Source organism: Chenopodium quinoa, unplaced genomic scaffold, assembly GCF_001683475.1.
Source record: "Chenopodium quinoa cultivar QQ74 unplaced genomic scaffold, ASM168347v1, whole genome shotgun sequence".
NCBI lineage: Eukaryota > Viridiplantae > Streptophyta > Magnoliopsida > Caryophyllales > Amaranthaceae > Chenopodium > Chenopodium quinoa.
The window spans coordinates 180,063-235,383 of record NW_018742890.1 but is presented as its reverse complement, the minus strand read 5'-3'; the positions used below and the strand labels follow the sequence as shown (position 1 = coordinate 235,383).

At 39.1% G+C, this 55,321-nt stretch overlaps 1 protein-coding gene across 1 annotated transcript; it reads left to right on the top strand.

The window, feature by feature from the left end:
- The first annotated feature begins 22,798 nt into the window (after positions 1 to 22,798).
- LOC110726892 (uncharacterized protein slr1919-like) lies at positions 22,799 to 45,407 on the top strand. Its single transcript, XM_021906412.1, has 14 exons — positions 22,799 to 23,129; positions 23,648 to 23,762; positions 24,882 to 25,128; positions 26,149 to 26,190; positions 29,111 to 29,182; positions 29,275 to 29,410; positions 29,577 to 29,734; positions 32,250 to 32,334; positions 35,518 to 35,723; positions 37,832 to 37,993; positions 40,036 to 40,185; positions 41,521 to 41,781; positions 43,408 to 43,680; positions 44,991 to 45,407. The coding sequence occupies exons 1-14, from the start codon at positions 23,072 to 23,074 to the stop codon at positions 45,237 to 45,239; spliced, it is 2,214 nt and encodes a 737-aa protein (XP_021762104.1). The 5' UTR covers positions 22,799 to 23,071; the 3' UTR covers positions 45,240 to 45,407.
- The last annotated feature ends 9,914 nt before the right edge of the window (positions 45,408 to 55,321 follow it).

The window sequence follows — 55,321 nt, the reverse complement described above, 5'->3', positions numbered from 1 at the left end:
TGGTGCTCTGCAATACCTCACTTTCACTCGACCTGAGATTTCATATGCGGTTCAAAAAGTGTGCTTATTTAATTCTCCCAGAGTTGCTCATATATATGGATGCTCTGAAACGCATTCTGCGTTATATTCAAGGTACGACTGATTTTGGTTTGCGCTTGTGTAAATCATCTATCACCTCTATCTTGTCTTACACGGATTCTGACTGGGCCGGCTGCCCTAACACTCGTCGTTCCACATCCGGTTACTGTATTTTTCTTGGTGATAATTTGATCTCTTGGTCCTCAAAACGTCAACCTACTTTGTCGAAGTCTAGTGCAGAAGCAGAATACAGAGGGGTTGCTAATGTTGTTTCTGAGTCCTGTTGGATTCGGAATTTATTACTAGAGCTACATTGTCTGGTCTCTAAAGCTACATTAGTTTATTGTGACAATATCAGTGCTATCTATCTCTCGGGCAATCCTGTTCAACATCAGCGCACAAAGCACATTGAACTGGATATTCACTTTGTTCGTGAGAAGGTACATCGCAGTGAGGTCCGTGTATGTCCCGTCTCAGTATCAGATTGCGAACATTTTCACTAAAGGTCTGCTGAAAATTTTATTAATGATTTCAGCGACAGTCTCAACTTTCGCAATCCTCCCGTTTTCGACTGGGGGGTGTGTTAGATTATGTAAATAATCTTGTGTAATTTAGTTTGTAAATTACTGATGTATCCTTAGTCATTAGCCCTACAATACGCTTGTATATATATTGATGATTAATTAATGAGAAAGGGACGGCAAATATTCTCATATTCTCTTAGATTCCATAGGTATGGGGTGGAGTTAGAATCCTTTGGGTGTAAGATTCCGTTACTAAAAGACTCAATCAAACAAAAAAAATAAATGGAATGGATTCTAACTCTATTCCAACCATTCCAAATGATCCAACCAAACGACCCCTTAATACTACTTCTTGGATCTTGAAAACGAAGATGAATTTCATATTAGGTTAGTTTAGAATAATAGTAAAATAAACCAGTAATGAAAAAAAATCCTCCAAAAACTATTAAGTCTTTTCAACATGTAGGTTCACATTGAACTATATTCGTAAAAATATTAAACACCGCAAACGAAGTCCCAAATCAGATTTTTTTTGTAAGAAAATTTGAAAGCAAAAGCTCCATAAAACAACAAAAAATCCTACAATATAACTTTCAAATATGTGGTTTTTGAAAGCACTTGGTACAACCAACAATATTGTAGTAATTATTGAAAAGGCTATAATCATAAATAATGGGGGAGAGGTTTGTTCACAAAATTAGATGCTAAAGCTTTGTTAGCAAATTCTGGAATCAACAGAACTTGTGCAAGTAAAAATAATAGGAAAAATTCACATAATTAATCTCAACTATTGATAGTCTTTCCAAATTAATCCCAACTATGGGTTATTAATTTATAGGAAATTCTATATGATGGCCTCATGGTTTTTGAGTTTTCTACGTGGAAGACAAGTTTTTTTCAACTCTCTTTAGTGGCACCAAGGTTTAGAAAAATTGACCATAGTGACCTTTTTTAGGTTTATGGCTAACCTTTTTTGTTAAAATGGTTAACCTTTGATTTTTTTTATTAAAAAATTATTTAAATTATATTTTAAAATAATAAAAAATTTTAAAAAATATAATTATAAAAAAACACAAAAAAATTAGAAATCCAAGCCCCACCCTTCTTCCCTTCCCTTGCCTGACCACCCCATCCCCACCGCCCACCGACCAACCCACACTGCACCTCCCCTTTCCGTCACTCCAGCAACCCCGCTCACCCACCGTCAAATCCCCTAACTCCCGAAAACCTCCCTACCTAAAACCTAGCCCATAAAACCTCCCCGACCTGCCTGTAACAAAGCCCGAAACAACCGCACGCACAACCGACAACACCAAACAACCACCATCACAACCAGCCTAATCATCAATTCGCCTAATCTCCGCACCAATCTCCGCCTAATCATCAATTCGCCACCACAATCACCAAACAACCACCATCACCACCAACCTAAACTTCGAATTATGCTTCAATTTGAATACAGGGATGGTGAGTTCACGAGGGTGTTGGTTCAAGGGGGAAGGGGAAGGGCCGGTCAAGGGGTGCGACCGACCAATTTTCATCGAATTTAGGGTTTCGCGGTGGAGTGGCGGTGGTTCGTTGGACTTCGTAGTTGTTTTGGGGATCGGGGTGGCGGTTTTGGGGTCGGGGCTAGGTCAGGTGGGGTTGTGGGAAGGCCGGCCGACCAGTTTTGGTGGTTTCAGTGGTCGGGGGTTGGGCTAGAAGGTGGTTTCGGTGGTCGAGAGTGGCCGAATTCCGGCAAGGTTAGGGTTTGTGGGGTGGCTGGGAATGTTTGGGATTTTTTTTGTTTTTTTTTAAGTTTAATTATTTTAAAATATAATTTAAATAATTTTTTAATAAAAAATCAAAAGTTAACCATTTTAACTAAAAAATTAGTCATAAACCTAAAAAAGATCACTATGGTCAATTTTTCTAAACCTTGGTGCTACTGAAGAGAGTTAGAAAAAAGTTTGTCTTCCACGTAGAAAAGTTAAATTCATGAGGCTACCATGTAGAATTTCCCTTAATTTATTATGGAATAATCCCAACTATGAAAGGTGTCTTCCAAAAATGATCCGGTATGACTTGTAATCGGTTAAGCAGGTAAAGTTTTATTTTAAACATCACTCTCTCTCCTCCCCTTGCCCTGCTCCATAACTACGATCCACCACTCCTAGTCTACTCCCCTCCACCACTCAGCCACCTACGTACGTGCACCATTCTTTTGCTTGCCCTCAATCTCTCCTTCGCTGCCTCTCTCCTCCTCAATGCCATTGTTGACCACTGTCGACCTCGGTGTATTACTACTCCTTTCACTCAACACTGATCAAGTTCAGCTCTTCCCTCATATCTCCATTGCAATCTCACTCCCTGCTTCATCTTGCCCCTGATTTCTCCTCTTCATTCAAAACTAATGATTGTTGTTTTTTCATTTAAAATCAATGAACAAACTACAATAATTTATATAATGAACAATCATAAACGACATTCATAGTATAAGTAGTATAGATATATTATTGCAAATTTGTTAAAAATAAAAAAGTATAAGCCAATCACAATATGCCACCTCATCCAAATAACCAGTTAAAACAGGTCATAAATCATCAATTTTAGAAGACACCCTCAATAATTTGGATTATTTTAGAATAATTCATAGTTGGGATTAATATGAGAAGACATCCAATAGTTGAGATTAATGTTATGAATTTTTTCAAAATAATAATCCAAAAAACACGAACGAAAAGAAAAACCTTTTGAAATTCGTACTACCATCAATTAATTTAACAACATTGTTTTCATTTTTGAAAAATTATAGCCAAAACACACATCTTAAACGGCATTTAGGGGCGGATCCAAGGTCAAACTTATGGGGTCAATTGACCCCACTTAATTTCTTTTAAATATCTAAAAGATGATTGATTTAATATGTGAAAGATAATATAAAAATTATGAGTTATCTAATATCTACTCTGTATCAATACACTTCATTATTATATATATATAGTTTCATATAATTTTTTAATTATTGAATAATTTCTATATAATTTATTTATATTATTTAAACCCATTTATAAAAAATGTTAGATTTGTCATTGACGATTTAGGTAAGATCTATGGTCGAAAATATCGCGATGAATGCAATGACCAGACTACAACGGACTAATACAACTCTTGCCTTCCAACTATTATTAGTATTTGAAGCATTTTTTATTTTCTCACTTAAATTTGAGTAATTGAAAAGCTGAAAATAACGAGAACAAGGATTTTTAGAGATAGTATGCTAAGAAAAATAGAGGGATATGAATATATGTTGAAGCACGTAGAAAGTGAGACAGAAATATAATGTTGATATATATATGAAATTTTTCTGTGGAGTATTTTTTAAATTTTTTTTTTGAAACAAACGAAACGGGATTAGATTAAACGAGGTCAAGTTCCGTCAAAGTTAGTAGTCTTTGAGGGAACGGACCTAAACAAACGTACTCATTACTGTTTCGGGGTTTTTTATGTGTCCTGCGGGAGAGTTACAATTCCGAGACTGGCTTGCTGACCGGCTGTGTACCTGCAAAACAACGAAACTCCGGTTGGGTGGAGCTCCGCCTCCGACGATCAAGTTAGGATTCGTACGAAGTGAAATAGTGCGGAAATAAATGGTTTTCTCTCTGATTCAGAGAGAATAAATGCTAGTTGGTGTTTGTGTTTTGTGTTTGGGAATTTGTGAATACCCAATAAATGAGGTATTTTCCTCTATTTATAGGGTTGGGGAACTGTATTCCCTCAAATAAGGACGTGCCACGTGTCAGCTTGGGATTGGCTCCCACTTGCCCTTTCTGGAGCTGACACGTGGCGCCTTCTGATTGGGCCACGTGGCTAGGGTATTTTTACCCTAATCATTTTCCCCTCACAGATGACACGTGGCGTGCCACGTGGCATCTGTGACATGGCCTGCCATGCAATGAGGGAAGGGGACGGTTGGTCTCCTTCCCGCCATTTTTTTTTTTTTTTTTTTTTGAAAGGGGGGTGACGGTTCGTCATCCTCCCAGTTTTTGAATTTTGAATCAGAGAGTTGGCGATTCGTCTTCCATGACCCCTATATAAGGAACCCCTCCTCAATCATTTGCAACATTTGCAAACTTCCAAAAAATCAAGAGAGCTCTGGTACCGGCTGAGAGAAGTCAACAAGCGTTTCTTGCTTTTTTCACATCCGGCTTTGCGTCAATTCCTGAATCAGAGCACCCGCACTCTTCCGGCTGAGGTAAATTTCAATTTCCTTTTGCATACTCAACCGGGGAGGGTTAGCTTGCCATAGAGTAGGATAGCAACTGGTTTTATGGGTTTCTACACAACCGGCAATCCTTGGGAAATTTCACATCCGCTCAACAGACCCTCATCCGGTATAATCCGCCTGGGGTGCTGTTGAGAGATGCATGGGTTGCTTCTTCAAAGCTACCAAAGGGCCCCCATCCGGTTATGACCGGCTGAGGGATCTTTGAATGACCGTATTTTTTCCAAGACTCCCCAATGTACCCCCAACCGGTTTTAACCGTCTGAGGACATTTGGGGGGATTCTGAATTTTTTCAAAGAGCATTCGATAGACCCCCATCCGGTTTTAACCGTCTGGGGTGCTTTTGAGCCATTGCAATTTTTGCTTGAAAGCTTTCAATACACCCCATCCGGCTTTAAGCCGTCTGGGGTGCTTTTGAGTTTGTAATTTTTCTCAAAAGCATTCAATAGACCCCCATTCCGATTTTAACCGTCTGGGGGGCTTTTGAGTCATTGTAATTTTTCTCAAAAGCATTCAATAGACCCCTATCCGGCTTTAAGCCGTCTGGGGTGCTTTTGAGTCATTGTAATTTTTCTCAAAAGCATTCAATAGACCCCTATCCGGCTTTAAGCCGTCTGGGGTGCTTTTGAGTTTGTAGTTTTTCTCAAAAGCATTCAATAGACCCCCATCCGGCTTTAAGCCGTCTGGGGTGCTTTTGACTTTGTAGTTTTTCTCAAAAGCATTCAATAGACCCCCATCCGGTTTTAACCGTCTGGTGGGCTTTTGAGTTGTAATTTTTCTCAAAAGCATTCAATAGACCCTCATCCGGCTTTAAGCCGTCTGGGGTGCTTTTGAGTTTGTAGTTTTTCTCAAAAGCATTCAATAGACCCCCATCCGGTTTTAACCGTCTGGGGGGCTTTTGATTCTTGTAATTTTTTCTCAAAAGCATTCAATAGACCCCCATCCGGCTTTAAGCCGTCTGGGGTGCTTTTGAGTTTGTAGTTTTTCTCAAAAGCATTCAATAGACCCCCATCCGGTTTTAACCGTCTGGGGGGCTTTTGAGTCTTGTAATTTTTCTCAAAAGCATTCAATAGACCCCCATCCGGCTTTAAGCCGTTTGGGGGGCTTTTGAGTAAGTTTGACCAAAAACGTTGACCAAACCGGATGGGGGGTTTTTGGGTAAGTTTGACCAAAAACGTTGACCAAACCGGATGGGGTGTTTTTGGGTAAGTTTGACCAAAAAGGTTGACCAAACCGGATGCGGTGTTTTTGGGTGAGTTTGACCAAAAACGTTGACCAAACCGGATGGGGTGTTTTTTGGGTGAGTTTGACCAAAAACGTTGACCAAACCGGATGGGGTGTTTTTGGGTGAGCTTCTAAATTTTGATCACTTGGATCTTTTTTGCAGGTATCTGAAACCGTCTGCTGTGCTTCCAATCAACCTTCAATCTTTCAAATTACATCAGTATCAAGGTACCGCCTGTAACCCTTTCACTCTCTTTGTCAATTTTCCGGCTGACTAGGTAGTTAAATGGACTCACCCAACACACACTTGGCCCAACCTTGAACTGATGGCAACCGGTCACCAAGTACGGCTGAGTCTAGGACTGGGGATGCCGCCTGGAGGTGTTTGGTCCATTCTTGTGATAGAAATCCGACCATCTCTGCTCATGTGCAGGACAGAATGGCCAGAACAAGATGGACGGCGGTAGATCCGGATTACCAGTCTGAGGATTCAGCCGGACCTCCGGTTGAAGACGTTCCTTATGACCAACCGGGTGCACCCAGTACCTCAAGTGATAGAATATTGGAAATGTCTGGGTCTGGTGAGGAGGATACTGCTCAAAGATCCGCCTCTTCCTCTTCTGCCACAACATCCGGGGAGCCGGATGTACAAGAAGTTGACAAGGAGGCCTTCAAATGGACTTCTATAAATAAATCCCTATGAAGCGTCAATGAGCGCCAGGGACATCGTCACATTAACCGCCACCCTGCCGGCTTTCATGGCAAAGAAACCAATAGGACCCGGCTGGGATCTTGTTGTGCCGCCGGCTGAGGCAACGGTTGTCTGGGATGACAACCGGGACCATGCAGACAACTATTTCGGCTGCTATGAGGCGGCCTTCAAAGCCGGTCTCCGGTTCCCCCTGCATCGAGCAATTAGAGCCATACTGAGGGGGTATGACTTGGGTGTCTGGAAACTCACCCCCAACTCATGGGTAAACATATTAGGATATATTGCCGCCTGCGAGATGCAGGATGTAACGCCTAGCTGATAGGCGTTTGCACATATGCACTATATGAGTCGTGCCCCAGGCGGCTGGAATGCGTTGTATACCCTGACCACGCACCCGGAATACATGATGATCCTGGACAAGCCGTCCAAGTGGTCGAGCTGGAAAAGCAAATTCTATCTGGTGTCATCACCGTCTCTTCAGCAGAACCGGAGGCTGCGCACATATAACAAGCAGCCGACACTTCTTGGAAGGAAGTGCGCCCTCCCCAAGATACCGGGAGAGGCATGGATCAGATCATGGGGCCGGGGCTCTTCAAAAAGACAACCATGCCTTTGGATGACGGGACACATATCATAGTGCCCAAGTTTTGGGTCCCTCATCCGGACTGGTTTGGAGACGAGGCGTTTCTCTCCGCCTGCGGTCTGAGTACGATGTTTACCAAACGTACGTCATAGACAACCGGCCCTTTAGTCCGTCTGCATTATCTTTTGGTTTCTAACCCTTTTCTTTTGTTTTGCAGAACAAGGTAGAGAGATGGTTTTCTCCGGATATGACACCGGCTAAATCAGCGGCTGAGCTCCGCAAAGAAAAGCTCGACAAGAAAAGGGCTCAGGTTGCAGCCCGGAACGAAGGGGTAAGTACCGGATGCTTTTATTATTTTTACCGGTTTCATGAGTTGAAGCTCATGCCTTTTACTCCGGATGCATATTAACTTGCTAATATTTGTATCTTTTCCTTCGCAGTCTGGGAGCAGGGGGGTTCCCAGGTCCCTCCGGAAGATGACCAAGAGGCCCGGCGGGGATCTCCCTCAGCCGGCCTCTTCCCGCCAAAGAACCAACCCCATTCCTCCTCCTACCCCTGGGGCCAGACCGCCTGCTCAACAGCAGCGATCTACTTCCGGAGGAAAAAGCCTTCGTGGCCTAACTCCTGGCTCCCAGGCGGGAGATAATGAAACTGAGGAGCCGGAGGCTCTCTCTGGCCGGGTGCTTGCTATAGCATCCGGCTCAAATGCGGCTGGGGGTGCTTCAACCCCTCAGCAACAATCTCAAGGTATGGTCTCGCACTTTGAACACCCCTGGCCGCTTGGACCTGTCAGAGTCAAGTCCCAGGCTACCCAGTTAGGCGATTCTGCAGCCAGCCGACAAAACATAGGCGGTGCTTATGCCCGTTACTTAACCGGTCGATTTGTTAATGCAGAGACTTCTCGTTGACCTGACTTGCAAAATTACGCCAAGAGAATGGTCCGGACCCTCACCCGGTCTGAGAGGGAGGCAATCCCGAGTGTAGGGCAGGTCAACATTGACCAACTGCAATCTCTTGCGGCTGAGGTAAGTGCCGGCTGAGTTACTTTCATACAAGCTTTCATTTTGCCGGATGCTAACTTGTCTTTTGCCGGCTGTTTTGCAGTTGATGCTCCGGATAGATGGGCTCCGGGGCCCTCTCCGCCGCAAGCAAGAGGAGGTAAGGGATGCCCAACGAAGGGCAGCCGACTTAATAGACGTCCATCAGTATAATTCTATTATGTATGAAGTTGAATCTAAAGCCTGGGAGATGAAACAGGAGGAGCTTCTCCAAAATGTTACGGCTGCTGCTGAGGCTGCTAATAAGAAAGCAGCCGAGTTCGAGCAAAAGGCATCTGATGCCGAGCTGAAAATCAAGTCCCTTGAGGCAGACGTCCAGAAGTTGACGGATGCCCAAAAGGGCTATGATGAGCTGAAGGAAGAGGCGGCCAAGGCCAAGAAAGAGCTTGCTGAAGCTCAGGAGGTCTTCAAAAGCAAGCTGGAGGCTGAGCAGACCCGCCTGATCGACGAAAATGAGCGGGACTGTGAGGCCCGGATGAAGATGGCATGGGGAATGCTCTACCCGGGGACGGATTACGCGTGCTTCGACTTGCGTTATAGATACGTAAGTGAAGTATACGACGCCCAAGTTCTCGGGTTAGACCAGCCGGCACCTTTTGACGACTGGGTGCAGGCGGAGCTGGAGGAGGAGGAAGAAGAAGAAGTGCTGGATGAGGGTGCTGAAACCCAAGGCCAGGCCATTGAAGCTCCCCCAGCCGGCGATAGCCAGCCGTCTGTTGACCAGCCTGAGCAACCTCAACCTTCTCAGCAGCAGCAATAGTTTTTCTTTTCATCTTTTGTTGTTTCATCTCCGGCTTGTATGCCATGTACTGATTCAACATTTATTAATATATATTTAACCGGTACAATCGGTTTTTCTCAAGTTATCTTTGCTTTCAATTCTTTCAATTTTTGCAAAAATTTTACAACTGTTGGGTACGTTTGCCCCTGGACGGGTGCATGCTTCAAGTCTTTCTAACTTGAAGGAGGCAGCCGTCCACAATGCTAACCGGCTGTATAAAAGCATCTGCCGGGTGCATAGAATTTTATATTGGTTGAGTATAAATCCGCCTGCAGGGTCCTCAGATGAAGACCGGCTGCAGGGGCATTTGGCCAAAACACCGCCTGTAGGGTCTTCAAATGAAAACCGGCTACAGGGGCTATTTGTAAGTTACCGCATGTAGGGTCTTTGAGCAAAGACCGGCTGCAGGGGCCTTTTGGAAAATTACCGCCTGTAGGGTCTTTTCGTAAAGACCGGCTACAGGGCTTTTGGTAAAATGTCGCCTGTAGGGTCTTTGAGTAAAGACCGGCTACAGGGCCTTTTGGCAAATTACCGCCTGTAGTGTCTTTTAGTAAAGACCGGCTGCAGGGCCTTTGGTAAATTGCCGCCTGTAGGGTCTTTGAGTAAAGACCGGCTACAGGGCCTTTTGGCAAATTACCGATTGTAGGGTCTTTTAGTAAAGACCGGCTGCAGGGCCTTTGGTAAATTGCCGCCTGTTGGGTCTTTGAGTAAAGACCGGCTACAGGGCCTTTTGGCAAATTACCGCCTGTAGGGTCTTTTAGTAAAGACCGGCTACAGGGCTTTTGGGCATTCATTGGTGCATAGAGTTACGGCTTCTTTGGAAGCCGGCTGTCTGCCTCTTTTGGACAGTGAGGTAGGTTGTAATTATTGCGCTGTTGTTCGCGTGCCCCTGTAGGGCTTCAAGATTTTAGGCGCCGCCTGTATCACCTTTGGGTAATAGGCGCATGTATCTTGAATTCGAAGGATCATTCAACTGGCGTTGAGTTATGATCTTAGAACAATGTACCACCCGGATGGGAGATGTTCTCTTCGACGTTTGAAGCCAAATTCAGAACGCCGGATGCCTGTCTTTTTGGACAGGCGGTTTAAAATTTTAAAGGCATTTTATGCGCATGCCCCTGTAGGACTTTCTTTGAAAGCCGACTACGTTGGGGGCTCCAAGATTTAAAGCGCCGTCTGTATTACCTTTGGGTAATAGACGGCTGCATCTTGGATTTGGGGAATCATTCAACTGAGTGTTGAGTTATGATCCTAGAACAATGTACCACCCGGATGGGAGATGTTCTCTTCGACGACTGAAGCCAAATTCAGATCGCCGGATGTCTGCCTTTTTGGACAGACGGTTTAATTTCATAAGTGCCCGGTTGCGTATTACGCATGGGTCTTTGAAGGATCCGGATGAGTATCCGGTTGTTCTTTGCACAATTACAAACAAAGATATACACAAGTATTTTGACCAATAAATGCCGGCTGCACATTGCACAGCTGCGGCATGATACAAATTGAGAATAAAGCTTTTATTAATACTCTATTACAATTTATCAAAAGTAGTACTTTTTTAAGTTATCTACATTCCAAGTTCTGGGTAGCTGTCTACCGTCTGGAGTTTCCAGGCGGTAGGTACCACCTCTGACTTCTTCAGTGATCCGGTAGGGCCCTTCCCAATTTGGGGTTAGTTTTCCTTGCTTGTTTGCCCTACCGGTTGCCTCCATTTTTCTCAAAACGAAGTCACCCACTTTAAAGGCCGCTTGTGCACCCGTTTGTTGTGGGCTCTCGTCATTCTCAGACGGTATATCTCATGACGCAAGGCAGAGTTGCCCCTGCGCTCCGAGAGAGAATCCAATGCTAGCCGCATGGCCTCCCAATTAGCCTCTTCGTCATAGAGCATGACTCGAAGTGTTGGCTCATATAATTCAATTGGCAGGACGACTTCAGTGCCGTATGTCATGAGGAATGGGGTTTCACCGGTTGCCCCTTTCTCAGTTGTTCTGATGGCCCATAGAACATGTGGAAATTCGTCTGCCCATAGACCACCAGCCTTTTCTATCTTCTTTTTTATGCCGTCTGAGATGAGTTTGTTAAAGGCCTCAACCTGACCGTTTGCTTGAGGACGGCCTACGGATGCAAAGCAGTGGGCGATTCCTTGATCCCCTAGCCAATTCTTGAGTATAGAAGTTTCGAACTGAGGACCATTGTCAAAGACCATGGACATAGGCACCCCAAACCGGGTGATAATGTTTCTCCATATGAAGGAGATAACGTCCTTTGTTTTTATGCCCTTGACCGCCTCTGCTTCCACCCATTTGGTGAAGTAGTCTACAACCACTAAGATGTACCTACGCCCGCCTGGGGCTGGCGTGTATGGTCCCAAGATATCCATGCCCCACTTTGCAAATGGAACCGTGCTGTAGATAGCCGTCAGGTCTGTTGCCGGACGGTGAATGAGTCGGCCAAATTTCTGGCACTTGTCACACCTCTTCACCAAATTCATGGCATCTGATTCAAGAGTAGGCCAAAAGTATCCCTGCCGCCTGGCTTTCTTGGCTAGGGACCTGCCGCCTATGTGCGATGCACAAAAGTCTGAGTGCAGATCTTCCAAGACCTCTTTTCCCTTTTCAGGGGTTACGCATTTTAGGAGCGGCTGGAGATATCCTTTCCTGAAGAGTTCTCCTTGGAACATTTCAAAATTGGCTGCTCGTTTTTTCAACGAGGCCGCCTCAGTAGGAGCATCCGGCAGGATGCCGTGTGCTAGAAAATTCCGGATGGGGTCCATCCAGGTAGAGCTTCGGTCCAGAACTCCAATGGGATCATGTTCAATACTTCTTTTTTCCATGACTTCCCAGAAGACTGACCTAGGCGTATCAGATGTGGCGGATGAAGCCAGTTTGGATAATGCATCCGCCTGATTGTTTTCTGACCGGGGCACCTGACTTAGTTTGAATTCGTCAAGGGTCCCGGCTTCTTCCCTGACCACCTGCAAATATTTGATCATTTCCGGATGGGTGGCTTCGAAGTCACCATTGAATTGGCTAACAAACAATTGAGAATCTGAGCAGGCGTCAATCTTTCTTGCCTCTGCTGCCTTACACATGCGGATACCGGCTAGCAGGGCTTCGTATTCTGCCTCGTTATTCGAGGCTTGAAATTTGAACCGTAGTGCATATTCATAAGTATCCCCTTCCGGAGATTTGAAAATTACGCCTGCACCACAGCCGTTCATTGTAGAGCTCCCGTCTACATACACCTTCCAGACCTGATCTGTGTTATTCGGCTGGGGTGGCCTTGTCATTTCCACAATAAAATCGGCAAACGCCTGACCCTTCACTGCCTTTCTAGGCTCGAAGGTGATTTCTAGGCTTTGAATGGCGATTGCCCATTTCAGGAGCCTACCGGATGAGTCCAGAGTTGTCATTGGCCGCTTGAGGGTTTGGTCGGTATAAACCACCACCGGATGTGCCAAGAAGTATGGTTTTAACTTCTTGACAGCCATAAATAGAGCGAGGCCAAACTTTTCAACCGTGGGATACCGGAGCTCTGCATTCCGGAGGACATAACTTATGAAATAGACCGGTAGCTGCGTGCCGTCTCGCTCAGCTAGGAGAACGGCACTGAGGGCATGGTCCGAGGCGGCTAGGTACATGTACAACACTTCAACGGTTAAGGGGCTAACCAGCCGGGGTAACGAGTGAAGGTGTTCTTTTAGTTTCTGAAATGCCGCCTCGGCATTCTCCCCCCATTCAAATCTAGTCTTCTTCTTGATTGCTTGAAAGAAGTAGAGGCATTTGTCACCTGACCGGCTCAGGAATCTTCCCAAGGCGGCCAAGCAACCGGTAAGCTTCTAGACTTCTTTGACGGTACGGGGTGATTTCATGTCAATCACCGCCTGTACCTTGTCCGGGTTTGCCTCTATTCCTCTTTGATCAATCAAGAATCCGTGGAACTTTCCAGAATCAACACCAAAGACGCATTTCTTGGGATTTAACATCACTTTATGCCGTCTGAGTGTTGAGAAAGTCTCCCGGAGGTTAGCGAGGTGATCCGCCTGCTGCTTGGATTTGACTATCATGTCATCAATGTACGCCTCCACATTCCTTCCAATTTGATTAATGAAGATCGTATTAATCATCCGTTGGAAGGTGGCAGGCGCATTCTTCAACCCAAACGGCATCACCGTATAACAGAACAACCCTTGATCAGTGACGAAAGCCGTCTTCTCTTGATCTTTTTTCCACAAGGGTATCTAATGGAAGCCGGAGTAGGCATCCATGAAGCTCATCAAGGCATGACCGGCTGTTGAGTCTACCAGACTATCAATCTTAGGAAGCGGATAGCTATCCTTTGGACATGCCTTGTTCAGATCTGTGTAGTCTACACACATTCGCCAGGTACCATTCGGCTTTTTGACAAGAACAACGTTCGCTACCCAATCCGGGTAGTAGCATTGCCGAATGAACCGGGCATCAAGGAGCTTCCTGACCTCGGCGGCTGCCGCTTGAGATCTTTCCTCGCCATGGTTCCTCTTCTTTTGCCTAACCGGCTTTTTTCTTTGGATCCACAGCGAGCTTGTGAACTGCAAGATCCGGATGTATACCCGGCATCTCGTCCACTTCAAAGGCGAAAATGTCTTTGAATTCTTTGAGAAGTTGGTGCAATTCTTCACCCAACTCCCCTAAGGCAAACGTCCCCACCTTGACGGTTCTCTCTGGACGGCTGTCATCCAGGATGAGGTCAGTGTTTTCACCAGCCGGTTGGGGACGGAACTCATCTGATCGCTCCCCAATCAGTGATTGCTATTCTTTGCCTTTCTTGGCGGCCAAGGGATGGTCCGCCTTTCTTTTTTGGCCGGCTGCTAAGGGAGCAGGCCCGGCTTCCATGCTTTCTCCCAAGGGGGAGGGTTCCCTATTGATGCCGGTTGTGTGCACAGTCGGCTTGACGGCTGTAAGGTAGCATTCCCTTGCCGTCTTTTGGTCTCCACTCATGGAACCCACCGTCCCATCATCCCTCTCAAATTTGATCAACATGAGAGAGGGGATGATGACTGCCTTGGACTCGTTGAGGGTTGGACGACCCAAGATTATGTTGTAGGCGGTCAGTTCTTCAACCACGAGGAACTTAACCACCATATGACGTCCTTCCCCCTTCTCGCCCATCCGGATGGGTAGGTCAATCCTTCCCACCGGATGCACTACTCCTCCCCCAAAGCCAACTAGGGGGTGAGGAGCCGGCTGCATGCTACCAGGCTTGTATTTCAGCTTCGCAAGGCACTGGTAGCTGATAAGATCAGACGAGCTCCCGGTATCAATAAGGATCCGGCCTACTCGCTGATTGGCGACCTTGCACTCTACGACCAGAGGGTCGTCATGAGGCCGCCTGACCTTACCCCGATCCCTCTCAGAAACGAGGACTTCGGGGAAGGTATCCGGCGACGCCTGGCCCTCATCTACTGAGTTGACCAAACGCCGGATGTTATCTTTGGCCCCCCGGATGGTAGGACCCCCTCCGGCAAAGCCGCCTGCTATGGTGAAGATTTGTTCTTCATCCGTATCAGAGCTGGCCGCCGGCCTCTTGGACGGATGCCCTTTGTTTTGCTTGGCTCTGCCCTTAGGCTTTATTATGTAGGACCTCAGGGCCCCTTCATAAGCCAGACGGTCCAGTTGCCGCCTGAGGGTATAGCAGTCACTGGTGTCATGGTCAATGTCCTCGTGGAACTGGCAGTACTTGCTCTTGTCCCGGATGCTAACGGGACTTTTCATGAGAGTCGGCTTCTCAATAGTCATCCGGTTCCTGATCTCCACGAGGATGGAGGATGGGTCTTTGTTGAACTCGTACTTAGGGACGTACGGTCTCAACTCCCTTGCTTTCTTCTGGGACGGTTGACCAGTACGGTCGGCTGCCCAGACCTCCTTTCTCTTGCCCTTGTCTTTGGCAGTCGGCTGGGCAGGCCGGCTGTCTTTTCTTTCGGACTTCTTAGAGTCCGCCGGCTGCCTGATGGAGCACAGCTCTGTCGCCTGTATATAGTCTTCAGCTTCCATTAGTGCCTCTTGAAGGGTGGCAACCCTCTTCCGGGCGAGGTCAAACTTGAAAGCTGACCCGTCCTTCAGACCCTTGAAGAAGTCTGTATAGGCAACCTCATCCGTCAGGCCGGCTATCTGAATTCGGGTCAGATTGAACCGCCTGACGTAGGACCGAAGTCCTTCATTTTCCCCCTACTGCACAGCCCCCAGATCGAGGCTAGTCTTCTTGGCGGGGATGTTCATGGAGAAGTTGGACGTAAAGAGATACGCCAACGTTCTGAAGTTATTGATGCATCCGGCTGGGAGGTTGCCAAACCACCTCTGGGCTATGCCCTTGAGGGTAGTCGGGAAGCACTTGCACCATACGGCGTCATCCAACCCCTGCAAGTACATGAGGTTGGTGTATGCCATGAGGTGATCTTCCGGGTTGGTGGTACCGTCAAAGGTACCTACCAATACGTTCTTAACCTTGGCCGGCTGAGCCGCCTCGGTTATTTCCCGGGAGAAGGCTGACGGCTGCTCACCTAGGTTGAGCAGCCGGAGCTGCCAGTCGGCTGACTGGATGGGTGCCGCCTGACCTCCGAAGAGACCCAGCTGCATGTATGGAGACCCATAGGGCATGTATGGCGGCTGGGGCGCATACCATGCCGGCTGGATCACTTGAGGGCCAGTGCGCGCGGATACTCCAAGCGACTGACTTCCTCTGTTTGTTTCCGAATGCTTCATTGAAGTATTGCGGAAGCTGTCAGGGAAGGTCGAGGTGGAAGCCGACCCAGACAATTGCTGACTTCTCTTTTCCTGGATTAAGATCCGGGCATCAGAGTAAGTCTTCTTAGACCCATCCGGCTGCATCTGCCGGATGGGTTTCCGTTGCCCTGATTCAGGGAAACGGAGTCTTGAAAGATCAATTTGGGGCCCATCCGCCCCCTTTGGCTTAGGGTGCGGAGTAGGCACCCGGTCTTTTACCGCCTGCCCCCTCTTTGAGGGAGAAGGCTTCTTTGCCGCCTGCCCCCTCTTTGAGGGAGAAGGCTTCTTGGCCGCCTGACCCCTGTTGGAGTCAGTAGACCTCTTGATGATGTCCGTGAGCTCCCCCTTGAAACTAGTCATGAATTTCATGAGTTCGTCTCTGGTGACGGGGGCTGAGCCCTCCGCCGCCTGGGGTACCCCAGCAGGCTGGCCGGCTGGGGGGCCATGGACCGCATCCAATGCCCGTTCCCTTATTTCTCGAGAACGGGTGTGTCGCGACCTGAGTAACCCGTCTGGGGCCACATAGGTTTCGACATCGTTATCATCACTATTACTTGGGTCCGTGTGGACCTCGGCTTCGACCATAGGCCGTTTGCCTTCAGCAGGCGGTACATAGTCGGAAGTCATCTAGGAAGTACTCTCCCCACAGACGGCGCCAAATGTTTCGGGGTTTTTTATGTGTCCTGCGGGAGAGTTACAATTCCGAGACTGGCTTGCTGACCGGCTGTGTACCTGCAAAACAACGAAACTCCGGTTGGGTGGAGCTCCGCCTCCGACGATCAAGTTAGGATTCGTACGAAGTGAATAGTGCGGAAATAAATGGTTTTCTCTCTGATTCAGAGAGAATAAATGCTAGTTGGTGTTTGTGTTTTGTGTTTGGGAATTTGTGAATACCCAATAAATGAGGTATTTTCCTCTATTTATAGGGTTGGGGAACTGTATTCCCTCAAATAAGGACGTGCCACGTGTCAGCTTGGGATTGGCTCCCACTTGCCCTTTCTGGAGCTGACATGTGGCGCCTTCTGATTGGGCCACGTGGCTAGGGTATTTTTACCCTAATCAATTACAATCTCTGGTATCCCACCTTGCAACAAGATGAGCCAAAGTATTACTGGCCCTATTAATATGAGAAAACGAAAAATCAGAAAAAGAACTAGCAATAGACAAAATGTCATCCAACAGCAAACTAAAGGGATCAAACCCCTGCATTCTCTGCTTGAGACCACGCACAACTAGCTGGGCATCGCTCTCAACAATCACCCTGATGTACCCCAACCTGCACGCCAATAGCAGCCCCTAGGCACTTCCACGAAGACACAGCAGCAGTAGTAAGAATTGCAGGAGGCTTGAACACCCTACTAGCATACTCCCCATAATCAGAGACATAGTTCGTCATTCTCTCAGCAACCATGATAGGGCAAGACGAGTCATTATCAAAAATAGTCTTGTTTCGACACCACCACGCAGCCCACATCAGTGCACCGATAGATAACAACTCCTTACCAGAAACTTTCGAAGTAAAACCATATGAAGCAAGCAATAAACTCATGAGAAGGAACCTGAGAAACAAGAGTAGCAAATTCACTCACCTCCCAAATTTTCCTGGCAGCCTAGCACTCAAATAAAGTGTGAAAAATTGATTCAACCATGCTTCCACAGATAGTACACACCGTATCAGGGATCAAGTGGCGATAGTGCAAACGCTCTCGATCGGACTCCCATGAAGCCCTTACATGCCCTCCATAAGAAACGACAAAGCTTAGGGGGGGGCCTTAAGGTTCCAAATGATCTTCCAAGTCTCATTACCCTGCTGAGTACTACTATTGTTCGGACATCTTTTGCTAAGCCAATAGCCCGACCTTACACTGTATTCACCCGACTTCGACGGCCACAAATACATCGTGTCACTAGTTTGCCGTATTGAGAGTGTGGGATGGAACCTTAATATTCCATGACATTGAATCAAAAATCAATTAGATCACACACTCTAAGGTTCATGTCGCTACATGGTAAAGGTGAAGGCACTAACACCGACGAATTACCAACTCTCCATTTCAGACCATCCAACAAGAGAGCTTTCAGTTCGCCCCCCAAATACTCCTCCAAGTGAAATAACCCCGACAAGCATCCAATACATCACAGTGCTTAAAGTATATGGCCTTTAAAATAGAATGAAGGATAGTACCTTGGAACTGATGAAGCCGCCAGCACTGCTTTGCCAATAAACCCGCGTTAAAGCAACGTAAATCCCGAAACCCCATCCCTCCTTCACTCTTCGGTTTACAAAGAAGCTCCCTCCGTTGCCAATGCAATTTTATTTTTTCACATAATAGTTACATAAAAAAAGTAAAGCATATAAGTAGAGATAAAAAACATTATTAAGATTTTCTTCCTTATCAAATAGCTTTAGTAAGTTCCTTCAAGGACATCTGATGAAATAGCTTTTGTGCTTCTTCAAAAGTTTTCTCTATGTATAATATTGGTCCTCCCACTTTTATAATTAAGAATTTTTTTTTTTTTTTTTTTTTTTTTTTTGAAACAAATTAGACATAAACCAACTTAAGAAGTTTATTTTGCAAAATTTAAAGAAAGGTTATTATAATACTCCGTAGTCCTTATTACATAAAGGACATTATATTACAATGATGCTCACATTCCCATCAAATGGCATACGGAGTGTGAGTGAATAAAAATGAGATAATGAAATTTAAGAAACTATATTCTATTATATTATACAAAATCTTTTTTTAAAAAAAATTAATTTAAATCTAATAATATACTCTCTTTTTTTGTTGAGGGGAATCTAATAATATACTTTGGTGGACTAAAATTGTCATAAATAAAAAAAATATATATTAATGCAATTTGTTCCTAAATAACTATAACACATGTATTTTTTTGTCACCAACTGTTTATACAAATTCAATATTATGAAGTTTCAATAGCTATGAGAAAAATATATGGAGTAGTAATTGTGAGAATTTTCAGTCTCAACTCTTAAATTCAAAAATCAATCTTGTCCATCCATCTATTTGAAACAAACTAGCTTGCATGTTACTATACATAGTTTTGCTTCAAAATAATGCAAAATTTCCATTATTGTATACCTTTCCTTTCCAAAAAAAAAAGCCCCATTAAAATGATAGATTTTTGTTGGGGACGGAGCAACAGATAAACACAATATCGGGAAGAATAATAGAATACGGAATAACAAGAAAACAACACACAAGATTTTTACGTGAAAAACCCCTCCTCGATCAATAAGGGGAAAAACCACAGTCCGGATCTCCACGGATGAAAACAACTTTACTAGCAATAATTTTGGGAGTATAATGACCACCACTACAACAACAATATTAGATATAATGTATTCTTAGGATAATCTACACTAGTACCCTCAACATGGTACTTACACTAATCCTAAAAATACCCCTCACACTAATATTGTATTTGCCTCTCCGTCACTTCCTCCCTCACAACTACAACTATATATCTCCTTCTCTTTGGGATTATTGCTGCTCTACTTCTTTTTGCTAGTAAGTTTCTTCTTGCTTTTAACTCTCAATACTCACGGCACATATTATATATATGCGAGATGGAGCTTTTCGATCAAGGTTCCCACCTAGCATCACTGCCTTCTAACGTACAACAAGCATTAAGTTTTTGTCAACACTTAGTAAATGTATCTCTCTCTAGTAGACAAAATAGTGACAAAGTCTTCTTACATTTAAGACTCTTACACTTTGGACTTTTGTGTCCATACACCCAAGTCCCAACCTTCACATATCTTCTTAATTCATTTCCTTTTTTTTTTCTTTTTGCTACAATAACTACTACTACTAACTACTATTGAAGATGTGTTGAGTCTGTTTAATCGAAAGGTGGAGTCTGACATTTTGAGTAATCATAATGAGGTTGCTGCCCCAAAACTCATGAAAAAATTGGCACATATATATTTCACAAAGGTTACCACTTCTGTAGAATCCACATTTTCTTTATCTCCTCGACAATCATCATTGTGGAAATCGCAGTAGGGAGATCACACCTCTACTTGGCTTCGAGCGGTTCCTATTTCAGGGTTAGGTCAGACGATGAACGCAAAGACTTACCGATGTGTGTTGTGCTACCGGTTGGGTGTTCCATTGTTCAATGTCTCGACGCCATGCTCTACTTGTTTAAGGGTTTTTATTGGGGATATTTTATGTGATCACGCGGTGTCGTGTACTGGTATTGTGGGTATTAAACATCGGCATAATGTTGTTCGGGATACCCTTGTTATGTTTACTATAGGTCTGGGATTTCAGCGAGAAAGGAGGTTGACATTGGATTGTCCGGAGAAAACGACGGGGTCCTTAGACGTGCAGATGTGTTACTTTATTCCAGGGATCGTGGTCGTGATGTCTGTGTAGATTTGACAGGGTCTTCTCCTTTGACACAATTTGGGCTATCTGACTTTGTTCTTGGACGGGTTGTGGCTGATGCAGCTCATCGGAAGCGGGTCAAATATGAATCTAGTTGTCGAGCAATTGGATATGGATTCCTTCCCTTCTCCTTTTCTTCACTTGGGGAATTAGACAAGGAGGTTGTTGCGTTGCTGAAGCGGATTCAGAAGTTCTCGACAACTCAGGACATTGAGGCTCGTGCTGCTGCTCATATTTTTACTAGGATAGACTTTTCTATAGCTAGAGGAGTGGGGGCCTAGATTGTATCTCAGCTTCCCACTAATTTTCTATAGGTTATATAACTTTATCAGTTTTGAGACTAATTGGGATTTGGGGAGATTAACGTGGATTTGGCGTTTTTGTTTTTAATCGCCAAGATGAGAAACCTATAGACATTCGTGCATATATTCAGGTTAGATATGAAGAAACTAGACGCAACATTTATGGTGATCTGGAGGGGTCAAGTACTCGCTCCAAACCGAAGAAGAAAATCCATGTAGCTTGGCATGCTCCTAAGATGGGTTGGTATGTTTTGAACTATGATGGTGCAGCTAAGGGAAATCCAGGGGCTGCATGAGGGGGAGGCATAATAAGGGATCATGCAAGTCACTTTGTGACTGCCTTCCATGCTAACTTTGGCCATTATTATTCGTCCTTCAGAGTAGATATGTTGGCATTTATCTGTGGGATTGAATTAGCCAAAAGCCTTCAAATACAGCAGCTTGAAATTCAACTTGACAATCTCGCATGTGTCCAAATGATAAGCAAGAATGAGGAAGGCAGGAGAGAGTGCATTCACGAAATCAATTTCTACCATAGTAAGCTTAAAGTTGCTAGTTGGAATGATGTGAATCGAGTAACCCTTTCGCACAACTATCTTTATTACTTTATATAGGTACTCTCTTGGTTTTACGTTACTCTTAAAGTAAGGGTTTTACAAGTGAGTTTTTAATAATGTTTTTATTATTTTCTTAGTAGTAGTTATGAGGCCTTGGGTTTCCAAAGTTGTGTTAATTAGTTAGTGAGCTATCTTAGTTTATTAATTAATTATTAAGACTTTCATTTAGTTTGCTTGCGGAGCAAGTAGGATAGATTTATTTTTCCTATATATACTAGTTGTATGTCAATTATTTCAATAGGATGTTTTATAATAAAAGTTGAGATTATTGAGCTTTCGCTTGAAGAGAACTTTGTTAAGGTTCAAATTAGTTGTTAACTAGGGTTTTGGGATCGTTGTTCCTAAGATCAAACTTAGAAGTCGTTGCCTTCTAAGACTATCCTTCGAATTTCCACCATTAAAATACTCAAATCCATCCATCAAATTAAACTGTCAAAAATACGCATCATGGAAGATCAAGGTGACTCTTATCTTTATGGAGGGCAATCGCGCAACGGATTGGTTGACCAATCGCGGAGTCATTTGTGACACAAAATTTGGGTTAGTTAGACCAGTCTTTTTGGAACTTAGTAGAATTTTAGAAGAAGACGCTAGGGGTGTGGCTCTCCCATGCCTAGTGCCTCCTTAGTTCTTAATTTTATTTTTTGTGCTTGTTTCTAGAAACAGAATGCTCCTGAGAGTGTTAGGGTATTTCAGGTATTAAAAGGTCTTAGAGTCTAAGTCCAATTATCCAAAAATCCTTAAGAAATTCCCTGTGCTCCGCTTTGCAAGAACGTCCGAGGGCTCGGCCTGCAAGAAGGAGAAGGTTAGCAACCTTGGTAGTGTGACCCGGGAAAGCCCCTCCAATGCTTAAGTCAGTGAAACATAATTTCAAAAGAGAGAAAATATAGAGAATACTTTCTAGCGAGAGAAGGAGAGAGACATAGAAAAAGTTACCATCATTAATCATTTGTTAGCTATTTATAGATGTACTTTCAGGTGGCAAAACTGTAGTTTAGTGGACATATTAGGGGTAAATCTGTATTATAAGATGATTAAAGATGGTGGGCCGGATCATGGCCGGGTATTTTCGTCATTTCAGCAATATTGAGCATAGAACATGGAGTAGGCCCAAAACAGTGTTGTTTGTTTTTTCTCCGTTCTTCGTTTTCTTTGGAATACATTTTCTTCTTATAGACAAAGAAATATTTCTTTTGTTTTATTTTTGAATAAGTAATCACCGACCTTACAATCTATTGTACATCCAATTTTCATCGAGCATTCTAAGGGTCTGTTCCGATTTAACGAAAACAACTGAACTGATTGGCGCTGAACTGAACTGAGCTGAAATGAATTGTTTATGAGAAAAGAAAATTAGAAATTGAACTGATTGAAACTAAACTGATTGGAATTGAAATGAACTGAATTGAAATTAACCTGAGCAAGCAGAACAAGTTCTAAATGTCTAATAAGCCTTTATGTGTCCTAAACTCATACTAACTCATAAGTGTCATACTATTCCATAGCATTTCCATAGATCTCGTGCCCCCGCCCCCTTGGGTTGCGGTGAAACGTGTCTGTCTACAAACAATGCAACCTCTGTGATTCATCTTTCCAACTGCTGTGACTCAGGCTTCCGTTATACGAACTAGTTCTCTTCCTCCAAACTCTTCTCTCTTGCGCATTTCGTCGAACATCTTGTGGGCTAATCTCTGAAATCCTTAATACATCATCCGTTTGATGCTTCCGACTTTCAGGAAGAATCAATGAGGCATGCCGCCGCCATTCTCCGTTACCATCGCCATGCACCGTTCCGTTCTAGAGGTATTGCCATTGTTTCTTGTTTGATCAACCTTTTTCTAATCGTCCAATTTGGTTATTTGATTCAGTTGTTTTGGGTTTTTAATATTTGGGTTCTTCAAAGTAGACAATTTTTTCAACTGGGTTCAATTCTGTTTTTTTTTGGTTTATATGATTACTTATTGTAATGTTGCCAATATGCATGAATTGTAATTGCTCGCAGTTTCTGTGTAGTGTTTAGCATTTCGGGCTTAACAATGTCTTTGCTAGAGAATATAAACTCTATATGATCACTGTTATGGTGTTAACTCTTTTATGTAAGTTGTGTTGGGGTTTGATTATTGCCTTGCATTGGATTTGGATATGTCAAAGGCGGTTTATAACCAATCTGAGAAGCTTAATTTTTGCCTTGTCTCGTTTGTAAAAATACATTAGATCCCCAATCTCCATTTGCTTTTTTGCATTGCAGTATCACTTCTTACCTTGAGCTGTTTTGTGTGTTAATTCTGTTTTTCTTTTTTTTGGGTTACTGGTTACTTTAGTTCTTCCATTTGTAGCATGGAGGAGGGCATGGCAGTGTTTATCATTGAGAGAATGGAATGGTCCCAGAGTGAATGAAGACCTTTGGTTTCCTTCCATTATACTGCAAAAAAATCTGTGAGTAACTTGTTTATAAACTGTTTTTACCACAAGCTTCACCATCCTAGTATCGTAGTGATTATGGAAGTATATTATGGTTCAATTTCTAGTTTCATCCTATATCATTTTGCACTCCTTCCACTGTGATTCTCTGTATCTGATTTCAGTCAGAAGTCAAAACATAAGTTACACAAGTACATCTGCTGATAAATATTAGTAGTGATATAATCCAGGACCACTAACGTATTCCTACTAGAGAAATGTGTCATGAGATAGGGGACTTAGAAGCAGTAAACTCATCTGAGGTTGTTGATTATTTGTGTTGAAAACTACTTGAAATTGACTGGTTATACCATAATATAATGGTGGGTCTGATGTTTCCCTGTTCAATATGAAATTTTTGCTTCAGTGAGGTATTTGAAAAGGATAAAGTTAACAGATGTTGAATTATAAATAGAGAGATGAGAAGAATAACATATAGCATACTAACTTGTATTCAATCCTCTGAAACCACGTACATAGCAACATATATATAGTGCAAAACTAAGCTAAAAATAAAGAACATGATCCCATGATCATCATGCTTAACATTAACCTACTAAATCCACTAACACAAACTAATTACTTAAGAGTTAACTAACCACTAACAATTTGAAGTAAATATTCCAACAACAGATATTTGTGAATTCTGGAAGAAGGCAGGAATTTCTAATGAATTGGTGTCTGATATGCTTTTCTTATGGGAGTTTATATTTAGGAAATATTGTTAGAATCACCTTCTGAACTCTTAGGGACAGAACCTTGTAACAATATTTATTCAAAAAAAAAAAAAAAAAAAGGAACAGAACCTTGTAAACAGCATGTTTTAGATGTCAGTAGACTGAAGAAACTCTTTACTAGATGTATGGCACGTACCAACTTGATTTTTGATAAGATATTCAATAATGCTTGTTTAATTGATGATCATTTGGAATTTCGTTATGTCTCCTTCACCCTCTCCAAATAAAAAAGAAAAAAAAAATCTCCCAGACCAATTTCCAGTCCAAAACATAGAGGCACTATGCTCTCAGTCAGCATATGCATGTACCTTCTCATACCATACATTGTTTATCATCTTAGAGTGGGTACTTGATGCAGCTTTTCAACTAGTTTTAATAGCGTGCACGGTGAGAGGCCATCTGCTGAGTATGCAAGGCAGAGGAAGCAATCATTAGAGGAAGAATTTGGACACGTATTGGGGTCACACAGCTCCAAAAGTGTATCTGTAGTATATCGATTTGGACCATTCCTGGCATTATTCAGAGCAGCAGTTATCTCATACCATGTGTTAAAGTTGTCTGCATGGCAACTTTTTGTTCATGATATTCACAAACGTGCTACTAAGGTGAATTATGTTATCTCTGTTCTTACCTATTTTGAACTTGTATTATTACTACAAGATTGCTGTAGATCATAGGAGACATGCCATTAATTCTTGCATATTGTAGCTGCTAAATCCTCTTTAAATACTAAAATAAATCAGGATAGAGCAAAAACCATGATGCTTGAAAGCTAATATATACTCCGTATAATTTTATAAACAATCAAAGAGAGAATAATCCAATTATGCTTTTGCAGTTTGCTCCAAAATCCAAAATGACAAAAGTCTCAGTTTAAAGAATTTAAATGTTTGGTGGAATTAATTTTAACTAATTTTTAGCTAAGATTAGTGCCAAAGACAGAGAGCCAAAGGCATACCTTTATTTATTTTTTGAAAATTTGCCATTTACGACCGCTAAAAATATCCATTTAGCGGGTTACAACCATCAAAGTTTATTTTTGCAAATTACAACCAAAGAAGTCACCAAACAAAACTACAACCAAAATTCGATTTTCGGCCATTTTCAACGGAATATGACGTCACTACATCAATAAATGATTCAAAACTGGTATTGGCCGGGGGATAATTTTTATACCAATAAATTATTAATGACGTAATATTGTGAAAAAAGTGGCCAAAAATCGGATTTTGGTTGTAGTTTAAAATGTTTGATGACTTTTTTGGTTGTAATTTGCAATAATAAACCTTGATGGTTGTAACTCAAAGAGTACTTTTAGAGGTTGTAAATGACAAATTTTTCTTTATTTTTTATTTTCCATTTTAAACATTAGGCAAACAATAAGCCAAATCAATTTCCTTTGACCTGTTTTTCTGTAATGTTTGATGTATTTGATAACTCCTTTTGGAGACTAAAGGGTTTTATGCAGTTTTATACTATCTGAGGTCCAACCGTATAATGTTTGTTACAAATGTCTTATTTAATTATTTCATCTATGATATTTTGATATTTTTCTTTGAAGTATCTTTGGGATAATTCACATTTGCACCTGTGACTGACATTGATAACACTGCAATTTTATGCAGTTTTGCGAAACTCTGATCCAACTGGGGCCATTTTATATCAAGGCAAGTATAATTTACCCTGCTGCATGCCCTGTTCTTTTCGTATCTGCCTACATGCCATCTCTTTAGCATAGGATGTTCATACTTGCCTTTCTTTTTTGTTTTTTTTGAGAAAAATGGATCATATAAAAATTATTATGCAAACTTTTTCTATGCAGTCATTATAATTGTGAGTTTGCAGTGTAATCATTTTAATGCTTATCCATAACTTATTGTTTCTTATGCTTTCTCATTGAATGCAAGATAGATGTAAAAGAGGAGATTCTAAAAGTTTTGCTTTTGTCCGTGGAATTATATGGATGAGAGACATTACACATGCTGTTACTTTTTCTTTCATTTAATTTTCAGAATAGCTATATATTGTACATAGTTTGAGGCTACTCTTAAAAATATCAAATGGAATTCTAAACTTCACTTCCAAAGCATGCAGAGGATAAAGAGGGGAGGATAGATATGGAGTCCATGTGTTTCAAAAGAACACATGGAGCTTAATTTAGGTAAAGCGCTTGAGTTGGCTAGGAAAATAGCTAATACGCAAACTATAGATATTGAGTAACAATTACTTACTCCACCATGGTGGGATACTTCTTAGGTTTTGATGAGTTTTGATGGTTACCATGTTGGGATCGACTTTATTTGCACTGCAGAATTTATTCTTGAGGCTGATATTGTATTTTGCACTCATAGATAAGCAATTTGAGGCTTTGGGGAAAAGGCACGTGCCAATTAAGTTTTCAGAGCCCAAATAGAGCTTTTAATATATTTATCATAGGGTTCATCCCATTACTCACCAACTGCTTTAATGGTTTTGTTGTAACTTTTCCATCTATATCTTTGCACAGATATAGTGACATCTCCAGTTCATCATCTAAGACTTCTGCCTTCCTCTACTTCTTGAATATGATACGCTTTATTCAATTGTGGCCTCAATTGCAGTGACAACAGTATTTTAAAATTAGATAACAATTACCGATACTGTAAATTGTTCATGTTTCACAGGGAAATTTCTGAAGAACTATTTCCACTGGTGTTTGTGTGAGTGTTTAGGTATGATTCATAATAATATAATTTTTTCTAAAGCAAAGACTAGGTTTGGCTATCTTGTCTGATGTCCGTATGTTTGGTGATTGCTGCTCATGTGATTTTCTTCACTGTCACATGACAATCTTTGTTTGGGGAGGTTGTTTTCTAGGCATAGTTGTAAAATTTCCCTTCTGTTGTTTTGGTTTTCTTGCCTAAACCATATGTGAGGTTTTTAGTGGGCAAGGGGAAGAAGATGTTGTGGTGCAATGCCTTTGTGGGAATCTTGTGATCTGTGTGCGGTCAGAATAAATTTGTGGTTCTACGAGAGTCAGCCTATTAAGTGTGTCTATATGGAATATGTTGTAATCAACTGTCCTTGTGGGCTTAAAAAACTGGGCTTGCAAGGTCTATTATTGAGAAGATTCAAACTCAAAAGAAATGAAATCATTGTATTAGCCACTTGTTTCTGTTAGAGGGACAACTATTTCTTGTATTTTGTTACACACACACACACACACATTTAAGGATTCAAATTTGATAAGAATAATTGTTCAAAAGAAATAGAAAGATATGTAATACTGCAACTCCTCAGGAACGCCTTAATCCCATAATCCCATAAGTGGGGTCGGCCACATGAATTAATATGAGGACTTCCCAGAAGGTCACTCATTTTAGTACTACTCTCAATCATTGTGTCTCATGTCAAGTGATGTGACAAAATTTTACACTGGTTATCACTTGCCTACCGTAAACCTCCTCCTTTATCCAGGAGACTAGCAGCGGGAAACCCACTAGCGGAGTTCAATATTGGCAACTTGCTTTTAAAACGGAGTATTGTGTGATGAATTATTGTGTGTTTTGAAATTTGAAGTAGCAATAGTGGTAGTAATTTCACTGCAATCTGTTGCTAATATATGTTTTGGAAGTTTTTTTAATTTCTTTTTTCTTTATTGCTGTTATAGCACATGCTAGTTGCTTTTGTCATCAGAAAATTGTGAAGAATACTCTATTGATGTCATTTTGTTGTTCATTTGTGCAACCTTGCTGGGATTAGAACATTAGAATGAAGAAAGGATTTGACTGTACTTTTGAAATAAGATGTTTGACAATGCTGCAGAAGTTTTGAGAGTTGAAATGCCCAGAATGTCAGGATTTGTTGAGTAGTTTTGCTGGAAGTTAGTTTAAAAAATTTTGATGATCTGAAAGTAAAGTATAATACTTCGCATAGTTTTCCTAGGTCAATTATTTCATACGATACCACGGTTGCATATGTTTGGAGCTCCTCAATTTGGGTATGTACTAGATCATTATGATGTTGTACTTATAGTGTTGCATTGGTGGCACCTGGTTACCCTCAAATTGTTGAGAACCTACACTTCATAAGATTTTGTGGACCAGGTTTGAGCTAAATGCCTCCAGGGGGGGGGGGGTGTTAGAAGTAGTTGTAAAAATGGTAATGTGTTTTTTTTTTTCTTTCTTTCTTTCTTTTCCGATATTTAGCCATGTGTAAGTTCGGTGTACAAACCAATCCAAAGAAGCAAATGCATTGTCTCTCATGGAGTTCTTGTCTAATGCAGGCCATGAGAGGCTGGAGTAATGTTACCTTATTCATTGGCATAGAGAGATTAATTGATGTTGGACTATGTACTACATATTTGTTGACCGACAAACCATTTAATTGTAAATGACTGGTAGCGGATATTCATATGAGGTTTTTTGTTTATCTTATGTAATTTGAGGATAAACAATTATTACACTCTTCGCTCTTGGAAATAAATAGTTATGCCATAGAATTTGCCTCTAAATTTAGACAAGCTAGGGATGAAGATGTGTGTTATGTTAGCTTGTTATCGTCTTTGTTTTAATACTCTACTGCTATCTAATTTCTTTGTATCTACAGCTTGGTCAGGCATTGAGCACTAGACCTGATATATTACCGACCATATACTGCCAAGAGCTTTCAAAACTCCAGGTTTAGGCTCTCTTCTGCTCTGTGAACCTCTTATGTTGTGATAATACCTTAGCGATAGGCATCAAAATAATTATTATTCCTAATTGCTCCAGGATCAAATACCTCCTTTTCCAACTTCTGTTGCCATGAGATCCATTGAAACCCAGTTGGGTGCTCCTGTGTCAGAAATCTTTGCTGACATCAGCCCAGAGCCTATTGCTTCTGCTTCTCTGGGGCAGGTTTATAAAGGTGAGAAATTTTTGCTAGTGATGAGATTGATTGTCAATGTTATTTTAGCAAATATGTTTCCTTTTCATCTCGTTAATGAGTATGCTGTTACTAGAGAAAGCCTTTATAGTTTATATTATGCATGATTTTAATCCCAATATCTTTGTCGATGATTCAAGTGATGCAGCTCATTTGCATTCCGGAGAGCTGGTAGCTGTCAAGGTGCAGAGGCCTGGTATGTCATTGTCATTGACTCTTGACGCATTATTGTTTCACATGATAGGCGGGCAATTAAAACGTTTTGCCAAGGCTCGCAAGGATTTGTTAGTTGCAGTGAACGAGATGGTGAGAGAATAATTTATTAGGTTAATATTGTTTGTTTGGTTTTTTGTTTGTGCAAGTTTGTGATTTTGGGGCTGTAACAAGTCATATGATATGTGGATTATTTCTTGAACAAACTAAAACCTTAGATTGTAACTTCTGGCCTATTCTTTTCCGCTACGTGTTTGGTCTTGGAGAAATTCTAGAATGTATACAGGTTTCTGGGCTGGAGTTTCTATCACCTTATTCTGTTTGCCCATTTTTTGATTGTTATTGGTCTTGGAGAAATCTGAATTTCGTCAGGATTCTTTGTTTATATATTAGCACCTAAATTTTTTTTTGTCCATTTTTTGGTAAATGGTTGGTCTCGGAGAAAGTCTAGAATCTGTTCAGGTTTTTGTCAGGATTTTTTGGCATATAATGTTTTAAACCTGTATGTACCTTAGACTGGAGTTTTCAGTCACTTGGTATACAATGGTAGTGGAATAGATGGTATTGACCTTTTGATTTTAATAAAGGAAAATCACCATTATTAGAGTGGAAGATGGGATTATTGAAAGGAATGATGTACTCAAAATGAAAAACCAGAAATACAAATAACATAAATAAATCAAAATTTATAGGGAAGTCTAATGGAAGTACGTTCATTTTCCTTTTTCCTTTGAGAATTGATACTTCCTTTTGTGTAGCCTACTAGCCTCAATCAGAAATTATGAACTGGGATAATAAAAGTGCCTCTTGCGCCCTCACCTTACTCCTTGGTGTCTTCAAAGTGCATACAAATCTCTTTATTTTTGCTCTCATCTGTGTTGTTTCAGACCCTTAGAACAGCTGGGTGCTTTGTAATCATTGAGAGGAATTTCAGTGTGTGATCCCAATATGCCTGCTTTCTAGTGTCCACATATTTAGTGATCTTGGCTTCGTCAAGACCTCAACTAACTAATCCTTCTTGCTTAAAAGAACTAGTTTCGTCTCAGTGCTATTGTCGTCAGAAAGTCTTTCCTTTTTAATCCTTCCTGCTTAAAAGAACTAGTTTTGTCTCAGTGCTATTGCCGTCAGAAAGTCTTTCCTTTTATTATTAGAGATAACTCTATGAAACTTGTCGCATTGATGTAACCAAAGATATTGTATAGTCATTGGTACTGTGGTGGCGTGGTGAGACGTATCATAAGCACTTTGCTAATCTGTGTCTTCATCATCCCTTGAACCTGATTAATATTCTTTTGGCTGTAACCATGGAGTTCAGGATTTATGTTTGTCACAGTGAAATCCCTACATGTGGCAGCATACAATTGTGCTTTCTTGATGCACTTCATGTCTAGTAGATTGATGTGTATCCAGGAACTTGATGGATATTAGGCATTTACATGCCTAGTGCATAATGTAGCACATGTCCAGATGCTGCCTCTTCCATAGATAAACCTGCCTGTTGCTTGATCCTATCCCTAGAATTTTCTTCCACTTACCACCTTGTATATTTGACTTTACCCTGGCTTTACTACCCAAATTTTGATTAGATATTTTTATAAATTATAACCGTTAGCCTAGGGGTGAGATTTTCGGTATCTTATCATTTTTCATGCCTGGTTGTCACCCATACAATACCTCCCTGAAGACAGGTTTCCATGTGAAGGACCAAAGGGTGGTACTGCCACTGATCCTTTGTGTTTTTTTCTTGGTGTAGAGAGAGCCGCAAGGGCAAATGATCTAGATGGGATTTGATCCTAGGTCTTGAGTACTACCCCTCAAGACTTTAATCAATTGCTACTGATCTATGAATCAGAAGTAATTCCCTTGGGAAATCTTAATCATAAGTGATCTCAACTTAGTTCTGAGTTATAATCTCTGCTCATTTTAGAGCCATTTAAAAACCCTACTCATATATCTGTGGATATGGCTGTGCAGATGTGGAATTTAGGTTGTTGCTCTCTTCAGCATGCCATATTCACTAATATAGCTAATAGTTGACATTTTGACAATTTTTGCTTTTATGGTGACAGAACTTTTATCCAATTAGTTTCCATAAAGAATAGATTTGAAGTTTTACCTTCAAACTGAGTGTTCATGGATTAAAGAAAGAGTAGAATATCGGAGATGTAGAAGGTGGAGACAAAATGTGTATGGTAAATTGTTTGAATATCATGTTAGGTAAGGATTAATTGTTACAGCAACATCTTACAGCAAGTTTTATTGTTACTTTCATTAAGTCCTGGAATTAATATGAGAAAAGTATACTGCTTCTTCTATACCCTTACATTCATCAACCTATAATTCAGGCATCATGAGCATTATGTTACTCTTTTTTGACTCCTATTTCATGTAGAACAGACCTAATGTTTAATGTAATTTATGTCAAGTCTGATGCTTGCTGTGACAATTGCACTAGTCCATTATATAGAAGGGCTTTTCCTCCTTTTGATTTTTTTGGGCCTAGATGAGTCTATATTTTCTATTATTAGATTATTCATTTTCAGATATCTTCCATATGTTTCACAGCCGTAGATAGTCCTAATAATTGTGTCTTTTCATGGTTGGATAGGTCAGGCACATGTTTGAAGAGATAGATTACATCTTAGAAGGAGAAAATGCAGAGCGGTTTGCTTCTTTGTATGCTTCTCATCCTGGTAATTCCAACATGTGGTTTTTTAAAATTTGTTTTGTTTTGTTTAAGAAGGTAACATGTGCACAATTTTAAAGACTCTTGTGACTAGTAATATAATTAAATGTGATAGAATTTGGGCTTTCATGTATAGTGCCAAAACTCATGAAGGATTTTCATTCTTATGATTATCTGGAAGAGTGGAAGTGCTAGGATTTGAGTTCGTTATTATGTAATTTATAGGAATAATGCAAGTAATTTGAGCAGCTAAGATGGTGTATTGATTGGTCGGTGTATCCAACTGTACAACGGGCCTTCTTTCGAGAGGAAGGTGCTCTCCAAAATAGCCACTCAATTTCTGGATGCCTCTTGTTATGGCCATGCACTCATACTTATACTCCTCAAGCTTCTACAGCTTCTCTTACATGCATTCCCCCTACCCATAACAGATTATTATTCCCTTCGCAAAAAGACTAACAAACCCCTTACACCAAATAACAGAAAGCAAAACAGAATTAGATACTAATTTATTTAATTAAGGAGCACTGCATAGTGACGGCTCATCATCCTTCTTTCAGCTAGCCTTTCCTACGTCTGGCATAAGTAACCGTGATTGGAGGCTTGGGCACGTCCCTTGCAAGGTGGCCAGATTGTTGTTTGTTCGTTGTGGATATGGTCTTTTTTGTCTTTTGGATTATCCTGGTAAAGAGCTGATTATAAATTTCATGCTACAATTGCTTGGTGTGTTTTTTTATTTGCCTGCTTTTAAAATTTGGATCTATTTGTCTTTTTCTGGGATTGTACTTGCGTTTTCTTCAGAGTTGTCAAAAGGACACCTATCCACTATAATTTGAAATGCATTGTTTAGAGGATTTTGGTACCTATCCTATTAGGCCTCTTATAATGAATTATTCATGTTGGGAAAAAAGGGATGAGGAAACTGAAAGTTGATATGCACCAGCTAGCTCAACATTTTGTTCATATTTAGTAAAGTGGCAACAGTATATAGTGTTTTGTGGCAGCATCAATGTTCTTAATTCATATAGTCTCATGGTCCTGTATGGTACCTTCTAAGACCCATGACTTGGTAGGAGATCTTGCAAGAGTTGCAACCAGCACTATGTTGCTTGGATTAATTCATATTGTACCTTAAGTAAAGAAATTTTGCAAAGGTTTACTAGTTGTCTTATTTTGTTGAAAATAGGTTAAGTAGCTCAGAAGACAGATTGTGTCTTCTATTTTGAGGGCTCAAAACCTGTTACGCATATTCTTTCTTTGGAAAAATTGACACTATATATCCCATGTTTGTGATTTCTTCCCACATCAATCCCAAGTAAAATTTATTTACTAATAATCCCAAATTCGGAGGTAGTCTTCTCATGATGGTTCAGCTGACTTGTTACCTTTTAGAAGGATTAAATATGCTAATGTGGCTCACTATTTTTCTTTATCTATGTTTTTTCTTTCTTTCTTCAAGTCCTTAGTTCACTTCTTGTCAGTCTCCTCCTCATCCCAACTTTACTACCATCACCACCACATGACACCTTAACTGCACTATCATATGTACCAACAACCAGCATTTATCAGGCTCACCAGACAAGTACCACCACCTCCAAGTGTCCTTGCCACATTCACCATCTCCTCCTAGCTCTGCCCATGCATAGCCACATCGCTCCTTCTCAACAATCTACTGAAGCTCAGCCCCTTTCCCTTCTATTTCTGTAAAGCCCAGCTCCTTCACTGCCCCTTTTCAACCTTTGCTTGTCCCTGGCCTTCTGCCTCCTCTCCACCAATATTATCATCTCCAAATCCCCATCATGTCCTCCTCCTCCTCCCCCCCCCCCAACCCAAAACCCAAAAAAAAAAGGAAAAGAAATAAAAGGATTCCACCATCATGACAGTCTCACTATCATGTATCAATGAATATACCATCATGAAAGTCTCACTATCACTATCATGTATCAATGAATATACCATGAAAGTATGCATAATGTGTTGACGAGGTGGCTAGGATGGCGGAGTCATTGCAGCTATTAGATATAAATTTTTCCAGCAGTTTGACAGTGGTGCTTCAGAGGGAGATGGAAGTGAGAGAAGGGGGGCATGGTCTTAAGGCATCACTGTAACTCTATAAGTATCAATAGGAAGGAAACACAGCGTATATCTCAGGACTAGGGAGGGGCGGAATGCTAACATGATTGAATGAGGGAAGAAGAAAATAAAATGAAAAGCTTTTTGCCCTTAGAGGCAGCGTTTCCTACATTCTTCCAAATGCCATCCACATCATTGGAAAACTCTAAAAGGTATGTAGACAAACCCAAGTACTTACATGCAAGAATGTAGTGACACTTGATACTGAAGAAAGATATGTGAGCAATTTTTAACATTGACTTGGCAAAGCACTCTGTAAATCATTTGATCTGGTGAATTATTCAACCATGATCTTTATTGATAGAGTGTGTTGTTAATTGAATTAATCTTCCAGATGGTGTACACAGAGATTCTTTAGTTACTTTAGTCTTCCAAATGAAATGATTAAAGGAAAAGGGGCTGCTCTCTTGGCAAGGTTATATGACTCAGAATAGATTCGTATGAAAATAGACCACTGGAATTTCCAGAACCTCAGTTATAAAAGTACGCATCTCCATATTATTATGGCTAGTGGCCTTCATTACTTTAGCCAGAGGAGAATTGAGAATTTTTAGCTGCAGGGTCAGCGCTTGTCACTTTATGTGACTTTTACACTTGTGTAACGTGACATGCTTCCTTTGGAAGCCCTATATTATGCTATTTATATAAAAATCCTGCTCAGATGTATTATGAAAGACTATATTTTGTGCAATATTTTTATCATTTTATTTCTCTGTTGCTCTGAAGTGGTCTGTATATGTAGTTGGATTTTACCAATTTATTCTTGAAAGTCAATATCCATTGGCCTCCTGCTCATCATCCTCATTTAAAACCTGACAAGCCTGTGCTGTATTAATCTTGTGCATGAGTGATTTACTACTATTTGGTTGGCCGTAGTCTTTGTAGTTTTTTCTGCACACTCTGTATCCTGTGTCCAATCTATGTTTGTTTGCATGTCCAATAAAATCACCTTTATAAGAAGTGATATTATTTTCATCTCTCCTATACACTCTTTTTGGCTCTCTAAATCAGTCTCTCTACCACTTATACCTGAGTAAAGTTATGATTTGATTGAAAGGTGATGATAGTCTTGGAAAGAAGTTTGATGCTACAACTGGGAATCCTCAAACAAATAGAGGTCATGGCCTTATAAGAGTTCCTAAAATTTATTGGAAGTACACTCGTAAAGCTGTGCTGACATTGGAATGGATAAATGGAATCAAGCTTACAAATGAGGAAGCATTAGCAAAGCTCCAGTTGCCACGCAAGGAACTTGTTGACCAGGTATAGGCCAAATTTGAAGCTTGAAATATTTTAAACTACACTCTTCATAGTTTTTCTATTTGGAGTTAGCAACCCATAACCATTTTTTTTTTTTTTTTTTTGGGCTTTTAATCACTCATTTTAGTGTTTGTAAAATTTAGTGTTCGGATGCCTTCTTATGTACTTTATCCAATATCTTTGATATATACATTTGCTATTTGCACAAATATTAAGAAAATGGGTGGTTGTAAGAAAACGGGGGTTAAAGTAAGAGTGTTAAAAAAGTGTAAGATAAAGGTGGAAATATTATGAAGTAAGCGGGTTAATGTACTTCCTCTGTTAAATGTTGATTAAAACAAAGGGGGTGTGCGCGGAACCCAATTTTAAATTTCTTAAGCATGATTATTGAAAAGTAAGGGCAAGTACTTAAGTATTAATCCAACAAAAAAAAACTACCACAATTAAACAGAACCACCCAGCTTGTGCCACCTAGAACCACCCAACCTTCAAACCCAGAACCACCCCCACGAACCCAGAATTGAGAACCCACGACCCACCTAACCCACGAAACCACCCACGAACCACCACCATCAAACCCACGAACGACCACCACCAAACCCACACAACCCACAAACCACCACCACCACCACCACCACCCACGAACAACCACCACCAAACCCACAAACCACCACCTCCAAACCCACACAACCCACAAACCATCACCACCTACGAACCACCACCACCAAACCCACAAAACCAAGCCCACGAACCACCACCATAAAACCCACAAAACCCACAAACCACCACCACCAACGAACCACCACCAATGAACCCACAAAACAGAACCACCCACGAACCAGCACCACCACCAAACCACCCACGACCCACCTAGCAAATCACCACCCACAAATCACCCGCGCAACCCCCACAAACCAGATCTGAAATTGAAAAACTAAAAGGTGGTCTTCTTCAATTCATGAGAATGGGTTGAAGGAGGAGAGAGAAATATAATGGGGGAAATGAAAGATGAAGGAGAGAGAAAGATAATGGGGAGATGAATCTGATTTTTGGTGGATGAGATAATTAAGTTAGATTAGAGTTATAATGATTTGTGGTTATTTGTAGTATTATGTGTTAATCATTTTTAACTGAGGGTATTTTGGTCATTTTGATATAAAAAACTTACTAAATAAGGAAATAAATTTTTTTGTTGCAATTTATACTTAGCATCCAAATATAGTAATTGTTGCAATTAATATTTAACGGAGGAAGTAAAAATGAGATTTTAAAAAATAGAATAAAGCGAGTATTATGAGCTTTTAAAGACAGACTGAAATGGAAAGTGCTATGATTATTAAAAACAGAGGTAACATTAATTATTTAAAAGAGTGTTTGGATAATAAGAATGAAATTATTATAGAATTGTGGAGTCCTATATGCAGTTATACCTTAATAAATTAACTAATTAAGGATCCTGACAACAAAAATGGAACCAGGATCATGTCTTAGGGGCCAGTTTTGTTTTTCTTTGATTGATACATTGTGCTTGGCATGCTCTGTTACCACTATTCTCTGCTGGATAACTCATGGTTTGCTGATAGTTTCTGTTTTTTATTCCTATTTAGTACATTATTAGAAGTTTCTCTTATCAATGAATAAAGAATGAGATGGTTGACACTTAGAAAAACTCTTACTATTGCAACATTTGGGTTTATACTCTAATCATGCAATACTGTTTTGACTTATATGGTGATTTTCACGTAAGGAAAAATATAGTCATATTAGTTCTTGTTAGATTCGTCCTTATTTATTCTTTCTAATCAATCAATCAATCAAAGCCTTAATCCCATAAGTGGAGTCGGCTACATGATAATTAATGATATTGATGGTAAAATTTGTGCTTTGCCAAGTGTGAATTTTCATTTGTTGCTATAGATAAAGAACGGAGAAAGTGATAACGAGTTATAGACTGACATTAATATATTATGGGTGATTATGTATTAATTCGAAAAGGATTAATATTTGCATAACATGGGGCTTTATACAGGGTGTTTATTTGTCCCTCTAAAAACACCCCTCTTATTCATTGTTGCCTTATATTCATTCCAATTATTTTTGCTTCTTTGCAGGGACTGTACTGCTCTTTGAGACAACTGCTTGAGGTGGGGTTTTTCCATGCTGATCCTCATCCTGGAAATCTGGTTGCTACGGATGATGGATCTCTAGCCTATTTTGACTTTGGGATGATGGGAAATATTCCACGTCATTATCGTGTTGGCCTCATTCAAGTGGTATGAATAATATATTCTTCCTTAAGTAGCTATATAACCTCAAAGATACGAACCATTGTACAGATTTTGATATGAATTGCTGGAATTTGATGTTGGTGATAGCAAAAATTTGATGGAAATATGTGTGGCATACACAAAATAAAGCTGATTTGCTGTGTTGGTGATGGTGGTGGTCTGCGAATTGGATGTGCCACAGCAAAAAACTTAAATATCAACATAATATAATCTGTGTTGTTAGGAGATCCAGCGACCAGCGTCACCCATAATACGTTTGCCTGTCAAATCTTTTGTAAAGAGTTTCTTTCTAAAAGACTATATGAGGACATTTTCACATAATTGTGAAGTTGTGAAGAAAAGAAATTTTTAGAGGTAGAATGGAAAGAAAGGCAGCTGAGATCAGTTGGACCCTGGTGTAGCACTCATTATGGTCCTTGACACTTTTGACAGTTTGCACCCTGTTGATTTTATTGTAGTTTTTTTTTGGAAGTATTATTATTTATTGAAGAAGGTAGTATTACTATAGAAGATGGGAAGCTGCGAATTCGTTAAAATTAGCAGAGGCTAATAAGAATACCACTATTTGAAATTTATGGTGTAAACTCATGCAGGAGGGAGGTACTGCTTAAAGGCCTGTATTCATGAGTTAGAAGGGGCTTCTTCCTCTTTGGGATTCTGTATGAATCCTTATAAAGGCGTCAAAGTTTCAGATATTTTGCTTGTTCACTTCTCCTTGATTCTTTTATAGACCTATTTATTCTTCTTGTGCGATATCCTGATATTGATGTAGTTTGATATGAGTTAAAGAAAGAGGCTAGCTGGCTAATAACTTAGTGTGATCCCTCTGATACATTTGCCAACTCTGTTACATTTGTCTATTTTAACAATTAATTACTCTCTGCTTCATTAATGTTTCTGACCTCTTTCTTTTCTCCTAATGCTATTACTATATCGTGTTCTTGCCTCACTTTGTCAAACCCTCTTCTTTTACTGTTTCCTTACACTTATTTTCTCCTTCAGTTAATAAATAAAATGGTGATACACTATCCTGGCAGGCCTTATGTACTTGTTGACCTTAGCAAACTCAGTGTGTGTGTGCACTTGTGTTCCGGGGGGGGGGGGGGTGGAGGGGTGGAGAATTGTGGAAGGGAAGTGCTGGGAGTCAATTGAGGGACGTAAGACTTGAATTTGTGATCTTTGCCATTGTAGAATTTATCTTTACAATGTTGTTTTCTCATGGCAAAATTTTCTTCACTCCTTGTCAGGTCTACACCTTACGATGCTTAGAGCATAGATCTTCTTAATATTTGTCTAATTTCACTTGAACATTATCTGCGCGCCTTGTTGTAGATATTAACTTTGATTTAGAAGTGCTTTTGCACTTGTGGTATAGCAAGTGGTATATCTGCCTAGGCTGATCCGGTTCTCTTCAATTGTACACTTTTTGCTGCTTTGTCATTGCAGAATCTCTTTAATCAAATTCAACCCCTGTGGGTTAACATCCTGCCATTAACACAAACACTTATCTTTTATCTTTCTCCTGTTTCTATGAGGGGAAGGGGATTGGGTGTTGTGGGGGGGGGGGGGGGGGATAGGATGTTCTATTTGTTTGTATCATGGTGGAAGATATTGTGGCCTAAAGAAAAAAGCTCAAATTTTTACAAGTGGGATCACATATACCTGTGTTGCAAACTCTGTAGCAACAAAGGCATTACCTTTAACGATTTCTGAGCCTAATAGACATTGATGGCCACGTTGTATAGCTGCTGGCATAAGTTACACATCTTAATTAAGGTAGAGCTTAGAGCCAGTAGAGGTAAGGCTGCATGTGACTTTGCTTGACCCTGGTGTTAGCTGGACGAGATCCATGCTGGAAATAATTTCTAGCTATTGCTGCTGTTAGTTTTTGTCCTGTGCAAAATACTAAATTGGCTTACATATCTTGTGCCCTTTTACTTATTCTTTCTCTTTCTATTATTTTGGGGATTATGGAGGGGTGATAGTATGATTTTTTTTTCCTGACTGAATGTGTTTATTTTTTGCAGCTTGTGCACTTTGTTAATCGTGACTCACTGGGTTTAGCAAATGACTTTCTATCCCTCGGATTTCTCCCTGAAGGTGTCGATATCCTGTTAGTTTCTAATGCCTTACAAACATCCTTTGGTGATGGGACCAGGCAATCTCGAGATTTTCAGGTCAGTTGTGATAATCACATTTTAAGGTGATTAATAGATAATATGGAAATAGATGTTGTGAGAGTTTATGTTGTAATGAGGCTGTCATTGTGAAAATGCTGCATGTTATCTGCTCTTTGTCTGTCTCATACTTAAAATGTATGAATTCCCACAATTATTTCCATATTTATTCTATAAGCTTCACCAAATGTGGCTTCAACAAACAAAAGAGGCATTTTTTAGTTTTGTTTTTTCTATGAAAATTTTCATTTTTCAACTGAGGCATCATATTTCTAAGTTCCTTGCTGTGAAGTTGTAGTTGAGTTTCATTTGAATGATTAAAGAATTTTGTTTCTTGTAATTTTATATATTAAAAAACCCTTGAGGTAGACAGGCTTATTTTTTAAGCAAATGGAACTTTGAAAGTACTCCTTCCATTCCTAAATGTTTTTTGTGGTTTGACTTTTTTTGTCTCTCAAAAAAATTCCAACTAGAAAGAACATTTTGGAGCTGAGAGAGTACTAAAGATCATTTCTATATTAGTACTAATACAAAACAGCAAATGGACCCTTGCAGTGAATGAGAAATATGACAATTTTCTCAGGTTTAGCATATAAGCCATCTCCATTTTCTAGTGTTAAATAATGGACGGAGAATTTTATATATGGTGATTCCTTCAGACTTGTTTCTGTGTTAGTAGGTTTTCCATGGCTTCTTTTGTGTTGGGAATCTCGCACTCACTTTGGTAGAATATATGTCATTTGGTGTATATGTTTCCCTTATGAGTAGACAGTGTTAGTGGTGTGAGAGCCTGATGCGTCTCTTCTGTTATATTACAATGTGAAAACTAATGTATATGTAAAAACAATCCTCTTTTTCTTGTTTTTTTCTAGGTCTAAGTTCAAATTCATAACTTCGCGGATAGAAGTAGTATTTTGCCCTACACTATAGCAGAAATGCTTCAATAGTAGCCATTGTATCCAGTTTTTAAATGATACTCTCTCTTTACTCTTCTCTGTAGGTTCAATTTTAACATATTTATAATCTGCATCCAGTTTTTAAATCTTACACTATCTTTAGTCTTCTCTGTAGGTTGTATATAACATAATACAATCAAATTTAGACTAAAAATGTTACTGCCTTGTTTAGTAGTTTGGTGTCATTATTTAGTTTTTTGGACATTTAACTTTGCCTTTTCTATTTAAAATTTTGAGGAATATTTCTAAAAGAACATATCTTTACAAGCATGAACTTAGGACCTGACTGGCTTAGGTCTTCCCTTTCACATCTAATATTTCTTAGTCTATAGATAACAAATATGTCCCTTCGTGAATTGACCTTTACTTTTTCTTTCAGAGCATAATGAACCAGCTATATGATGTGATGTATGAGTTCAACTTCTCTCTCCCTCCTGATTATGCTTTAGTGATAAGAGCACTGGGATCCCTGGAGGGGACAGCTAAAGCTTTGGACCCGGATTTCAAAGTAGTTGAAAGTGCATACCCATATGTTATTGGGAGGCTTTTGGCAGATCCAAGTCGTGATATGAGGAAAATTCTGAGGGAACTGGTTATTCGTAATGATGGGTCAATAAGGTGGAACCGTCTTGAACGTCTGGTATGGTATCTAATTATAACACTGCAATTGATTAGTTATGCATAAATAATTATTTTAGTGTCTTATGGGGTCTTCTTTAGCTAGCGTCTTTGTTGGCTTTTTATTTTTGTAAATTTGCTTTATGTACTATCTCAATTCTGTCACATATCTCATCTTGTAGCATTTAATGTCAGGGTAGTATATGTCCGCGGTCTGCCTTTTGTAATTTATTGCTATTAAGTGCCTTGTGGTTTATGCTTGATATTAGGTTGGAATGGATCTAAACGATTTCAAATTCATACCACTTTTTGGTTGAAAATTCAGGTTAAAATGATACTGACGGATCCATGTCAAGAAAGCCTAAGGCATAATTATTTCATACCAGTGAGTCTAGTGGAATTTCCCTAACCCACACCCTTGAAATGAAGAAGTAAAGATGGGGTTTCTCTCACCAACTTCCCCATCTTCTTCATCAACACCCACCATCTCCATCTTTATCACTATCACTACCTCGCAGCAACAAGTCACCCAAAAATAAGTACAATAATACCTGAACTGTCACTCTGTCAGCATCTTTGTGCTTGCTTGTTTCTATTTAGGTCATGGCCTCATGGGCCTGAGTTGAGTATATGCAGTGCTTGCAATATGTAAGTCTTACATTTAGATGCTGATATTACTGTCTACATTTAGAACAAATTTTGTTATTGATAAAGCTATCAGATATTACATAATAATGCAGTCTTATTATAACTACTGAATTTACAATTTATGTCAATACATTGAGAAACCTATCATTATTATGCAGGTCATTTGCAGAGAACTGACTCAATGGTTCAAGTTCTTGTGCATTTTTATTATTTTTAACTAAAAAGTTTATAACACAACCTGATGATTTATTTGCACAAGATGTTTGGACCAAACTAGTAGGCGTCTTAGTAGTGACATCAACAAAGGGTCTATTCTCCTCAGCTTATTTTTGCTGAAAAGCTTTTATTACTGGAAAAAGCAGTAATGATTGTGATTATGGCAGCATTCAAGTATTGTGGAAGTATACTGTATTGGGGTGTTGCAGAAAGAGTTTCGGCTGACGTCCTTGATGTGGCATGATTTCACTTTGGTCATATCAGTTTATTATTGCCCTCTATCGCCTTTGGGATGTATTGACCAATATGTAAAAGTTCTTTATAGTTTACACTGTAAATGCTGTTTTGGCAAGTTCGAAAACCAATTCGAAGTACATATTAGCTGATACATCACATATCAGATGAATTTAAAACCAAATTATAATCTCCAAAGCATAAGTTGGAATATGGTTGTTGTGCTACATTCATGCACTATCATAGATAGGGTTGATGCTAGCCTCTTCATGTTTTTCTTACAGATATTGGCTTTTGCTTTTGAGCAGTCCTTTAGCTATGTGCACTTGCTTTTATGCTTTATGCATGTGAGGAGTCATTTTTCTTTGTGCGTGTGCACTTGAAAGAACATATGCTTGCAATATTTACTGGCTTGTGGTTTGATAAATATGTGGTTTCCTAGTATTCCGTATCTAATTTCTTAACTTTTCTTTAGATTATTAATATTTGCAATGTCATGGAATGGCTGTTAGATAAAATGCTGTCAAATCCTGAATGTTTGTTCTTCTAGATTGTAGCAATATCAGAAGCAGCGTTTGACTCTGCTGAGCAGCATCACACCTCTGAACAAGATTCTTCAAATCCCTTGAGATGGAAATCTTTCAACATGCGATCTGTTGTTGGTGCTACAGAAGATCTTCTCTTATTTATACTATCTGAAAATGGTTTGAGGATACGTATGCATCTCACGAGGGATATACTTCAAGCAGTGGATGCATTCTTGCAGGATGCAGTGGCTGATCAGAACACTTATGGAGACTTCATTGAGAGGAAAACATCTGAGGTAACTGTTGATTCTAAACCTCCCTTCACTTGGTTGTTTTATGAATTAGGATGTCACAGAAAGTCAGAACGTGTTGGTGGTGTTGTACCTTCCTGTTACTAGTTACAATTTGTACTCTACCATATGAAAGGCTTAATTTTCTGGTAATTGATCAGTTTGGAGAATGATTGTCATTTGTTACTTTTGATGAAAGGAGATAATGCTTATTTTTGCAATGGATTGATAAAAATTGACTTAGTTTTTCTTATTATCAGTGGACAATATTATCTCTCTTGGTCACATATTTTTGTTTCTAGTTCATGTATTCTTTGGATATATGGTTCAGTCTTTTGAATTTCTTCCTTTTGTTGATGTCATTTTAACCTCTATTGAACTTGATCCATTTGGTGATGTAGAGAACTAGCGTTAAAGAGGGGAGAGATTGGTAGGGAGGAGAAGAGAGAAAAAGGGGTGTGAGCATGTAGATATGTTTAAACTTTTCTCACTTTTAGTGATGTGAATTGCATTATTAGCTTTTGTAATAAGCAGAGTAATGTGAATATGTGACAGTACAAGGTAACTAATGTTGTTAGGACATGATTCACCTTAAATGGGTATACGTCGTAGATAAGATCACAATCAGTACCTGAATTACTAGTTTTATGAGATGTTTTCCTTGGAATTTTCATATTTTGCAGCCCCCTTCTACAGTTCTACCCCCTGGAAAAAAGGAAATATGGGAAAAAAGACAATTTATTTTGTTCCTGAACACTTCAAAACAACTTTCTAACTTCTTTACAAAAGTAATATACAATCAAGTTTGGGAATTTCTGTTTGTGATCCTAAAATGTATTTCACTTCATCATATAAGGGCACAGGCTTCAAATTGTGCTCTTAGGAAGATAAAATCTTGGATCATGTAACCAATCCCATCTTTAAGATTAGAGTTTTGATTGTTGTTATAGTATTGAAAGTGCAAGAAGATTTGGGGGGAGAGCCAATGGCTTCCCCTTATTTCCGCCACACACACACACACCTCCAAAAAAAAAAATCTCTTTTTTAAGGATTTAATGAAGAAGAATCTTGGGTTTAAGTCAATCTTTGCATTGTTTTTTTTTTGGTGATTTTTTTTGCTATCTTATTTGGGATTTAATGAGATAGAAATTGATTTCTTAAGTAGTTTTGTGTCCTTAAGTGTAGTAGCAATTGTACATGGGATTATATGGTTCATGTTGGAGAAGGAACCAATAATGTTTCTGTTAAACTTGCCTTTTTCTTCGACCTTATTTTATTTATGGTTTGCCTGCTTTCGACTTTTTATGTTATATCAGGAACACTCAAGAAGTAGAAGGGTGGCGAACGGCTTTCAATATTTTTGGCAGGCAGTGAAGAAGTCCCCAGAAGCATGGATTTCAATGCTAGCTCGCATGTCAATAAAACCAGAGTTCCACAACTTCATTTTAGACATAGCTTCAGTCTTGATGCAGCATTCTAGCCGTAAAGTTCCTGAAACAACCTGGATACATTTATCTAAATCACTTCACAATTTTGTTGATAGCTCAAAGTCTAACAAACTATGAGATGGCAAGTTAGATAGCTAGAGGGCCTTGGTTCTAACATGTACGGGCCTTGTAAAACAAGGGTGTAATGTATATAACACTGTCAAATTTTTCTAGCATTTTGAGCCAAAATGTAATAAATTCTTATTTATATAACATTTACTGTGATGTCAAAAAAAAAAAAAAAAAAAAAAAAAAAAAAAAAAAAAACAACTTATAATACTGTAGTTGAATTTTCATTGTATTTGATGTGCTGGTATTGTTCTAATTTTTTAAAAATTCTTTATTGATAGGCTTTTCTTTGAAAAAAAAAATTAATATATAGGTAGGAAATTTGTCAAATGAATTCATGAGATTTGATTCCGTAAAATGTTTTGTTATCTATTACATACTACTAAAAGCAAATGTAGGACAATAGCAATGTATTATTAAAAAAAATAGCCAAAATTACTTTTTTGAAAAATCATTGTTATATAAAAACAAGGTTTGCATCTAGATTATGAGTTTAATTTAATTTAAAGTAAACTGCAAAAATATTAAGTTGCACATTAAAAGGTTATAACTATTACATATTTAAATATTTTTTCTCACATGTTTGTTTGTTTAAATATAAATTATGTGTTTTAATACCTTGTTAGTTGATTCATTATTTTTATATAATTATATATTTATTATAATTATTCATCAACTGTACATTGTACGGGTTTACTCTAGTTCTGTATACAAATGGAATTGTATTATTTTTTAATCAACATAAGGACTGGTAACATAGATATTTGAAGTTGATTGTTGAAATAAATAAAACCATTTAATTTAATTAAAAACAAGAAAAATGATGAAGAAATAGTGAAATGCTAAATACCGCCATCTAAATTTATCGCCACAACCATCATTTCAACCAAACCAACAATCTTGCCCTTACTTAAACCCTAACCCATTTTTCACCCTTATTTTTTTTTTTCTCTCTCCTCAAACACCAACCACCCACCTTTTTTACCACAACCTCCACAACCACATATTTGGGGTTTACCAGGAAGCAATTGGCGGCACCACCTCAGGCAACGCGGACTCAGGTGGCTCATATCCGGAGGCGAAAATCGGTTGCCACTATCGGTAATCAGCGGCGAAAACTGGTTGACCGCATCCAGTAACCGGTTTTCACCTTCGGTTACTAGCGACAGTCAACCGAATTTGGCGTCCGGTTATCGGTAGTGGGCAATCGGTTTTCACCTCCGGTACCAACCACCATATTTTAATTTTTTTTTTGAACTTTTTTTTTGAAGAAGAAACTGAGCAAATTTTGAATTGGGCTCTGATTACCGTCCACGGTAACCGATTTTGGCCTCTGGTGACCGTGCATAACCGAAGCTGGAAATCGGTTACCGTCCACGGTAACCGGTTTTGACCTTCGGTTACCGTGGACGGTTACCGATTTTGACCTCCGGTTGACCATGGTAACTAGAGCCCAAAACCGGTTACCGTCCATGGTAACTGGAGGTCAAAATCGGTTACCGTGGAGCTCCGGTTGACCCCCCCAGTTCGTTTTCCGTTGAGCCACCTCTATCTCCATCCATTTCTCGTCGAATTTCGCCATCGTTGTGGCTATCCGGTGTAGAAGGTGGTGGTTTACACGGTTGTGGTTGATGAACTAATGTTAGAGAAAGAAAATGGGAAAAAAAGTTAGTAAGGGCAAGATTGTCAATTTGCTTAAAATGATGGCGGTGGCGATAAATTTGGATGGCGGTATTTAACACCCCCCAAACAAAATACTCCTATGTTTGCACCATCTATAATGGTAACTAGTTTTTGGGCCCGGGCGATGCTCCGGATTATAACTTGGGATTGATCATCAATATACGGAGGACGTTGTAATTTATGATTTAATTTTCTTGTAATTAAATTTGTTGTTCATATTGTCATTTGCTATATATTAATATTTTGTATTCAAAAGATTGCATAAAAACTCACATAGCTTGGTGGTAAGTCACTTAGTTCTAGAATTAGAGGTTGCGTGTTCATATTTTATGGGTATTTTTTTTTATTATTATTATAAGTGCATAACATGCAATGAAACACACAAATGGAAAGAAGAGTCACGTGGCGTAATGAATAGTTTGAGTGAGGGATGTGGCGTAATGAGGGGGGTTTATGTGATACGTGGCTTTTAATATATTAGTATACGTAGTAGATTATAACTAATTAATATATAAAGAAGAAGAAAAATAATATTGAACCTTCAAATTTCTCTATCAATTCAATCAAAACAGTATTCAATTCTCTTACATATTATCACTTGGGTTATTAACATATCATTGATCTACAGTTTTTTTCATGCAGTGCATTGATTTAACACAAACTTTATCTTTTAGAAATGCCACATATCGTTTATCCATTTAGAGAAATACAAGAATTATAATTATGAGTATCACAATTTTCCTCATTATTGCAAGTGCATAAATATTCGAACAACACAAACGCTAAAAAGATAAATTTTTAATACTAATAAATTACATAAATAATTAAATATTTTTTTTATTAGTAATAATGCATATGCAAAGGAATAACTCAAATCATATAGCAAGCCCATATGAAATTATGAGCAACTGAAAATTGGGCAGTGATAAGTATAATAGCAGGGTAACTACTCTTAACTTTAAAAATTATCTAGTATTAAAATACCATCAAACTCGTGATCGTTCGCATAGAGGGATGATGGTACACTTTGATCTCCTAGGGAATCTTCGTCTTCGTGTTTGGCATCGTTAGAGTTGAAGTAATTCCCTTACAAAAAGGTGAGGATGACACAAGTCGATAACACAACAAGAAAACGAGTTGTCGATTCAAATCGATACAAATGATAAGCAATACAAAGTGAGGCTGCCATCACGAACGTGAAACAACCATAGTCTGGAACTGGCTCACCAATATACAATCCTCGAATCCTATTTAATTCTGCCCCACAAAAACTCAAAATAGGGAAGCACAATATTCCAATGAATTTCGTTACTCTTGTAACTACGACCAATGTTTGTGAATTATACATAAAAAAAATATGTGATTAAGATGTTGTTTATCAAAGTTCTATATCAACATATGTTTGTGAATTATACATAAAAAATATGTAATTAAGATATTTGTTTATCAAAATTCTATGTCGACATATGTGATAAATTTTAATGGGACACTAAAATAATAGAGGGAGTATAATTTTGTGAGAAGAAGAGTGCGTGGGTAAAAAAAATAAAAAAATAGATAAAAAGTTAAAGTAATTATTTTTTAACATGTAAAATCAACAAATTTTATATATATATATATATATATATATATATATATATATATATATATATATATATATATATATATATATATAATGTATCTTCTACGTGGCGCGACACTTGGCGAAAAATTGGAATGCCAAGTGTCACTGTCTCGTGGCCTGGTTGCGAGACCGACTTTATTTATTAGTGATATAATATGATTATTATGGGCAAGGTGTTCATGGATTTTAACAAAAATAATTGCGAATAAATTCGATATGATGAGTGATACCTGCATACATTATTCAGACTAGGCATGCTGGCATGGCAAAACTTATACTCCGTAATTGGCTGAATTTAACAGAATTTTAAACAATGTATAGTATAATTTACATCAGTAGGTGGCCAAGGTTTTATCAGAACATACATTCAGACTGTCGGAGAACTATGATAGAGTTATGAGAAAGAGAATGTTGAAAAGCTTAATTATATTAATTATTATACACGAGTATATATAGTACAAGATTAGAACATTGAACATACCAAACTATGACTAGATACAATATATGACTAGGTACGTTAGCTAATTATAAGGAATATACTTAGATTTTCTAAATTAAGGAGTAAATAAAGGGATTTACATATTCTAAACAATAACTAATAATAATAATGATGATATAATCATCTTTATCCTTTATAAACTATAATTCTTGTAGAAACATGTTCTATTGTTTTATTTGTTTTATTTTGTTGTTTGTTGTAATTGGTTACTTACCATTCGTTTCAGAAAAATTGACATGTTAGACTTTTATTATTATTTATATACTCACTTCGACTACAGTTTCTTACAAACAAAATAAAAACATAATTTGTCATGAAAGATATTGTTATATAAGTATTAACATAAAGTTTCATAAAAAATTTTATTTAATAATTTTTACTAATATTTAATATCGTATCACTGTAGTCTATAAAATGCATGCACTAAGTGAACAATATTAATTAAATATCAACTAATTTAGACGTAGTATATAGCAATTATTGAATTATCCATCTATAGATATTAAAACTCGATATTTGCATAAGTACCATCCTTAATTATTTGGCCCAAATAAGTAAAATCATTCAATTTATGCAAGATATATAATTCTAGCAGAGATAAACAATTCAAATGTATTGAAGAAATACGTACGTTATAACTTCTAGCAAGAACAATAACAAGAGTGTTGCTAATTTAATTCACCTAAAGATTATAATTTCCAAAAAAAATACTCAACCAATAATCAACTAACGGATCAGGAATAGTGGCATCTTGACTGCAATTCATCTTCGTTAATTCCTCTAATGAAACTCCATCTTCGTTAGTAGTTTGATCATCCAGTGACACTTGAAGGTTAGATTCCCAATCACAATTTAGATCATCATCAAAATCCAGGTTCATTAATATACTTTGTAAATCTCCATCATTGTTGTCATATCCATTGTTATTATTGATTATTATTGACGACTCCACACATGATGTACCTTCACTTATATTGTTGTTGTCGTCCATTTTTTGTGTAGGAGGGTTATTGTTGTCCAATATTTTTCTACTTTCAACATTTTTATCTTCATTGCGAACTCTCTTTCTTTGCTCTTCGCAATTGAAGCTTTCTTTCCTTTTCTTGTTCATCTCAATCAAGTCTTTCTCCACTTTCTTGTGAACGTGGCAAAATACAATATTATCAACAACCTATCATTAGAAAAATAAATCATTATTATTACGAGTTAGAACTAAATCAAATAATAATCACATAGAATATCAAGAATTAATGCTTACATTAGAATCGATATTATTGTTGTTGTTGTGGTGTGTCTTAATGTAGTAATCTTTATCCATCTTGTACTCATGCAAGATCCAAGAAACACTATCACATTCATTCTTTTTGGAGTTCTTGAACTTAAATGACCTCTTGATACCAACTTTGACCATCTTGCCCTATACAACAATTTTACATTCTTCGTATCTATCTCCATCCCAAGTTCCTCCACCGGCCACTCGTTTAACTCTTTTGTTCGACTCACTTTGCTTCTTTAAAGTCGTAAAGAAGTAGAATTCGGTTTCATCACCGGTGGATTGACGATCAAATAGTTGTTGCGGTGACATCTCACCGTAAAGATCAATATCTCTTACATACCTGTCATATGGAGGAGGCAAAACAGGTTGCCCGACGACGAGTCTTTGAGGAAGGAAGTAGGAGAATATATCGGTAATGGAAGGTTGAAAGATGAAACCCACCATTAAACGATTATTTGGGTGTGCTAGGTTTCTAAGAGCCATAATATGATATTGATGATATGAAGACGATGGAATTGAAGAAGCTAATGAGGTATTATTGATGCTTAATTCTTGACCTAATCAATACTTAGTAGCTAAATATAGGTGACTAATGATGAATTGAGATGTTAGAAAATTTTATTATGTAAGTATATATAGGCCATAGGGGTTAATGGCAGTGCAGTGTGCTATCTAAAATTTCATCTTTTCAACTCTTTTAATTAACTTTATCTTTTCCGCAATTTTACTTAAGTATGATGATAAGATAAATAATAGATACCAATATATTTACTCGTGTACAAAGTTTCCAAAAATTCAAAAAAATAATCATAGAAAATGTGAAAAATATATATATAAAAACAACTATCTTAATATGATAAGGTTTGTTAGTACACAAGCTTTACAAAAAATCGGGTGTGTATATTCATTGTAAAATACGCTTCAATGACCATATATAAGTTACTCCGTACTCCAAATAATAATAAATTAAAGTAATTCCGTAATAATAAAAGTTACTCCGTATCTAAGATTTATTGAGATTACTCTTTTTAAATGAGTAAAATTATTTTGGGGTTACTTTAGGACTTAATATGATTTTAATGAAAATATGCAATGTGATAAATTACTTTATTCACTAAAATGTACCTATGTACAAAAGCTTTTTTTTTTTTTTTAAAAAAAAAAAAACAAGTTGCTAACTTAGCTAGATTAATTATCGTGTAGTTTTCTCGATGTATCTATTTTTGGTGATTTTTTCTGAAACTATTTAATTAAGACAAACAATTTGATAACATAGTGAAAGTTTATTAAGACAAAAAAGTGTAGGATGTTATTCTGAGAGACGCGAGAGTCATTACAGACGGTACACCAAAGAGAAAGACCAAGTTTGAACTTGTTTGCTACTTTATATATGCTGCCTTTGGCTAGCTATCAGTTATAAATCTTTAATTATTACGCAGTAGGTTGTTTCTAATCTAGTCTAAAGTAGTAAGAGTTCTTACACAAATCTTTGCAAGAAAATCGAGTTGTGTGTTTCTCAGACGCGAGCAGGTTACTGCTTTCTGTATACACTGCTATACACATACATTTGGATGATTAAATCTATATGAAGTTAGAAGTTACAAGGTCGATCATCAAACAAATTTATTCTGCATCTGCTTCTGTTAAACTGTCATTTATTTTTGGTGTGTGTTTTGATGTCTGAGCTACATACTTTCACTGCATATGAAGCCATACAAGAAATTTGTTTGAGAAACTAAACTGATTTGAATCCTGTTTTAGTGTGACTCGGGACAATCAGTTCGTTCCTCTCATCACTCCTGGATATCAAGCTTTAACTGCCCGTATAAGAGCTGAAGCAGGAGTTGATCATTGTGTATTTATCTCTCGATCTGTCAGCGGTTTCATAGGAGGAGCTCTGCTAGTCTTTTGATTTATTTGCAGCACAATTGAAGCTTAGTGTTTACTCTGTACTTACTAAAAAAAGCTAATAGTATTAGCTTATGGTGATTTAGAAGTTCCCCCAAGTACTCTGATATTGTCATTACTAGTTTGTTATAACACTTGTATCATTATTATTACACTTCCTATACATGTTTCTTTATAAAAATAATCAAGAGTTATTCGGGGACGTGTTGCAAGTATGGTGATTGATTTTGCTGTTATATTATAAATGATAACAGCAAAATCATCGATATATGTCCAAAAATCCCTGCATGACCATGGAACAAAACTAGTCTTTCAATACATGCCCTTTCAAATTGACAATACATTTAGAGCTTGAATGCTGAGGCAAATACAGAATATCAAGAACAAAACTTTTCAGTTTTCAGCTCCCATCACAGGAGTAAACCGATAAGATAGTAAAGGGATGGAAACTCCCCTGGCCTATGGGGAATTTTTGTTAAAAAAATGGGAAAAGTTATCTATCAATAGCCCATAATATGGAGCTTTTCTACTTTATGGTTCCATTTGAAATTGATGAAACCTTGCAGATACCAGCAGATGTAGTGAATAGCCCATAATTGGTGTGCTCGCTGTTGGAAGCCGCAAGGACCTGCATTTCCTCAAATCCTCAATAGGTATATAGTTGACAAGACCACTGACAACAGTTGTAGGTGTTGCTTCACCAACATCAATCTCTTCCACGTAAAGAGAATCTGCATCAGGATGCTTCTGAACTTTTGTTATAAGGCCAACACGGATATCAAGTCTAGCGATCGTAATTTCTGCTTTCAGGGGAAGACTTAGTTTTGGATCCAGCAGCAGGCTTTGCTGCCTTTTTCTTCTCACTTTTATCTGCAAACAAGCATTCATATATTCATATACAATAACAAAGCCACAAAGCAAGGTAAAGCGGTAAGACTCTCTGAATAAACAGTAATATTCACGGAGCAGGTGCATCCATACTACGCCATGATCAGCACTGGACTCATCCACATAATAACAACCCTGGAATGAATGACCTACCAAATGTTGTAGCAAATAGCATATACATTAATGAACCCACCAAACTAAAACATACTGTCCACCAAAGCCTTGGTATGTCTTAGGTCGGTGACAGTTAAGGGAAGATAATATACACATGAGTCAGTACTACAGCTTTAAAAGGCACTATAAGAAAACAGCTGATTTCCGACGGAATTTTTCCGTCGGAAAAACCGGGAAATCTGTCGGAATCGGAAAAGTGTTTTCCGACGGAATTTCCGATGGAATAAATTCCGTCGTAGCAGAATTTGACTTTCAAAGTAAGTCCGTCGGAACATTCCGTCGGAAATTAAATTTAAAAAAAAAAAAAAAAAAACCCCACCCAGACCAGCGCCTCCACCACCATATCACCATCTAAACCCTACCCCCACCACCTTCTTTCTCTCTCCTATCCTCGACCACCCCCACCACATCTAACCACGACCCCAACAACCCTGCACGCATCCACCCACAAAACCCCCTAACACTAACCACCCCAGCCACCCTAAAACCCGACCACCCCAGCCCACCCACAAAACCCCAACCACCCACAAAACCCCAGCCCACCCACGAAACCCCAGCCCGCCCACGAAACCCCAGCCATCCTGAAACCCCAGCCCACCCACGAAACCCGCCCCTAAACAAGACCAACCCAGCCACGAAACCACCCAAAAAACATCAAAACCGAAAAACCACCCAAAAACACCTTGAGAGTAGACAACTTACCATCAAAAATCCCTAAATTGGCTTGAATTTGGTTTTAAAGGTCAAATTCGACCATGAAAACTCTAGATCTAGGGTTTTCATGGTCGAATTTGACATGAAAAACCTTCTTTGGTGCGGCGGTGTTGGTTGTTGCGCAGCGGCGGTGTAGATTTTTGTGGAGGTGGTGGCCTGGGTTCTGGGCGTAGAGGAAGGGAGAAGAAGAAGGAAGGAGGAAGGAGAAGGAAGGAGAAAGAGAAGACGGAGGAGAGGAGAGGAGAGAGAAAGAGAACAGAAAATGACATCCTAAACTAGGGTTTCTGTTTTTATATTAGGATTTTCCGTCGGAATATTCCGTCGGCAAATCCTTATATTCCAATTTTTTTTTTTTTTTTTGTTTTATTTTTCCAGACGGAATTTTTTACCGCGGAATATTTTCGGGGGATTTTTCCGTCGGAAATTCCTTTTCCGACGGAATTTTCCGACAGACCATAATTCCGTCGGAAATGTCGAATTTTCCGACGGAATTTATGTCCGTCGGAACGTTTCCGTCGGAATCTTGCCTATTTCTTGTAGTGAGGGTTGCATCATTGCTAGTAAATATTTCAGGGACTCATGAAAGCCATTTCCTTGACACTCATGATTCCAGGGCAAAAGCAGATTCCCAATTCAAGTATTCCTTTTCAGTCTTATAGAAACACATAATTCATTCATATTTTTATTTTCATTTTAATTTAAATAAAAATTAATGTTTAAAATGAAGAAAATATGCGGAAACGATAATTTAGTTAAAGCTTCTATTTTTCGTATTTTGATCAATTGGTGAAGGATTACATTTATACAGAGTTTCATGGAATAATTTCCATAAATATATCCTAAATTACTGCCTTAATTATGCCTATTTTACAGTCTATCAAATATTCTTATTGATACAATATATACAATTATACTATTTTCTACACTCCCCCTCAAGTTGGGCAGTAGGTTCACCAATGCCTAACTTGCATAGTGTCTCATTGAAAGCTTTAGTTCTGACAGCTTTAGTCAGAATATCTGCTAGTTGATCTTTTGACCTGACAAATGGAAGTTTGATCACCTTTTCTTCTAATTTGTCTTTGATGAAATGTCGATCAATCTCAACATGCTTCGTTCTGTCACGCTGAACTGGGTTTTCTGAGATACTTATGGCAGCTTTATTGTCACAGAATAATTTACATGCAGTTTTCTGTGGAAAACCTAGTTCCTTCATGAGTTTTTGAATCCATAAGATTTCGGTAGTCCTTTCGCAATTCCTCTGAATTCTGCCTCTACGCTTGATAGAGCTACCACCTTCTGCTTCTTACTTCTCCAAGTATCCAGAT

Excerpts from the sequence above, each read along its gene's own strand:
- LOC110726892 (XM_021906412.1), top strand. The coding sequence starts at position 23,072 with ATGAGGCATGCCGCCGCCATTCTCCGTTACCATCGCCATGCACCGTTC. Across the intron at positions 23,130-23,647 it reads TGCACCGTTCCGTTCTAGAG|TTCTTCCATTTGTAGCATGG; the intron begins GTATTGCCATTG and ends TGGTTACTTTAG. Across the intron at positions 35,724-37,831 it reads GCAAGGAACTTGTTGACCAG|GGACTGTACTGCTCTTTGAG; the intron begins GTATAGGCCAAA and ends GCTTCTTTGCAG.